Source organism: Pseudochaenichthys georgianus, chromosome 5 (assembly GCF_902827115.2).
Source record: "Pseudochaenichthys georgianus chromosome 5, fPseGeo1.2, whole genome shotgun sequence".
Lineage (NCBI taxonomy): Eukaryota > Metazoa > Chordata > Actinopteri > Perciformes > Channichthyidae > Pseudochaenichthys > Pseudochaenichthys georgianus.
In genome coordinates this window covers 18,397,475-18,460,592 of record NC_047507.1, presented here as the reverse complement: position 1 = coordinate 18,460,592, position 63,118 = coordinate 18,397,475, and the positions used below count along the sequence as shown (strand labels likewise).

The 63,118-nt window shown below is 39.3% G+C and overlaps 4 protein-coding genes and 1 pseudogene across 4 annotated transcripts; 2 read left to right on the top strand and 3 right to left on the bottom strand.

The window, feature by feature from the left end:
* Positions 1 to 2,397: 2,397 nt before the first annotated feature.
* On the bottom strand, positions 2,398 to 4,197 carry LOC117446585 (green-sensitive opsin-like). The gene is made up of 5 exons (XM_034082862.1): positions 3,813 to 4,197; positions 3,352 to 3,520; positions 2,964 to 3,129; positions 2,604 to 2,843; positions 2,398 to 2,496 (listed from the first exon to the last, which is right to left on the bottom strand). The coding sequence occupies exons 1-5, from the start codon at positions 4,195 to 4,197 to the stop codon at positions 2,398 to 2,400; spliced, it is 1,059 nt and encodes a 352-aa protein (XP_033938753.1).
* Positions 4,198 to 31,878: 27,681 nt separating this feature from the next.
* LOC117446776 (green-sensitive opsin-like) lies at positions 31,879 to 33,694 on the top strand. Its single transcript, XM_034083188.1, has 5 exons — positions 31,879 to 32,263; positions 32,556 to 32,724; positions 32,947 to 33,112; positions 33,249 to 33,488; positions 33,596 to 33,694. Exons 1-5 carry the CDS (start codon positions 31,879 to 31,881, stop codon positions 33,692 to 33,694), a joined length of 1,059 nt encoding a protein of 352 aa, XP_033939079.1.
* Positions 33,695 to 37,968: 4,274 nt separating this feature from the next.
* LOC117447174 (synaptoporin-like) lies at positions 37,969 to 41,348 on the bottom strand. The gene is made up of 5 exons (XM_034083836.1): positions 41,259 to 41,348; positions 40,610 to 40,734; positions 38,920 to 39,118; positions 38,579 to 38,770; positions 37,969 to 38,495 (listed from the first exon to the last, which is right to left on the bottom strand). The coding sequence occupies exons 1-5, from the start codon at positions 41,280 to 41,282 to the stop codon at positions 38,139 to 38,141; spliced, it is 897 nt and encodes a 298-aa protein (XP_033939727.1). The 5' UTR covers positions 41,283 to 41,348; the 3' UTR covers positions 37,969 to 38,138.
* Positions 41,349 to 50,861: 9,513 nt separating this feature from the next.
* On the top strand, positions 50,862 to 52,669 carry LOC117446661 (green-sensitive opsin-like). Its single transcript, XM_034082982.1, has 5 exons — positions 50,862 to 51,246; positions 51,539 to 51,707; positions 51,930 to 52,095; positions 52,224 to 52,463; positions 52,571 to 52,669. The coding sequence occupies exons 1-5, from the start codon at positions 50,862 to 50,864 to the stop codon at positions 52,667 to 52,669; spliced, it is 1,059 nt and encodes a 352-aa protein (XP_033938873.1).
* A 4,471-nt stretch (positions 52,670 to 57,140) lies between these two features.
* Positions 57,141 to 60,372, bottom strand: LOC117446663 (synaptoporin-like; annotated as a pseudogene).
* Positions 60,373 to 63,118: the final 2,746 nt, after the last annotated feature.

Here is a 63,118-nt window from a genome sequence, read left to right as displayed (position 1 = left end):
GTCCTCGTGAGGACAGACAATACGACCACAATATCGTATATTAACCGCCAAGGGGGGTTGCGTTCTCTCCAGTTACACACACTGGCGCGCAAACTGATCCTATGGAGCGGTAGGCGTCTCCTCTCTCTGAGAGCGACGCACGTACCGGGAGTGATGAACCTCGGGCAGATCTATTGTCCAGAGGTACAGCACTTTATGCAGACTGGACTCTATATCCAAGGATTGTGAGCCAGCTGTTGGTGCGTTACGGCAGAGCCGCGGTGGATCTGTTCGCTTCGAAAGACAACGCTCAGTGTCAGCTGTTCTTTTCGATGCGGGATCTGAATGCACCGTTAGGCGTGGATGCACTCGCGCACGACGGGCCTTCTGTACGCGTTTCCACCCCTGGCTCTGATAGCTCCAACTCTGGCCAAAGTGAGAGAGCAACGCCACACACTTATCCTGATAGCTCCGCACTGGCCAGCTATGTACTGGCTAGCGGAGATATATCAGCTGCTGTGCGGGCAGCCATGGCAGCTCCCACTACGCAGGGACATACTGTCCCAAGCGGGGGGGGGCGATCTTTCACCCACACCCAGAGCGATTGGCTCTTTGGGCCTGGCCCGTGAGTGGTACCATAATCGGGGGTGCTTTGTCATAAGGACCAAGCCCCCTGTGTCCTGGGCTATCCCTTACAAGGGCAAGCCTGTTACTAAGCAACGGCTCTCCCACTGTTTGTGGAAGCAATTGCTGTGGGGCCCGTACGAGTCAGAGCTCGCAGGCACCTTCGGGTTCGCGAGCTCTCTTGACTCAGGGTCTGGCTGCATCCTGGGCTCCGTCCAGGATGTCTCCCATCCAAGACATTGGTGCTGCTCACTTTTGTCCACCTTTTAACAGTCTGGACGTTCTACTCCCAGTGTGACTCAAGCAGTGCTGGGCACCTGGTTGAGGTAAAGTTCTGGTCGGTTTGGTGATTTTCGAGATAAGCTCGTCTGGCAATACGGGAGCTACAATTTCACATAGTGAGACATCGAACGGAGTGTTATGAATGAGAACTATAGGTTATTTACGTAACCCCAGGTCTCAGAGTAACATGAAGTGAGATGTCTCACTAGACGGCCCTCCTTGCTATGGTGAAGCGAGAAGAGGTGCTTATTTTGAATGACGCATGCGTCGTGGCGCAAGCTACTTATAGGGGGTGAATTCCCTGACGCTGACGTCAAGATCACCAGCCAATCAGGATTGGCGTAATGAGATTGATGCTTCTGTTTGCTCCGCGATGAGGCGCATCCCATAGTGAGACATCTCACTTCATGTTACTCTGAAAACTGTGGTTACGTAAGTAACCTATAGTTTCCTCTCCTTGTGACAGAGCCGAGAGCGGCTGAGACGCAGCGGCTGGGAGGCGGGGCTTAAGGACAACTAGTGCGGGGAGGACTAAACAATTTTCCTCCTTTTGTGAGGGGTGAGATGGGCCCCGGACAGCCTTCGCCATTTGTTTTTGGATACAGAATGTAGTCACTCAACCAAATTTACTGAGCTAGTTTAATTTGAGTTATGACACTATCTACTAATATCCCTGATATTTGTCTTGGAAATTGGATTAACCTAAACAAGCTTGATCCGGTAACACTGATGACATGAACTAGACTCCGATTTGACGCCTATCACAGGCCTGATAAAGAGGCATGTATTAGGCCTAGCTGAAACTAAATAAAAAACATTTGATCAGTCAGATTAGCTCTTAAAGAGAAACACAAGCTTGTGTGTGAGTTTTATAAAACCCATTTAAATCCTGTAAACTATAAGAGATCTATTAGATTATGCCAGTTTTCATGTCTTCCTTTTCGAAATTCATTCAGTAGGACAAGATTTTCTTTATGCATGCATTTATTTATCTATCTATGTTCATTTTTATATATACAATGTTTACAATTTATGATGACCAACTCAGCAAGTGACACAAGTTTTACATTGTATATAGTTGCTCATTTTGAAAATACAGTACAAAATGTGTTCCCACTGATGTTAGAGACAAACATATTGCATTTAAACCAAATGTTCCTTAAGGATGTTATATAAATTCAATGGTTCCAAATAGCTTAAACTACAGTGACAGCTGTTCCTCTGACAGCAGTGGGAGTCAAAGTGAGCATCCAAATACATTAGTTCACAGATCTTACCATTATTTGCAATGATTTTGAATTCAGAATGACAAAGGACATGACAAACACTTTCCAACATTCTTCAAAGAAAAGATGAGAAAATGCAGTTCATGAGTTTGTCGCTGGAGCTGTTCATCACTGGTCAAGTAGTCCAGACGTCCCTGAACTTTACTCAGTCCACATCCAGGAATTATTCCCGACCAAAGAAAAAAAGGAAATGAACATGTCCAGGTGTATGAAAATGTCTCTACATTTAAGACACAGAGGACACTTCTGTCTTGCTGGCAGAGACTGAGCTCTCATCCTCCACCATGCCGCCCATTCCAATGCTGCTCAGCATGCAGTTACGGAACTGAAAAAGAGATCAAAGAAAAACAAATGCATGGTTTAGGATTGAGCAAAGATGAAAAAGCAGATTTTAGAAACTGGACTGGGGAATATTTAATATATTCAGCCCACCTGTTTGTTCAACAGCACGTAGATAACAGGGTTGTACAGGGCTGAGCTCTTTGCAAAGAAGGCGGGAATAGCTGCTGTCAGGGCGGTGAAGGCAGCTCCCTTGTTCAAGAAGATCCAACCAGCAAAAGAGGCATATGGCACCCAAGCTACCAGGAATCCAAAGACCATCAGGAGGCACATGCGTGTCACTTCCCTCTCAGCCTTCTGGGTGGACTCTGACTCCTGCTGCTGGGCTGCAGCCTAACGTTTTTGTGATCAGAAAATCATCATTAGAATTCACAGCACACGTGGTTTTGCAGAATTCTAAAATGAAAATGACAGTTTTTACTTGAAGGAAAACATTTAAAACACTTCACTTACGGCTTTGACTGTCAGGACAAGGCTTCCGTAAGAGAAGAAAATGAGGAAAATGGGAGTGAAGAAGTGGACACAAAATAAGTACATGACGTATGATTCATTGTTGAAGCCTGGAGCCAGAGTGTAGTAGTCCGGTCCGCAGGAGCACTGCAAGCCCTCAGGAAGGTATCTGTAGGGTTAAAGAAGGAAAGTGGTAGTAAATCTTTTAGACTTTAGACTTTCTACAACTTATGCATTACCAGTATGTAATTACATCTATCTATGCACTTTCTTAAAACTGATTGGTTTGTTTGAGTGTTTCTCAATGTTTTTAAAATCTTAGTGTTCAGGTTTCAGAGGTTTGAACTCATTTTGTATTGTAAGTGAAATGACAAATACAAATGTGAATTACCTGGACCAGCCAAACAGTGGGGGTCCAGCACATGCGAAAGCCATGACCCAGGTGATCCCAACACCAATTCCAGCGTGAGTATTACTGAACTTGAAGCTTCCCATGGGTTTGCAGACAACAATGTATCGCTCAACAGCCAGGACTACCAGAGACCAGAGAGACACCTGACCTGTAGAGAGGAAGAGCATCTTAGACAAGATCCCTACAAATTAACTTTTACCTTTGTAATATCTTAGAAGCAAGGTGATGATCACTATTTCCGAATCTTTGTCAGGATTAACAAATATCTATTGATTAAATCATTGTCTCACTGAAACAACCTGAAAATCACAAACTACCATTAAAGAACCCCAATTCCTTACAAAGTACTTCATATTCTACCAGCTGCATGGGTTAAACTTGTAGGTGCATTTGAATTAGCTGTTCAACAAAAATTATGAAAAATAAAGTTAAATTCATACCTCCAAGTGTGGCCATGAATCCCTCCATAGCACAGAAAGTGGGGCCAAGAATGAAGTAGCCATTGATAGAAGATATGAAGGTGATGGTGAATCCAAAGGCGCACATGATCAGCCCAGCCACAGACAGGTTTACCAGGATTAAGTTGAGAGGCGTCTGGAGCTTCTTGTTCTGGATTGTTACTAGCAATGTCAGAGCGTTGATGGGAGTTCCAGTGAAGATCAGGAAGAGCATGTAGAAAGCTTGAATCTTGAACATGATGGGATCTGCCATATAATACTGGTTGTATTCATAAGGACTTCTAACAATCCCAGTCCTGTTGGACATCGGGACGTAGAAGTTATTGCCTTCTGTGCCATTGGGCTCCATTCCTCCTTCCCAAGCCATCTTCAGTAGTCTGTTGTTCTGTTCTGTTCTTCTTCACCTGAACAACCCAAGAGTATTGGTGGACTCGATGATCAGAGCTGCACAGTGTGACTTTTATACCTCCCCACTGACCCTAATGTCAAATGCCGAAACAGGATTAAAGGTGGAAGACGTATTCCTGAAATTGCAGTAGACAGTCATTAATCTTGAGACCGGATAGAAGTGAAGAGGTCAAGAAAATTGGCTCCAGACATGGTAGAATTATCCTAATCTTTAATGAAACGGAAGTTCAGTCAGCAGCTCTTATTACACCATCAACCGTAAACTTACTCCAAATAAGTTAATCACACTTGGAATCATGTTTATATGGGGCATTCTACCAAATTAGTGCAAAGTGCGGTCCCATGACAAGAAAAAATATTCAACAAAACAATTAAGTATTCAGACATAGATATTTACTAAGAATATGTTATGGTCTATTTAAACACAAAGCATTACATGAGATAGTGATAAGCTTAATATATACAAAAACATCATTTAGAGGGTACTTTCTATTGGGAAGTAGCTGTCCCCAAACCTGACACCCTGACATTTCAATTTCTGTAAATAACACTTAAAACATTTTTTTAATCCCCTCCACTCAATCTATCAAGACCCGAGCAGTTCTATTAGATATAGGATAAGAAACAGAGATAGGGAGCACAACAACCTACCCCGTTACCCTCTACAAGGCCATAGACCAGTAGAGGGAAAATGGGGGGTGGGTAAGAGTTTTTAAGAATAAACCACAAGGGTCTAAAGGGAAAAAATATGAAATATAAGGTACTATATTTTAATTAATCCTATCTTTCGGTATAGTGACCATTTTTGGTAGAGGAAGAGCATTCCAATAGAGTCTGAAAATACGATATAAAAAAATGTATGGTTCTTTTACTAGATGTGTAATTTAGATATGGTACAAAAATATATATGGACAAAGTTTTGGGAAAAAAACATACAACATTTAAAAACATTTCCAACCTGACTTTGGTCCAATTTCGGTAAAATGGCCCATATATTTATAATTCGTATAACAGTAGCCTCTCTTTTGAGAACACTGATGAAAATATAACTAATTGGAAATGACTTGTGACCTACTATATGTGTGCTGAGACCAGGTGAAGATCTCTATCCCTAATTTAGTAGCTTTTCTGTCTACTCTTTAAGAATAAAATGGGAAGAAAAGCTACTGCATGCTTACTGTCTTTCCTTGTTGCATATTATCTTTTAATTTATATTATTTATTGGCCATTAACATTACAATTGTAACCATCAGTGTCTGTCTGCATATGGAGGAACTGGGTGTCATTATCCTTATTGGATTACTCACATTATCTCACCTGGGTCTCTGATCTTGTTTCCTGTATGTTAAGATCCTTACATAGCACACAAAGTGCAGCCTTAGTTAAAAAAAGACACTTTAATTTAATTATTCAGCTGGTAAGTGCGTACATTCACAAATTAAATTATTCTGTGTATCCAATTACTGAATATGTTGTGAGTATTAGGGAGCAGAACTTCTACATCCTCATTTCGGACAGTCAGTGTGAGAGGTATGTTTGAGTAACCACAGTTCGTATCTAGTAGATCATGGTTGTAGCTGAGAATGCACTCAATTTGTTCCTGAAACAAGAAGCTCGTGAAACGTCTCATCTACCTCTCGTCGGCTAAGCTCTGGACAAACTGGTGATGATCTGCTTTGGACGCATTAGCTCTATAGCACATATTAAAGCCAGTACTGTCAAAGGATTCACAACCGCAAATGGAGGTAAATCGCATAAGACATTTCATTTTAAGGGATATTATGCCTTTGGGTTATTAAATAAGTATTTGAAAGATGTCATAATAAATCTGCTAATTTGCTGTTCAATCAAATGTCAGTGTTGCCTTTTTGTAGATTGGAGACTTGGAGATAATGTGAAACCTGCTATGTTAAGTTTCTGGATTCAACCTACAAAATAAACGTTTGGATGTTTGAAGCCATAGCCGAGAAATAACCTTTTAAATCAAATGTTTTTATGTATCACCTACATGGTTACATGTCAGGGAGCCTCTTCATGGATCAGTTTCAATAATCATTTAATTGATTTTATTTTATGCAAATGCTTAAAACATGCATCAAGAAACATAGTGCAGTTAGAGGCAGGAGACGTGTTTAAGGAATAAAACGATGATTATTAAACCATGGCCTCATTAAGGAAAACTGTAACGTCTCTGGCAGTCATGAAATATGAGTTTAGGGGTGTGTGTGTGTGTGTGTGAGTGATGGATCATTGGAGCTATGTGCAACTCAAGGCATAAGCTCGAACGGGAGCTGCCTGGACGCTGCAATCATGTTGCCCACTATCCGTGCTGACTTTTCGTACACTGTCTGGCTTCCTGTATAAAATCAAGTGCTCGGCGCAGTTGTGGTGAAATGTCGCTCCTCTGTTTTCATTTAAACAGCTCCTTATATCCGTTAGCGCAGCTAGCTAGCACCAGATGCTGTTGCGTGAGACATTATATTCAGCAGAAGTCTCCACGTTTGCAGTCAACCAAAGTAGCTTGTAAGTATGCTAACGGACAGAAGAAACACACGACCACATCGCTCAGAGTTTGGCCTGGAGTACTGAGCCGTTTATTGTAACTGCGCATGCTCATTAGCATCACCACGTTTCAGGCACATTCTGATGATGTCATACACATGAACTGAAACATGACTTTGTTATTATACAAATATGCTCAACTTGTAGCACATGTTGAAGCAAATTGTGTTTGTCTATACTTGTGACTTTGATACTAATCAGATAATAATTGTTGATATTGTGATGTTGATCAAATTGTTCTTGTGTTCTTTTCAAAGGGGGTGTACTCATTTATGATAAGCACTGTATATGTTTCTGCTAAGTAGGCAGAACACAGTCCAGTCGAAAGCAGCACAGGGAGCGACCCATCAGGCAACACAAGTGGCAGCAGAACATCAGGCATCAGAGGCAGAGCGTCAGGCATCAGAGGCAGAGCGTCAGGCATCAGAGGCAGAGCGTCAGGCATCAGAGGCAGGGTGACAGGGTGTGCAGCAGCAGAGCAGCACTGAGATAAGTTCAGGGACCTGTGGAAAGACAAACAGGTGGTTTTGATTAGAAAGATCCATTATGTCTCAACTGAAACTTGTTAAATGGCACCATTGGAACAATAATGACTTCTTTGTTGTGTAAAAAAGTTGCATAAAATATTGTTCTCTGATGCTCATTATTAAATGACTGCACATTGATTTTGTTCTTACACTCAGATTCTGTAACGGTTGTACATGGCACTGCCAGACAAGTTCATTAGTGCTGCACAGACATGCACAATCCTATCCATCATGGCCTCTTCTCTCTTCTGTCTTTCATCCTGCAGTCTCTTCACCAGGCGCAGAGGAAGTGGGCCATCCAGAATGTGGTACCGGCTCTTCAGGGCACCAATTACTCTCTCTGCAGACCACATATCACATGTTGTTAAAATGCTGTTTATCTACATTGTTATGTTCGAGTTTCACAGGAGTAGCACAGTTGACCGTTATATCATATCGTCAGTGCATTGTGTCCTATAATTAGTGTTTCTTTTTCATGTTAAAGTGAAGAAAGATCCCCGTTAACTTCCTGTTATCCTGTTCTCTTGATATTGCACTAAATGTGAACAACAGTTCAATGTATTTAAATATAGAATAACATGTTTTTAAGATAAAATGTTATTTTAAGACACCCTACAAAGTAGGGATTACACATGTACTCGTTGATGTGATTAATTGAATAACGTCTCAGCACTTGTTAACCCGGATCTGTACTGTTACAGTAATTAATTTAGTTAGGGAAATGTGAACCACGTCAGCGGCAAGTAGCAACAGTGATTTGATGATGCAGCACACTCTGAATACCAAAAACATTCAAATGTACATACTGTATGAATCTCACTGCTGACTCTATACTTACCAATGTGAATTCTGATGGTCGAAGTCACACGAGAATTTGCAACATCTTCGGCTGACAGTTGTTTTCGGCCCCTCGTGAAAGACGGTGTGATGAGCTGTGCACCCAGAACAGCAAAGTCATCCAAAGTGAAGCCCCTGTTGGCTAAAATCTGAAATAAACATAACAAATACTTAAAAACACTACTTTACTTCAACAGCAACTCAAAAATGGTAACTATGGGTAAATAATAAATTCACAAATAAGACTTAAATTAGAAAAAAAAAACAGTTCAATTGTTACTGATCTCCTGCATGGTGGAACTTCTGAGATAAGAAGTCTGAGTTCCTTACAATATGCACATCTGAAGCCCTCCCCAGCCTTTGGAGAGATATGTGATTGAGCCAGATGGGTGACATACAATGTAATACTTCACTGTTGTCCAGTTTTTGTATTTTGAGTAGCTGAAATGTTGGCGTACATCAAATCCAACCATCGGGAGAATACATCCAGGAAAGTGCTATGTGCCAGGTCAAATATTCCACACATCATATCGGTTGAGGGGTTCTGCCGCAGTTTCACCAGAGTAATAAAGAGCTGGTCTTGTGTTGACATCTTGGATGTTTTCTGTGACTTAACAAACTGTACCAGGTACTGATGAAGAGTGTCAAATACTGTCCATGACAGGCCTGTCATGACTTTACATTTAGTGTCATTTTCTCTCACAGTGTTTACCGACATTTTCAACGTCTCCAATTCTCTGATGGCTTCAGCTCGCTCCTTCATGGCCTCATCTCTTTCTCTTCTTAAATTATACAATTCTTCATAAAGTTGTTTTCTCTCTAACTCCTGAAGAGGTATGGGAGCTTCTGATGTTGAGGATTCTGGTGCCGGGGCTTCTGGTGCTGGGCCCTCTGATGTTGGGGATTCTGGTTGGGCAGACTGAACACCCTCACGCTTCCTCCTTCTCTCCAGCCTCTGAAGTACTGACCTGGGAGACTTTGTCTTTTTATGTGGGAACAGCGAGGGTGTGTATTCTGGGTGGGCTATGTCCTCGTATTTTAAGCATAGTTTAAGACAGATCACAAACGAAATGAGAAGGGGGTGAAATACATTTTAACTGCAGAAAGCTCGGAAGCTACCACCAGTGTTGTTAGCATAGCTGTGTTTTTGTATACTCAAGTAAGGTAGCCTGCATAACGTAGTAGTTAGTTAACTTCTCTTAAAACTAGTAATTGAACATTCATGTTAACTACGAAACAATTTAACACTATTATTGTGTGAATAACGTTGTCATACCTGTAATGAAGTGTTGACTACAGACGTACACATGTTTGGATTTTGGATCCCACAGGTGGCCAAACTCATCCTCCCGACGGATCGCTTGAAGCCACCGGGTTCTTCTCCTGGGCTCTGTGCTCCCGTTGGGCAAAATATAACATTTTAGATATGGATTTTTAAGCTTGTTAGTTGTACAAAAGGGCACACAGCAGCTCCTGGGCATTGTGGAAGCCGGGCTGAAGTCGAATAGTCCATTTAGCTTAGGAACCTTCCTAAAGGAGTGAAATGACCCGGAAGTCCCTCAGTGGCAGCCACGATAAGTGCCGTTCGAATTCTCTAGAATGATGAGAATGATAGGAAAGGAGGTTTCAAACTTCCTTTATAACCTCCTTTAGCTTAGGAACCACTGGACCTGCCTAACCGACAGGAGAAGCGAAAATGCTGCCCCACAATGCCTTGCAGCCGCAGCATTTGCAGTCACTCGAGTCTCGGCCGTTCACGGAAACAACCGATTATGACCGAGAAATGATATCATGAAAGTTACGGTGCTTATTAAGCATTTTAAAACGTAGGTGGTAAGTTGCCAAAGTGCTTTGTTTTGAACGTTCATCAGTATTATAATCAAAAAGAGAAATATGAACGTTAGTTTTCACTGAAATTATCAAATAAAGTCAACATTTCAGTCTTTACTGAGCTGTGTGGGGTTTGTTCAACTTTTAAAAGATGTTTGAATGGTGATATACACACTGATAGATGTTAAGGACTAACGTTTATAATAAATACATCTGTATTGATTTTAAGATCTTTAGTTCATACAATCATACTACGTATTGGGATCATTATATTAATGTGGACCGGAGGGAGAGGGTGACGAGCATAAGTTTCACTTTCCTTTTTTATTTCAATTCCAACTTTGGTCATGAAGAATATGTTTCTCTGTTGTCCACGTTCATAAAGCAAAGCAGCAGCATCAGAGCACGGTGCAGAGTCTCTAGATGAGTTCACAGGAGTCCCTCGTTCTTATTAAACATCCATGTTGTCGTCCGCTGTATAGAAAACTGTGGTTTCCATAGTTTCCCCACAGCAGCAGACGCACACAATGACGTCCGCTGGCGCATCATAAACACGTCGGATAGTGAAAGTGCATTCGGATTCTCTAAAGTACCGCAGTCTCTTCTCCTAAGTCCTTTTGAATTCTCCTATCCACTATCCCTTAACCCCGTGACGTTTCACTCAGAGGTCAAGGAATAGACGATAGGGTTAGAATTTAGGAGCTGATTTGTAAACTACCTGACTGCAGCCGAGGGCTGCAGTCGGATAGTTTAAAAAGACTGCGGTACTTTAGAGAATCCGAATGCACTTTCACTATCCGACGTGTTTATGATGCGCCAGCGGACGTCATTGTGTGCGTCTGCTGCTGTGGGGAAACTATGGAAACCACAGTGTTCTATACAGCGGACTACAACATGGATGTTTAATAAGAAGGAGGGACTACTGTAAACTCATCTAGAGACTCTGCACCGTGCTCTGAAGCTGCTGCTTTGCTTTATGAACGTGGACAACAGAGAAACATATTCTTCATGACCAAAGTTGGAATTGAAATAAAAAAGGAAAGTGAAACTTCTGCTCGTCTCCTTCTCCCTCCAGTCCACATTAATACTAATGATCCCAAAGATTGTATGAACTATGAAAAGATCTTAAAATCAATACAAATGTATTTATTATAAACGTTAGTCCTTAACATCTATCACTGTGTATATCACCATTCAAACATCTTTTAAAAGTTGAACAAACCCCATCTCAGTGAAGACTGTGAAATGTTGACTTTATTTGATCATTTCAGTAAAAACTAACGTTCATATTTCTCTTTTTGATTATAATACTGATGAATGTTCAAAACAAAGCACTTTGGCAACTTACCACATACGTTTTAAAATGCTTAATAAGCACCGTAACTTTCATGATATCATTTCTCATAATCGGTTGTTTCCATGAACGGCCGACTGTTGAGTGACGGCAAATGCTGCGGCTGCAATGCATTGTGGGGCAGCATTTTCTCCTCTCCTCTCGTCAAGGGAGATCCAGTGGTTCCTAAGCTAAAGGAGGTGATAAAGGAAGTTTGAAACCTCCTTTCCTTTAATTCTCATCATTCTAGAGAATTCGAACGGCACTTATCATGGCTGCCACTGAGGGACTTCCGGGTCATTTCACTCCTTTAGGAAGGTTCCTAAGCTAAATGGACTATTCGACTTCAGCCTAGATGGCTCATGGGAGATTTTCCAGCGTTGCTGACCGGCCGCCATCTTGCCACAGTTACTCTGATTCGCGTTATGGATGGTAGCTGTTGTAAGGTGAGTGATCTGCACAAAAATACTCTTAACTCCCTGAAATCTTGACTGATTTACAAACGGTTTGGTTTATTAGAAACATTATTAGCATGGCTATGGTACAGGATGCTTGGACATGTTGAAATTGCAGCTTTTCTTTGTGTATGCGGTTGTATTTATTAGCTGGCTAATAACAAGAGGGTTAGTATTACAAAGTTGACCCAGCAACTTTACACTAGTGGGAGAGGCAGAACTGCTCTTTCTTTTCAACATAACTTAAAGAGCCTGTGACACCATCCCAACAACTGTTGTGCAATGAAATATTGGTCTACTAGTAATCTCGAACCGTCAGTTTAAAAAAGAAAAAGCGATACCATTCCGTTAAATATCAATAATTTCGAACATCGCGGGGAAATTCCTTCACTTATTTTGAAGTTTTGGGGGAAGCCGGAAGTGACGTCAATGCGGGAACGCTTCGAGAGCCAAACACGGACAAAGTGTGTTGTTATGCGTAGAAATGGTGAATTACTGAGATTAGGCACGTTAATGAAGTTGACTACAGTATATTCATATTTGTCAGTGCTTTCATGTCAATTCGGCGACATAAACATAAATGATCGTAGTGAAGATGATGATTACATTAGGATTAAAAATCGGGAGTGAGAGCTGCTGAATTTCCTCCCGTCGGATGTGATATAAAAACAAATCGATTATTTTTGTGGTTGTAAACTCAAGTGGATGAAACTACATTTATTAGTGCTTTCATGTCAATTCGGCGAACATATGATGCATTAAATGATCGTTTGTTTGAGCCGGTCTGCATTTCCTGATGAGAAAACAAACCGATGCTTTTTGTAGTTGTAGTACACCAACAACATGGATTAAACGTGTGTTTTTTTACCACAATGTTGGGGAAATTAATGGATAAAATGCACGGATTATTATTATTATTCCCACTCCAATCGGGACACTAGGTCCACCGTTTCCCCGCAGCGAGGCTCCTCCCGTTGACAGTTTACGTGGGCTGGGTGCAGTGGCGGACTGGCCATCGGGACGAATCCCGATGGGCCGGTACCGACGTGGGCCGGTCGGATAAGTCACCAGCACATCCCCCATAGGCGGCGCGTGAGGCTCAGGTTTGAGAAGGCTAAATAACTTCTTTTACCTGACGCTGCCCTCCTCCGGCGTCTATAGAAAAGAGATTAACTCAGTGTGCGGAGTTTAAATCTCTCAAGTCATATTACAGGATAAAGGAAATACAGTTTAAACTGCCGTATGCAGAGAAGACGCCGACGTGTCGCACTTATCATTCATATTACATCATCAATCAGTCGATCATCGATCATATAATATCATAATATATCATATATTTCCTTATCTGAGTCAGCTTCTCCAGCTTCATCTGGCCGTGCAACACTCACAGTGTCACAGACTGTATGCATAAGTATTATTTAACACATTATGTTGACGAAACACTCGAGACAAATGTAATTAAAGTCAGATCCACTCGTGTCTTAGACGTGAACGCGCTCTCAGCTGGAGAGAGAAACCCTGGCTTGATTTACCGAGTTGATAACCAGCGTCGTAGGACCGCTTAGCGAGATCTCGTTTGTTAGTTTGTTGTTGTTAGTTTGTTTGTTACTCAAACATATCCAGGGTCTGTTGAACTGGCTTCGTAGTACAGGGCACAGGTGGCTAGCAGCGCTAATGTCAAGGACACAGACATTATACATTATATTTGTATTTTACCAGGATGCAGTGACACAAATATTTACATATTTACATTTACTATATACAGCACCTGCCGCCCCTGACATCCCCACTCCCCCCGTTGACAATTTACTAGCGGTACCGAAGTGGGCCGGTCGAGAGTCCCGGGATGATTTGTAGTCCCATTCCACCACTGGCTACATGACATGATATGATATGATCGCCCATATTGACGCACCTCATTCCTAAACTTAGAAGATACAACATAAACCGATCCTTCAGCCTCATATGAGCTCTCAGACACGTTCAACATTAACCTGTCATCGCTGTCTGAGCTTGCTGCTGTGTGCACCATCGTGCGTTTACATCTGACTGTATATATATAAAGGTTTACATGCAGATGCTGGGATCCTGGACGGTGCAGCTGGAGCGCTGTGCCCGCAATGACGTCACCCATCATTTGGCGGGACTTGAAGAATCCGCGAGAAGATCCAGAAAATTGTCAACATTGAAGGCAGATTAATGGTTATCAAAGTACAAATATCCAAAATCAGTTCAGTAACGGTTTTCAAGGGGACAATATGTACTCAAATTGATGGGTTTGGATGATGGGGGAAAACTGTGTCACAGGCTCTTTAAGTTACACATGATTTCTTCCAAGTGGTTTGGCTTGTTAAAAACATCTTGCATTATGATACAGGAATTTGCTGGCTTTGTGTTTACAGAAGTTCCTGACTATGCCGGACTTTTGTGCAGCCTACGGATGTTTAATGGCGAATCGCTATCACTGGGAGCATATATCGCCACCTACTATGTATTTATTAAATCTTCATGTTCCTTGAGACGCAGCACTATGTTCCCCACATCAGGGTTTCCGTTAGCCGGTAATTACCGGTTTTTAGCTGGTAAAATTTATAAAAAACCGGTAAATTCAAAACCTGACGGTCAAAATGTCTGGTAATAATTAGGGAGGCTCCGATCGATCGGCCGCCGGTCATTATCGGCCGATATTCACTCTTAATAGTTTGATCGGTGCTCTCTATAAAGGCCGATCAGGAGAGCTGGATCTGATCGATATGGACATAAACGCGAGTGAAGTGTAACCGGACGCGAGAGAGATCAGATCAGCTGCTGAGTCTGACCGAGACACGCAGCTCTGCAGGATCACCTGAAGCCCCGCCCTCTGTTTAGCGGGCTGCAGGAGCTGCTTGAGAAACTGACGGGCTGTCAGGAGAGAGAGAGGGGAAAAGAGAGGATCCGTTTCTCCCGTGTTATTATTCAAAGTTGATGTAAACTTCTGAATAATGTACGTTATCTACTACAAGTAGTTTGTTTGAATGTAATAATTATGTTGTTTGTTGTTTGTGGAATCATTTATTGAAAAATGAATCTGAATTTTTCGATCTGTTACGATTATAAACTGAAGCAATATAAAAATGAGCCCCGTGAACTGAGTTTTAAATTGAATCCGCATGAGCATATGAGCATATCCGCTCATAGTCCGGTAATTACCTGCTAACGGAAACTCTGCTACACAACTATTATTATTATTATTGAAATATGACCGGTAAGTTTCAAATTAGTCCGGTAAAATAAATGCTGCCCGGACATTTGACCGGCGAGAGAAAATCCTAGCGGAAACCCTGCCCCACATATGTTTATGTTTGCTCAGTCTAATAAACCCATAACATGGTTGTGAAAGAATACCAAAGCTGAGGCTGGACGATGATTGATTGTTGGTGTGTGCCATGTGTCACCGTGTGTCTTATTGGTTTTGTGTTATACTGTATTTTATTGTGTGCAGCTGGTCCTTATCTCCAAGACACATTTAAAACAAATAACCTTGAACCTTGAAGCCCCATCTCTCCCCATCTGCTCCTGCTTCCTACACCACACCAAGTTGTTCTTCTTAATAATAATAATACATTTATTTTGGGGGGCCGCCTTTCATAACACCCAAGGACACCTTACAGGGGCATAGGGGCAATATAGGGAACAATTTAAACAGTGGATTTTGTGATATATCAGCCGGGGTGAGACAAGACAAACCACAAATGGACTACAGAAGGACACAAAATGACACATGGTACAGTTTATTAGGGCCAGAGCACGATGTGCTAGGACCCAACGGCGTCCTAGCACGAAGTGCAAGGATACCTATTGTTATTCGTGGTATTATTATTAGGGCCCGAGCACGAGAGTGCTAGGACCCAACGGCGTCCTAGCACGAAGTGCAAGGATACCTATTGTTATTCGTGGTATTATTAGGGCCCGAGCGCGAGAGTGCTAGGACCCAACGGCGTCCTAGCACGAAGTGCAAGGATACCTATTGTTATTCGTGGTATTATTAGGGCCCGAGCACGAGAGTGCTAGGACCCAACGGCGTCCTAACACGAAGTGCAAGGATACCTATTGTTATTCGTGGTATTATTAGGGCCCGAGCACGATGTGCCAGGACCCAACGGCGTCCTAGCACGAAGTGCAAGGATACCTATTGTTATTCGTGAAATTATTAGGGCCCGAGCACGATGTGCTAGGACCCAACGGCGTCCTAGCACGAAGTGCAAGGATACCTATTGTTATTCGTGAAATTATTCCTATTATTTTTCTGCCAGCGTTTCCTGTTTTTGAGGCCTTTAGGACGCTGAAAAAGTTGTATAATTTTGCACGGACGCCAGGACTGGTGAAAAATACAATATTCTGGAGTCAATGGGTTCAAATTGTCCAACCTGCTCGCTAGCGCCACCTATTTCAATTCCATTTTGGAAAAATTCACAAAGTCCCACCGTAACTCCGAATGACCTAATATTTTGCAAACATATCCGGGTGGACCTGCTCTACAAATAATCCAATTGGAATCCTTAGCTCCGCCTACTTTATTTTTTTTTAAATTAGCATAATTTTAAAAACACTTAAATATTCACTTAAATTTCAATTTCTTATTTATCAACACCAAACTTCGTATACAGCATCGCCGGAGGGTTATACACATTACCCTAGGAGATGAGCATGTTCAAATGATAAATATTTCCGCCATGAATTAAAACGTACTCGCAAAAAGGCGGGGCTTAGAAAGAAATGCTCCTAATTCATTAACAATGTATCCAAACATCACAGATTTTGGTGGAAACGTTAAATCTGTCTTGGGGAATAGGCACACCAAAGTATTTTCATTTTGGACTATAGGGGGCGCCAAAAACACCACCAATTTATAACTCAAGAGCGGATGGACTAATCTTTTTGTTTTTTATTTACACATACTCTCGGGGCGACTACGAACTTATATTCAAAGTGTCGCAACAAGTGCAGAATGTGGGCGTGGCCTATACATTATTTTTAAATTGCGATAGCATAAAATGAGCTTCGGACGCAAAACTTGGGACACAAGTCAGATCCCAGAACTTTTTCGAAAATGTAAAAAAAAAACGTACATTTTCAAAAAAACTGCTCACTAGCGCCCCCTATTGTGTGGTAGTCACATATAGTTTCTCAAAACTAAACGAATTTTGGCACAGACATTTCTCATGGAATTGCGGATATATTTGTAAATACATTCCATTAGCCCCGCCCCCCAAAAAGTCGGCCATTTTGAAATATGTGCGTTTTTCAGCCATTTTACGCACGTTCTTGCGAACTCCTCCTAGGGGAATGATCGGAAAAATTCCAATGCATGACAGGTTCAGCCCCTATCCCATATGATACTTAATTGCGGAGCACATTTTTGAACAATTACTCGTGGAGGTCGTACGCTAACAGCGAATACACCATTTTTGACGATTTACATGTCGCAAATTACTCTAAACTACTCGGATATAGTTATTCCGATATTCACCAAACGCTGTATACATATTCCTATTATGATCTCACACATATTTCAAATTGCCTTCCATTAGCTCCGCCCCCCAAAAAGTCGGCCATTTTGAAATATGTGCGTTTTTCAGCCATTTTACGCACGTTCTTGCGAACTCCTCCTAGGGGAATGAACGGAAAAATTCCAATGCATGACAGGTTTAGCCCGTATCCCATATGATACTTAATTGCGTAGCACATATTTGAAAAATTACTCGTGGAGGTCGTAAGCTAACAGCGAATACACCATTTTTGACGATTTACATGTCGCAAATTACTCCAAACCACTCGGATATAGTTATTCCGATATTCACGCAACGCTGTATACATATTACTATTATGATTGCACCCATATTTCAAATTGCCTTCCATTAGCCCCGCCCCCCAGAAAGTCGGCCATTTTGAAAAATGTGCATTTTTCAGCCATTTTACGCACGTTCTTGCAAACTCCTCCTAGGGGAATGATCGGAAAAATTCCAATGCAGGACAGGTTCAGCCCCTATCCAATATCATACTTAATTGAGGAGCACATTTTTGAAAAATTACTCGTGGAGGTCGTAAGCTAACAGCGAATACACCATTTTTGACGATTTACATGTCACAAATTCATCCAAACTTCTACATTTCCATTTTTGGAAACCTTTACAAAGTCGCACCGTAACTCCGAATGACCTGACATTTTGCCCACTTATTCGGGTGGACCTACTCTACATATTATGTCCTGGAACCCGAAAGCTCCACCTCCTTCATTTTTTTTTAATTACCATAATGTTAAAAACAGTGAAATATTCACTTACATTTTGGTTTTTCAACACCAAACTCTGTATACAGTATCGCCGGAGGGTCAGACACATTATCGTAGGGAATGAGCATGTTCAGTCGATAAATGTGGCCGTCAGTACTCTAAACGTGTTCGCAAAAAGGCGGGGCTTAGATAGAAATTCTCATAATTCATCAACAATGTAACAAAAAACCACACATTTTGGTGGTAAGGTTCAGTGTATATTGGGGAATAAGCACAAAAAGTAATATGCATTTTGGACTATAGGGGGCGCCAAAAACATGACAAATGTATAACTCGTGAAATGATGGACGAAATATTTTCTTTTTTTTTTAGACATACTCTGGGGATGAGTATGGACTTATATTTAAAGTGTCACAACGAATGACACATATGGGCGTGGCCTGTACTTTTTTTTTTTATGACGATGTGCTTAAATGTGTTTCGGTACGCAAAACTTGGGACACGCATCACAGCCCACGACCTTTTCAAGAATGTAAAAAAAAAAACGTAATCTTTCAAAAATACTGCTCACTAGCGCCCCCTATTGTGTGGTAGTCACATATAAGTCTCAGAACTTCACGAATTTTGGCACAGACTTTCCTCATGGAATTTCGGACATATTTGTACATACATTCTATTAGCCCCGCCCCCCAAAAAGTCAGCCATTTTGAAATATGTGCGTTTTTCAGCCATATTACGCACGTTCTTGCGAACTCCTCCTAGGGGAATGATCGGAAAAATTCCAATGCAGGACAGGTTTAGCCCCTATCCCATATGATACTTAATTGAGGAGCACATTTTTGAAAAATTACTCGTGGAGGTCGTAAGCTAACAGCGAATACACAATTTTTGACGATTTACATGTCGCAAATTACTCTAAACTACTCGGATATAATTATTCCGATATTCACGAAACGCTGTATACATATTGCTATTATGATTGCACACATATTTCAGATTGCCTTCCATTAGCTCCGCCCCCCAGAAAGTCGGCAATTTTGAAAAATGTGCGTTTTTCAGCCATTTTACGCACGTTCTTGCGAACTCCTCATAGGGGAATGATCGTAAAAATTCCAATGCAGGACAGGTTCAGCCCCTATCCAATATGATACTTAATTGAGGAGCACATTTTTGAAAAATTACTCGTGGAGGTCGTAAGCTTACAGCGAATACACCATTTTTGACGATTTACATGTCGCAAATTACTCTAAACTACTCGGATATAGTTATTCCGATATTCACGAAACGCTGTATACATATTCCTATTATGATTTCACACATATTTCAAATTGCCTTCCATTAGCTCCGCACCCCAGAAAGTCGGCCATTTTGAAATATGTGCGTTTTTCAGCCATTTTACGCACGTTCTTGCGAACTTCTCCTAGGGGAATGATCGGAAAAATTCCAATGCAGGACAAGTTCAGCCCCTATCCAATATAATACTTAATTGAGGAGCACATTTTTGAAAAATTACTCGTGGAGGTCGTAAGCTAACAGCGAATACACCATTGTTGACGATTTACATGTCACAAATTCAACCAAACTACTACATTTCCATTTTTGGAAACCTTTACAAAGTAGCACCGTAACTCCGAATGACCTGAAATTTTGCCCACTTATTCGGGTGGACCTACTCTACATATTATGTCCAGGAACCCCAAAGCTCCAACTTCTTCATTTTTTTTAAATTACCATAATATTAAAAACAGTGAAATATTACCTTACATTTCCATGTTTTCTTTTTCAACGCCAAACTTAGTATACAGCATCAGTGGAGGGTCAGACACATTACTGTAGAAAATGAGCATGTTCAGTCCATAAATATACCCGTCATTAATCTAAATGCTCATTACTGCTGTCACTTCAGCCTTACATACTTTTACTTATAATTAAAAAATTACATCTGTGTGCCATGTAGTACTTGTCATTTTGCATAATACTGTATATACTTATTACATTGCTGTTAACATTGTCTTTTTTTAAATACTGTCTACACTTAATCTACAACTTCTCTCATATCATTGAATCTACATTATGGTTGTTTATATTTATCTGTTATCTTGGACTTCTTTGCGTCTTAGGTTTACATTTAAATGTTTGCTGTGACGGACTGCGGAGCTGAGCAAAACACACTAACAGTTAGACCAAACACACTTAGCTATTCCATCTACCTCTGGAGCTAGCTAAACTAGTTATAAATATGTTTATTCTTCACTGTCGGCATATAGGGTTAGGGTTAGGGTGTGTGTGCACGCACGCACGCACGCATGCACACACACACACACACACACACACACACACACACACACACACACACACACACACACACACACACACACACACACACACACACACACACACACACACACACACACACACAACACACACACACACACACACACACACACACACACACACACACACACACACACACACACCACCCTCCGGATCCTGGGACGGGGAGATCTGCTTTTTGGGCATACTCTGCCGCCGTTCCGTGGTCCGGCTCCGCTCTGCACTTTTTAACCATTCATCTGAAACGGTCTTGTCCTCACGGAGCTTTTATGATGCTTTTAAAAGGGTTTTTATAAGGTTTATGTTTACGGAGGTCTTTAATGTTTTTTAAACACCTATCTACCGAGAGCCAGTGCACCACGCAGGGCTCCTCTGGAGCCCTGCGCTCTTCCCCAACCTAACCCTAACAGAGTTGGCGCACATGTCTAAGATTTCCTGGTCAGAAACAAAGGAACGCAAAGTCAGGTAAACAATTTAGAGGGATGACAAACGGCTCATTTCGGAGGACTGAGGGGGGGGACCAGCAACCCTCCCCGACAGGCGCACGGACGCGAGAGCCCGCTCATCACTGCGCGCACAAGTGTGACCGCAGTTTTAATATTATTCTTGGTCTTTTTCAAAGGTTCTGGATTTGTTTACAAATCTAGAAACTAAATACAAAACTAGGATGATATGAAGATCTCATGTCAAAAATAATTGTGATAAATGAGACAGAACTGGCCTGTCTGTGAGCATATTTTATGTTGGTTTGGTTCTTCTGATAAAAGGTGTGAATATCTAAATAATACACCAACATATGCTATTGTCATTAGTTGTGTCCCTGTTCTTCAAGCTAAGGCATTGCTAAATTAACAACTCTTGGCTTACAGAGTGGTAACATGAGACCGATTTTTATATATAAAATATAAATGTATTTTAATTTTATAATTTATTTATAATTTATTTTAAATATTAACAATATAATAAAATAAATGGAAATATATACACCGGCAAATATTTAATATAAATACCTTGTGTGTGTGTATAGCTATTGCTTTATCTGATTAATGTTATTTTCATATGAAAGTCCATGATTATAAGTATGCAGTATCATAACTACATCTTCGATGTTTATAAAAACCAAACTGTTTGAAAATTGGTTGAAAATTGAGCAAGCTATGGTTATTTAAATAGTAAACCATAATATTATGAATGAGAGAACTGCCTGTGGCAAGATGGCGGCCAAGTGGCAACGTCGGTCTCCATTGGCCAGCAGCGCGGGTGAGTCATCTAGTGTTTATATTAGGGCTGTCAGTCGATTACAATATTTAATCGCATGATTGTCCATAGTTAATCGCGATTAATCGCAAATTAATCGCACATTTTTGATCTGTTCTAAATGTACCTTAGAGGAATATTTTTCAAGTTTTTAATACTCTTATCAACATATGAGTGGACAAATATGCTTTATGCTAATGTTTATTATCATTTGAACAATGACAAATATTCTCATGAATATTAAACACAACAACCTCTGAACATTACAAATATTCGCCTCAATTCAACCTGAAACCTCTCTCAGACAATACAAATGGTGTGTGTGTGTGTGTGTGTGTGTGTGTGTGTGTGTGTTGGATCGTTGGAGCTATGTGCAACTCAAGGCATATGCTCGAACGGGAGCTGCCTGGACGCTGCAATCATGTTGCTGCAATCATGAATGTGCTGACCTTTTCGTACAATGTCCCACTGTCTGGCTTCCTGCATAAAGTCAAGTGCTCGGCGCAGTTGTGTGGATAGAGCGCTCCTCTGTTTTCATTTAAATAGCTCCTTATATCCATTAGCGCAGCTAGCTAGCACCAGATGCTAACAACAACAATGCACGTAAGGTCTCTCTCTCGCTCGCTCGGGCCACACATACACACACCCTCCCGGTCCTCCCGATGGCCAGTCGGTGCCTGCCGGTGAGCGTGGAAGTGTGGTCTGCCACAAGCGAGCGGCAGGAGCGGGGCTGTCAGCATCAGCGGGGCTGTCAGCATCAGCTTGTTGATGGTATTTTAAACTCGATGCGCTCTGAAGCTACGGGGCGGCCGAGGAAAAAAAATACACATGCATTAATCGCGTTAAAATAATCAGTGGCGTTAATTTTGTTTTGCGTTAACGCATTATTAACGCGTTAACTTGACAGCCCTAATTTATATATATCTATGATTGGGACGTCCTTCAAAATGGCGTGTCTTGGTCGATTTCCGGGTCAAGTCCCGGAGGAGGGGAAGAGAGGGGTATTGGGATGAGGCTCAAGTCACCTGGGCCCAGGAGTTCAAAACTTTTAATCTCTATCCGATCAGATTTTGAAATCCCATTTTTTGTGATCCAGGATCAGACAAGTCGGCCACATTTTGTCCCTGGAGTTCAAAGCAATTCAGGATAGGATCACTCTGATCCAGATTTTGCAAGATGACTAGATCCTGAATATCAGTGCTTTAATCCTACCGAGCGCCATCTAGTGGACATGAAAAATAATACATGGAAGACAAGAGACCACATTGCAGACATCTATTGTCCGCAATTACTTTTGAAAGGTGATGACAGATGATGGACTTTTTTTTGTTGAAGATATTTTTTCTTTAATCTAAATTACATTTGCGATTGACAATCTTTGTTGTGATACTTTCATGAGCATAAACATGTATGTCATCAACATTTGCTTGAAAACAAAACAGGCCACCACAAACATGAGCGAAAAATAAAATTGATTTGCCATGAAGGCTAAAAATGGTGTATTATTTCAGTTAACAAACTTTTCCATCTTATTTATATTGAAACACATTTTTAAATAAATGGTACAGTACATTTTGCTCTGGTAATCCACTGGAAATCCACCCCTCTGGTGGGATCAGGATAATCCAGTTTTTTGGGATCAAACTGATCCCAATCCTGTGTTGTCGGTTTGAACTACCCGTTTTGAAGATTTGATCCAGATTGAAGCATGGATTGGATTTCCTGATCTGATCGGATATCAAAGTGATCCTAATCCTGTTGTTTGGTGTTGAACTCCCCAAAATCCAAATCTGATCTGATCAGATAGGGATTAAAAGTTTTGAACTCCTGGGCCCTGCCGATATCCTGCCAATCCTTTCATGGAAAGTGCTCCCTGCAGGTATAAAACATTTGGTGACATCAAGTAACAACTAAGGAATCATATAATTCATAAATTGTCAAAGTATTGATTTTATGTTTGGAAATCATGATTCGCCTGTCACTAAAGTGGACGTCATGCATCACTGGCTATATTTCAACTAAACTTCATGCTGTTACTGCTACTGTTCTTCTTGAAAATACCTAATTTGCAATATATTTTTGGGCCTTAAATATATATACTTAAGTTATTATAATGTAATTTTAAGTTTGAACATCTTTATTTATCATTTTTTCCAAATGTACAAGTTTTCAGTTTAGACTTTAACCATAGACTTTAACACATACTGTCCACCTGAGTGGACATATAAAACATTTTTTTCCTAAATTTGAAAAAACTAGATGAAAAAAAACTAAAGTTAAAATCTTGTTCTCATTCATAACACTCCGTTCAATATCTCACTTTGGGATACGCCTCCCCGCGAATGCCTCAGAAGCATCAATCTCATTACGCCAATCCTGATTGGCTGGTGATCTTGATGACCACGTCAGGGAATCCGACCACCCTTTAAGTAGCTTGCGCTACGACGCAGCGTCATTCAAACACCTCTTCTCGCTTCGGAGCACATCTCTAAATGTGTAGTAGCCTGGCTAGCTTAACTGTTCATAGACTGAACCACTCTAAGCTAACTTTCGGTCGCCAGACGCTTGCCGGCTACACTTGCTTCGCATAAGATTAGAATATTAACACACCAGTTAATACTCAATTCTGCCCCGCCGTTTTTTAACGGTAAGGGTTTTTGATATATTGAACAGTAATATACCAGTTGTTGTTCCGTCCCTCCAAGTCGGCACTCCGGCTATCCAGGATGGACCCTTCTCTTCCTCACACCAGAGGAGACGGAGGCTCTGAGGCTCAACTTTGCGGCAGCGGGTATAAAATATCGAGCACCAGGTCTGCTCGTCCTGTCTTGGGCTGGAACATGCCCGGAAGGCTATCGACGCCCCCGGTTTGTGCGGACACTGTGCCCGCTTCACCATCAAGAGCCTCCGCCGACGGCTAGCGCGCTAAGCTAGCCTGTCGGGAGGAGATCCTTTCATGTCTGGCGATGTGCCGGCCGGCAACCGAGACATGGAGGTAGCCGCCACGGAGGCTGAGCCTTGCGCTGAGGCTAGCTGGGGCTCCCAGCTGGTCCTCACCGTGGTTCCGCTCGCGGAGGATGTCCTGAGTTGGATTATATAGCGGAAGACGAAGAGGGTGCCTCTGAGTTTCTCTTATCCGACTCAGACGAAGACGAAGATGATATTTTCGTCTCATCCGCTCAGGCTGCCAATCCTGATGCTGTGTCTGCTCCTCCGCAAAAGCATGCCAGCTTCGCCCCGTCTCAGCATGGACTTGCAAGCCGTGTGTCAACGCGCTGTCCAGGCTGGACATCCCCTAGCCTGAAGTAGCAAAGGAGACCACCAGGTCTCGCTACGAGGGGAAGAATTTCCCCAGGCTGCGAGGATGGCAAGACAGCTTCTCCCAGTTTTTCCAGAGCTGCTAGACGATGTGTCTGTCTCGTGGAGAGACCACCCGTTCAGCAGTAAGTCCCTGATCCAGGGAGCTTCCTCTTTGGATTTTGAGGGCATGGAGAAACTCGGCTTGCTTCGCATGCCTCCTATGGAGCTGCTTGTTGGAGCCCACCTCCAACCGCGGCTGTCTTCGGCGTCTAACAGGAACCCCACACTGCAGATCGTTTTCAGTCAGCAATGACCGAACGGGCTTACAAAGCGGCGGCTTTGTCTGTCAGGGCGCTCAATGTCTCATCGATGCTGACTGCTTACCAAGCAGAGCTGTGCGAAGACATGACAAATAAACCTGAGCCTGCTGTGTGGGATGAAATGAACGCCATCATGGACATTTGCCACCACGTGCAGCGCTGTGCGGTCCAAGCCACGGGTAAGTCGCTTGGGATGATGGTGGTGCAGGAGAGAGCCAGGTGGCTTAACCTGACGAACCTACCAGACCGGGAGAAAGAGGACGTGTTGGACATGCCAATTGTCCCCGAAGGCATATTTGGCACTGCTCTGGCTTCGATGCAGCAGCGGTGTGAGGCTAAAAAAAGAGAAGACGAGGCTCTCCAGCAAAAGTCACTCCAGCCCTGCGCGTTATGAGTGCGCCACTAATCAACACGACGTATCGAACCACCACACTATAATATTTTAGATTAACCTTGTTAAAAAGTTCTAGAAAAATGCAACCCGACCATCATTTATAATGTGAGCGAATGTATGTACACTTTAAGCCATATAATATACATATTATAATATAGTATACTGACTGAGGTCTGTATCAAGCCTCATTAAGACCCACCGAGATCAGATATCCTAGTTTATCAGCCCACATTATGTTGTCATAAGTGTTAGTTTTACCGTGGTATCGGGACTCGGGTTTGAGTCCAGCATGAACTTTTTTGTTATTTTCATGTCGATGGACACTGAATATTATGTAGTTTGAACAGAGGATTGTTTTCCGAGACCAACATTAATGACCCATCAGCATTTTAAAGTCTAATATCCCTGCACATGCAGCAATGACATTTCTGCTGCTATCTTTGCAAAACGAGTTAACAGTCACATGTTATCTGGATGAGTGCTGCAGAATGCCGTTTTTATAAGGGATGTATATGTGTGTGTCTTTCATATTAAACATGATCGCTGGTAGATAGCCACAGAAGTCGTAACACATTTTAACCTGGGCGGATCCCATTTTCCCATGGGTGGATCCCAGTTGACCTGAGAGGGTCACAGTTTAACACAGCTGAAAACTTCTCCATGCTGCTTTCAAACTCTGAGTAAACAATGTACGCTTCACTGGGAGGCTGTCTGAAGGTGTACACAGGTCTCAGATGGACTTGGTATCACATTAAGAACGATATTCAGTAATAAGTCTGGCAACAATAGCTGGTTTAAGTGATTTATTGGAGCTCGCAATGTTTTGAACAGACATCCCCAGTCAACTCGTTTTTCTTTTTGTAGTCCTCGCTGTTGGCGTCCGGATATCGCCATCGTAACCACAACCTCACACACTGGTACTGAATGTGCATCAAAGTGTTCCTATCCAGCCAAATATACCAAAAGATTTATGTAAACGACAGAAGAAGCGATCGAAATGTGTATTTCAGTCTAAGGCCACGCCTCCACATATGTCAACCAGTTGATCGGGGAAGCAGTTAATCCGGAACACCGGCAGCAGAGTTGGGTGTAACGCGTTACTAATAATATTACTTTAGTCGGTAACGGAGTAGTGTAATGCGCTACTTTTATAATTCAGTAATCACACTACAGTTACTAACATTGCCCCGACACGCGTTACCTCGTTACTTACTAAAATCAGTCATAATCAAACCTCAACAAACACCTGCAAAGAACACATGCTAAGGTGAAGCTAACGCACAGCTATTTGTTGTTTGTTTATGTCACGCAGTCTGTTCTTCTTCTCTGTTTTCCGGTTGTTGCCTGTTTTGAATGATGAATACACACTACCGCCGCCTGCTGGTAAGGAGAGTTATTGCCACTCACGTATGCGCAGTTCGTACGTGCTCGGCTGAAGTCTTTGCGGTGTGCTCCAGTCTGGTTGCAGTGCAACACATGGCCAACACGCAGGAGAACATGCCGACGCAACAGCGTGAGCAGAGATAGACTGCGCAAAATATACAGATAGCAGGAGACAGAGGACAGCCATGGATAGGAAAACATTCAGGAGCTATCTGGATCAGTCTTATGCGACAATGGAAACTGAACTAAAGAGAACATTTGAAACTTTAGCAGTCTGCGTGATCTGCCTGCAGGGAGGGGCGGGCCGGCCCTGCGAGTAAAGTAACGAGTAAAGTAACGAGTAAAGTAACGAGTTACTTTATGTAGAGAGCTAAGGAAGTAGTGTAATATATTACTTTTTAAAAAAGTAATATGTAATATATTACTTTTTTTTAGTAACGACCCCATCTCTGGCCGGTAGCCATCATGGTCTGAAATGACCAATGGACATCGAGAAATCACTAAGGGCCTACCCACCAAGCAAAAAAAGCATAAACCACATGTCTCCCATCAGTTTACATCTGTGAGGAGAGAGAGAGAGAGAGAGACAGAGAAAATGGCTAAAAAAAACTTTACAGTTGCCGACTTCGCTAGAGATTTTGTTCTCTTGCAGCAGTAAAGATAGAGCCTCAGAACCTGAAGTCTTCGACTCTTCTGAAGAAGTAGAATACAAAGACAACAACAAGGATCCATTTGGACATGGGTAAGTGTAAATATTACAGTAATAGTGTACTGGCAATGTGTGGGGAATACCGCGAAAATGAACAATAGGTTTATTGATATATATTTTTTATCGATAGTCATGAATTTTTTATTGGGACAAAATAGACTCTCCATTAGCAAACATTTACTCTGTGTTAACGTTATTTTGGTGTGTAAAAGTGAGATTACATGTGTAGATGATTAAATTAACCATTTATTCGCCCCACAACAGAGACATTTACAGTGACATGTTTTTGCCATCGATTAGTTTATCATACTGTTCTGTACAGATGAGACTTTGTCATAGATTTATTGATGTGTGCCTGTTATTATTTTACCGTCCTGTACAGATGAGACTTTGTAATCAGATATAGCCTATGTATATGTGTGTCTGTGATTTTATACTGAATGTAAAGTAACTGGAAATGTGTGTGTGTGTGTGTGTGTGTGTGTGTGTGTGTGTGTGTGTGTGTGTGTGTGTGTGTGTGTGTGTGTGTGTGTGTGTGTGTGTGTGTGTGTGAGAGAAAGAGAGAGATCGAGAGAGACTCCTTCTCCAACCTCCCAAACTTTCTTTTTATGTGTGCATTGTTATTTGTGCTTGAGCAACATTTTACTTTATTTCAATGAAATTAGTTGTAATTATTGTCCTACATTTTAATTTGTTTTACAGAGATATTTCCCAGCTGTCTCGGCCTAGTGGCCCACAGGCGGCGTTTATCCAGCAGCCACAACATCCATCTGTGCCGGCCCCCAGGTCAAGATCTATTGTGGCTCAAGGGCCTTCACCAGAGCCATCACCAACAAGGACCAGCAGACCAGCATCACTACAGCTGCCTCCACCTCCATCTGCGGCTGCCACCAGGTCAAGATACACCTCAGCACAAAGGCTCCACCACAGCCATCACCTTCAACCCAGCCAGCAAGGAGGACTCGTGGAGGTCTCATATAGCACTTGTACACCCCACCTATACAGCAGCCCATGCACCATCACCCCCACCTACACAGCAGCCAGACCCACTGTCTTGGAAGACAGACAAAGACCTTAACATTTAGAATGAATAGTTGGTTGAAAGTTATGATGTTCAATATTGTAAATAGTTAGATTTTCCAGTTTCTTATATTTATATAAATAGTTGGTTAAAAAAAACATATTTATAATAAATTGTTGGTTGAAAAAAAAAGGTTGAATGCTCAATTTGTATTTGTACACATCACATGAACCTTGGTATGTAATATGAAGTCATTATTCAGTCCTGATGTATCTCAGTCCCTGCTGTGGTGAAAGTAGAGTGATACAACCTATTTTACTTAAAATTCAAATTACATTTTTTTCATTTTATACATGAATAACACATTTATATACAGTGTAATTCAAATATTTCACTGCTTTTATGATCCTAGGACTTTGGTAACCAAATCTAAAACACCAAAACAATTTGATCACTTGAGTAAATTTGTGTTTTCACAAGAGTTTTGAAGATTTTCCGAAAATCGGATGTCAAATTTTAAGCTTTTGAGCTACTTATCTCGTCAAATAGTGCTCTAAGGTGAGTAATATGCATATATAGCAAGACCAGAGATTGTCCTGAACATTTTGATATGTAACAGATGGGGTGCCATGTTAGAAGAAATACATTTAAAAGGTGATTTAAGAAAACATCTAAAAATCGAGAAAATACCCATAGACTCCAGAGGGTGCATAGGGGATTTACATTTTGACGAGGCGATTCTATTTTAACCGCCGCCGAGAAAGAGACGAGTGAGCGATCCAGGGAGAGACACACAGAAGAAGAGAGAGACGAGAGAGCGGAGAGGAGAGAGCGGTGGATAGTTGTAGGACCAGTACCAATAAATGGAGCAGGTTTCATGTGTGACACGTTTATTGTCAGAGATAGCAAGGGGTGCATATCGTGGCAACCTGGCAATTCATAAAAAGCACCATCCAACATTTAAAAAATTATATTAATCCCACCCTCAAGCACTTGATGTAAAAATAAACAATACATTGTAAAGCACAAGAGCAAAAGTATACAGACAGGACGTCACAATTAAATAAAAACATATATTAAATAAAAAATGAACTGAAAAATACGTGACGAATGAATGCAAAATCCAGGATTCGACAATCCAACCATCACAAAGACAACATAGAATAGCGGCATTAGTGCATAATTTGACACAACACCGGTATTCCCAATGGCCAGTCCGCCCCTGCCTGAAATATATGTTATATTATTATTACAATTATAATTTTAAACTAAATAATCAATTATTTAGCTTCAGGGAAGAAAAATAAAAAAGATGTGGAAAAAAAGTTTTTTGTTAGTTTTTAGTCTACTAGTTTTTAGACACACGTGACAAGTAACTGATATGGCACAAACACGTATCTCGGAATTCTTTCTCACTAAAAACGCTAAATCTGCTAAAAAAAGATTGAAATAAAGGATGCAGGGGCAGGGCATTATTACGCAGAATCTGTGTAATATGTAGCTAGGAATTAGCAAGGCCTTGATAGCCTACTTCAATGAATGTAAATTCCACATTGTTGGTAAAATAATATTTTACATCTTAATAGTGTGTGTGTGTGTGTGTGTGTGTGTGTGTGTGTGTGTGTGTGTGTGTGTGTGTGTGTGTGTGTGTGTGTGTGTGTGTGTGTGTGTGTGTGATCGCGCTTTTGTGCGTGCTCTATTATATAGTGCCCGTAATAGCGTGCACTGGAGTTCGTTGTTATGCACTGTGTATGTGGTTTTGCTCGGTTTATGTCAACGTCATTCTCGCACTGAACAAAAAAAAGCGAGTGAGGACTGCAATATAAGAGGGAAAGAAAGAGAAACTGTTCAATTGTTATGATGTATAACCACTGATATTGTTCTATAATCGTCTGAAACTGTTAAGTCATGATGTGAAACGGTTAATAAAGAAAAAGGGAAACTCAAGCTGCTGCTTCGCAATTAATTTTATTTATCTAAAATTAAGCACTTTTGACATCCACACATTTTCAAAAGCTATTTTATGTATTTTCTTGCAGCCCGAGAGGAACATTATACATAGTATTTTACTATCTGTATAGTTCAAAATAAATTGACAATAAATATTGTTGTTTTGAATTGTACTTTCTTTATTTGATTGGCAGTCAGTTGTTGATTACATGCACGTTGATAAAGCGACAGGCTACTTCAATATATCACACTAATTCATAAAGCAACTTAGACATTTTGATGTTCCGGACCATATATGCATGGGGAGATTGTCTCTAACTGGACCTCGTTGAATTGTAGTTGAATAACCCTGTTTTACATGGATAGAAAATTCCAAAATAGAATCAATAAAGTATATATTATCTTACCTTATGCCTGAATTCCGTCCAGCGATATTTTAAAGAAATTAAAATGTGTTTTTTAATGAACGCAAAAAAGGAAAGTCAGATGCCTGTCCCGGAGTTAACTGTGTAGGACTGATTGCATTACAGCCTATAGATTGCTGATAGCAGACACATCTCTGGTGGGAGCGCCCTCCGGTGGGCTCATTGAGGGAAAATAAGTTATAGTTTAACACAGCAGAGAGGGGAAACATTGAACTGCATTTGCTCATACAGTATAAAGTGCATTTCGCTCACACTGCATGGTATCTAATGCATAGGCTACTGTACTGCATGCAGGTTATAAACTGTGCGCAGATCGAGATATTGTTAAATTAATATTTGTTAATTAAATCTCTCACTTATCTTTCCTGCAATACTTAAACAAGTAATAGATTGACTAGTTATTAATTCTCTTTTAAATAGTATAGCTGCTAATATTTGAGAGAATACGTTTCAGTTACCAATATACCAATTAATGCAAACAAAATGGTTTCCAAAAACTATTTTAATTATATGACCGTGAGAAGGATAATTGAAATACATGCTCAGAGAGTGTTAAGACTTGAGCAGCCTAATTCCTCACAATCCTCTTATGATCTATTATTGACAAGTTAGGGATAACCCCAGGGTATAAAACACCCACAATCCTGGGTGTTGTCTTAATCCACTCGCTTGACATCTCGTACTTTTACTGCAGTCCATTCATTGTAGATATAGCAAAGAAGACAACTGAAGATGGCTTGGGAAGGAGGAATGGAGCCCAATGGCACAGAAGGCAATAACTTCTACATCCCGATGTCCAACAGGACTGGGATTGTTAGAAGTCCTTATGAATACAACCAGTATTATATGGCAGATCCCATCATGTTCAAGCTTCTAGCTTTCTACATGGTCTTCCTGATCTTCACTGGAACTCCCATCAACGCTCTGACATTGCTAGTAACAATCCAGAACAAGAAGCTCCAGACGCCTCTCAACTTAATCCTGGTAAACCTGTCTGTGGCTGGGCTGATCATGTGCACCTTTGGATTCACCATCACCTTCACATCTGCTATCAACGGCTACTTCATTCTTGGCCCCACTTTCTGTGCTATGGAGGGATTCATGGCCACACTTGGAGGTATGAATTTAACTTTATTTTTCATAATTTTTGTTGAACAGCTAATTCAAATGCACCTACAAGTTTAACCCATGCAGCTGGTAGAATATGAAGTACTTTGTAAGGAATTGGGGTTCTTTAATGGTAGTTTGTGATTTTCAGGTTGTTTCAGTGAGACAATGATTTGATCAATAGATATTTGTTAATCCTGACAAAGATTCGGAAATAGTGATCATCACCTTCCTTCTAAGATATTACAAAGGTAAAAGTTAATTTGTAGGGATCTTGTCTAAGATGCTCTTCCTCTCTACAGGTCAGGTGTCTCTCTGGTCTCTGGTAGTCCTGGCTGTTGAGCGATACATTGTTGTCTGCAAACCCATGGGAAGCTTCAAGTTCAGTAATACTCACGCTGGAATTGGTGTTGGGATCACCTGGGTCATGGCTTTCGCATGTGCTGGACCCCCACTGTTTGGCTGGTCCAGGTAATTCACATTTGTATTTGTCATTTCACTTACAATACAAAATGAGTTCAAACCTCTGAAACCTGAACACTAAGATTTTAAAAACATTGAGAAACACTCAAACAAACCAATCAGTTTTAAGAAAGTGCATAGATAGATGTAATTACATACTGGTAATGCATAAGTTGTAGAAAGTCTAAAGTCTAAAAGATTTACTACCACTTTCCTTCTTTAACCCTACAGATACCTTCCTGAGGGCTTGCAGTGCTCCTGCGGACCGGACTACTACACTCTGGCTCCAGGCTTCAACAATGAATCATACGTCATGTACTTATTTTGTGTCCACTTCTTCACTCCCGTTTTCCTCATTTTCTTCTCTTACGGAAGCCTTGTCCTGACAGTCAAAGCCGTAAGTGAAGTGTTTTAATGTTTTTCCTTCAAGTAAAAACGTTTGAAAAATACAACTGTCATTTTCATTTTAGAATTCTGCAAAACCACGTGTGCTGTGAATTCTAATGATGATTTTCTGATCACAAAAACGTTAGGCTGCAGCCCAGCAGCAGGAGTCAGAGTCCACCCAGAAGGCTGAGAGGGAAGTGACACGCATGTGCCTCCTGATGGTCTTTGGATTCCTGGTAGCTTGGGTGCCATATGCCTCTTTTGCTGGTTGGATCTTCTTGAACAAGGGAGCTGCCTTCACCGCCCTGACAGCAGCTATTCCCGCCTTCTTTGCAAAGAGCTCAGCCCTGTACAACCCTGTTATCTACGTGCTGTTGAACAAACAGGTGGGCTGAATATATTAAATATTCCCCAGTCCAGTTTCTAAAATCTGCTTTTTCATCTTTGCTCAATCCTAAACCATGCATTTGTTTTTCTTTGATCTCTTTTTCAGTTCCGTAACTGCATGCTGAGCAGCATTGGAATGGGCGGCATGGTGGAGGATGAGACCTCAGTCTCTGCCAGCAAGACAGAAGTGTCCTCTGTGTCTTAAACACAATGATATCATCATTTTCGACATGTTCTTAATGATCACTTTTTGACGAATGGATTTATAGTTTTGATGAACGGACTCTGGATAAGGATGCTGCAAAATTACATTTGATCTGTTAATATTTATAAACCAACAATTTTAATGAAATGCAATTGCTGTAGAGGTTGCACAACATTTGTGTGTGTACAAGGGTAAATAAATAAAACAAATTAGTGTGTAAGTGAGTGAGTGTGAATGAACTGTCACACTGTAGCGAACAAACCTCAACTGTCAAACCAAGCTACACTTGCTGAAACATCATCACCTTTCTTCATCTATGGTGAATATGTATCCAACATGGGATATTTTCTTGTTTTTATGTTTTACTAGTACAATGGCATTAACTGTATGTATATATGAAAAATAAAGATAAGATAATTATAACAATTCATGGTAGTCATTTTTGTGCTTTTCCAAGTGCTCAAAGCGCTTTACATTATATATTAGACATGTAATACATTCAATACTGTGGACAATACCCACAGGAGCAATTTAAGGTGAAGGGTGAGCCGCCCCCTCAGATAATACATGAGTGACAGAAAATAAATCTACTCCTGTGTTACTTTGTCTTTGAATTATACATACCAGTCTGATTAATTGACATGAATTGAAATGTTTATACATTTACGGATTTTAAATATAAATATATTTATAAAGTGTGGTTGATTACCAAGGTTTGTAATGGTCAATTCAAGTCTCATTTCTATATCCCCCAAACAAAAAGGTTGCCTCAAAGGGCAGCAGGAAAAGAAGGAGAGGATATGCTTTTCCTACAGAGGTTGATATGTGGTTTGAATTAAATCAACAAATCTAACATATTTAATATCAATGTCTGCTCTTTATATTCATCATAAATGAAAGGTCAATAGTGTACATACTCAAAAGAAATCAATATTTTTTTTTATTTAACCAGATAAAAAAGCTAACATCTCATTTGCAATGCTGACCTGGCCAAGAAGGCAGCAACGTTACACATAACACATAACACAAACATATACAATACAGAGAACATAACTAAAAAAACAAAAGACGAAAAAGCAGTCACGACATTGTGCACATTAGGACAGTAAGAAAGGTACACTACTTATTACTGCAAGAGCAGCTGGTGGTAAGGACCTCAGACAACTTCAACTTAAAACATGCTATTGAGACAAGTGCGCTCAGTTTGAGGCGTGATTGAAGGTCATTCCAAGATCAAGGACCAGCCTCAGTCCGCACAGCAGGTACCTGGAACCGTATCCAGGCACTGGATGTGAGGTTGTTGTAAGATAAGTTGCAGCGCGTGACCCCGCTCTAAGCCCTTATGGTTGGTTTATAATCTTTTCTAAATCCTCTTGAGCGGCTACAACACCTGAGGTAATTCAAGGGACACCTACTCAACCAATAAGTAGTGTGACATTAGTCTTACAGTAATTGGCAAAAGTTTAAAGCAACAAAGCATTGTACTGAAATATGATGACAATGGCAGCTAATTTGCTGTTGAAATGGCAGTTTTAAGAATATTATTCTCTTCTAAAGAGAAGAAGTAAACAAGGGAGGCTTATCTGCCGACAATAAAAAAAAAAACTCCTTTAAAAACACATGATTAACACTATTTATCATCTGCTGTGGGAACCCTGCAGACCAAAAAACAAACTCATGCATGCTACATTCAAGTGTGATGCTCTACCATCCCCTGGAGGCCAATGTCATTACACAAACCCTCACATCATATCTGCAGTGTGCTTTTATGTGTCATGTAAGAATACATTTCCGAAGGGGAAAATTGCACTAAAGGCTGCTCTAGTGGAATAAACTATACTGTATGGCAGTAAACGTGTCAAGAAAAGTGAGCAAATGCATATTGTAATTTTAAGTCGTTCTTAATACCTTACAATTAATCAATCAACCAACCAACCAACCAACCAACCAACCAACCAACCAACCAACCACCCAGCCAACCAACCAATCAACCTATACATTAATTAATTAATTAATCAATCAATACAATTTTATTTTTATAGCACAACATCACATCATTTCTCTCAGGAAGCTTTACAGTGTGTACAGCATAAAACACCTCCTGAGACCCTCGCAGCCGACAGACAGACTCTCCCAACGACAGACAGATATGCAACAGATGTCTTTTGTATAGATACAACAAATACAAATAAAGCATACTACTGTCGGTTGTAAATAAAGGCATGCGCTGCTAGTGGGAAATACAGACATTACCAAGGATAAATGTTACACATCAGTCTATAACATGGTGCAGCTCAGAGGGGATAAATACAGCCTTCTTGAATACCAAAGCCCTCCATTTCCTGCTGATAACCTGACCCTAATTGTCATGCTGTGGGCTCAAACACTGTAATTTTCTTCCAGAGCTTTCTCTGGACACCTGCATGTGGTTAGTGTGTCTGTCAGAGGGCTGGCTGGACACAAGCATTGTCTCTCTTTGTTCTAATTGTTCGCATTATAGCTGCATACAGAGGTTGGAAAAACAAATGTAATATTATAAGATGCATTCAATACTTTTCCTGGCTGGTGTTCAAGACACCAGTTCTGCTGCATAAGGTAAGAACATTATAAACGTCCATAACAGGCTTTATTGATGAGATTCATTATATGTTCATATATAATCATCATTATATTATCTCCAATTACAACTCAATAAACTATGCCTAATATATTCATTACAATAAAACACACATATATAATTACTCTACACATTTTGAACAGTAGGTTATGAATAGTATAGAGATGATCACTTTTGTCAATTAAAGTGATGATCAGTATAATGCAGAAACTGTGGGAATAAAGGTATCAGTGCAACGTGAGCACAATATTCAAAATCCAAATCATGTAACTTAGTTTCTTTAGTTTGCAACATATTATTTGATAAGATTATTATTATTTGACACTAGAATAATAACATGTGAATTTAAATATATTTACACCGATATGCACACATTCTAATGTTAATCTTGACTGAAACATTATGTATTTGATAATGCCACATTCAAACATGAAATATTCATAGCTATGACACTGGTACATTGGTTAAGTGTATTTCTGAGACAGGCATCTGCACGGGCTCTCCTTTAAACACAGTCCAGAGCCAAATATTTTCAGAAAAGATATGAAGACACGGTTGGAAAAAACAAAAAAGGTTTTTCGATCACAGGTAAAAATCAGAAGATGTATAATAAATGAAGTGAGAATAGTTCAATATTAACACAATCTAAGTCTAAATCTAAACCAAACCAAATCGCTGAGCATTCATTTCGTTGCCATTTTATTTTAATGAATTTCTGAAGATTTTAAAGTTAAAACAATTTAAATAAACTATTGTTACAAAAATTAAAATCAATCCAAAAGTGTTTGTATATTCTAAAGAACGGTTCATATGTAATTTTTGCGCGAATATCTAGTATAGCATGCAATCTGACAGCTGTGATAACAGACCAACTCATAGTGAGTAGGTCAAATAAGATTTTCTTCCCCCTGCTCCTTTCTATCATGGACAATACACTTCTCCTAAGTTAATATGTTATGTGAAATATGTACCGTGGGTGAAATTGAAAAAAAAATGAATGAAAACATAAGCTCACATGTAAGGCCCTGCATTGAAAAACGTTTTAGTTTTTTTTTTATAAAAGCAAAGACTGTGGTTAGGGGTCAGAATAACTACAGTAGTATCTTTACAGAAAACATACTTTTCTGAGTCCGAAAACTATTAGCTTTTAAAATCATAAATATCTTCCATGTAGTTAACAGAGGTAGACATACCATTTTGCATATTTACCTACAGACATATTGCTACCACTGTACTCGGCATCACTCAAATAAACCCTTTATTTAACATAAGTAATAATCAGTATCACACCATACTTAAAGTAAATGCACAATCTAAATCCATCTAAATGTTGCACTAGGCAGGGCTAAAATAATTATAATAATTGTATTTTATATACATATATATATATATATATGGTATTTCTTCACTGCAAGATGATCAGCAGTCTATTTATTCGGATGTGTGTTTATTCCCCAACCTGGGTTTATGGCAAAACTGTGGGATTAAAATCAACCATTCTCCAAGGGACCAACATATCCCATCATTCTATATTATTATTATTATTATTATTTATTATTATTATTATTATATTATTATTATATATATTATTATTATTAGTATTATTTTATTATTATTATTATTATTATTATTATCAATTTTTTTTAACTTGCATTGACTACTCAGTTTGACTGTCAAGTGATGCATTACAATTTCTAATTTCAAGGTACAATTTGTATCATCCAGGAAATGCTCAACAATATACCATCTGTGTTTTCCTTTTAACCTAGACGTTAAGATGCATTTCCCTCTCTGGTTCTCCATATGGAGCATTGTTCCAGCCCAAAATCACATCTCATTGACAATTATCATCGGCCCTTGAGAAGCTACTTTATTGTCCCTGTCATAAATGACTGGTTTTCCAAGATATGCGTGCGGTAAACTCAGGCTTACTTGTGACTCGTTGAAGCTAACTTGTCTGTTGACCTGCTGATTGAAACTGCCTTGTCTGGAGAGTTGGGGACCGTAACCCTCGTCCGGCTGCTCGAAGCTGCTCCCAATGTACAGACGCTGCCTCATTTCACTGTGGCGTTTCCCAGAAGCACTTCTGGTTGGATATCTCTGACCTGTCTTGTACCAGCCTGTCTCTTTGAAGACAAACCAAATATTGCCAACCCAGAGGACAACATTTACGAAACCAAAAACCTGGAGGAAGAAGGGACAGAAGTGAGTTTCTTATTTGACCGTTTTGTATGTTTCAGTGCACAATTAGATGACTGAACACCCACCACAGATGTGTTAGGTCGTGACCAGAGAGGCTCCTGGGTGGCCGTGCATTTGTTCTCATGCGCTCTGCAGGCTGAGATGAGCAGAAGCACCTGTGTTGGGTTTGTGGCTGTCTTAATATCAGAAAGAGATTTGGCCCAACAGCAACTGCTCACGAGCCACGTGAAGGAGAAGATGGATGTAACAACGAAATCCTGCTCAGGAGTGGAAAGAAAACATGAATTAATAGGATGGTAAATGTAATGTCTGTCATGTTATACAAACACAACAATATCACACTATAACTTATATCTAATTCAGGTATTATTACATGAATGTTTGTTAAAGATATCAGCTCACTGACCACAAGCGGGCCTCTGTTGTTCTTCAGGTAGTTGTTCTGGTAGAAGACGTAGACAATGGTTGCCAGTAGAGAGTACAGGAAAGCAAAAACACCCACAGTCACGAAGAACTGAGAGGCGGAGGAAAAGTCGCCATCCAGGAAAATAATCTCTTCCCTCTTTGCCTCACACAAGGGAGCCTTAAAATGCACATCTATTAATCTGCAAGACAGAAAGGAGGTTTACAGTTAATGATACAAACATGTGAGGAGATTCAGTCGGTGGGAAAGGCATCACTTTGGCCTTCACTGGCACTCTGAGAACTCTTTCTTTAGCAAATGTGTGGCTAGGAAAGGAAGGTTCAGGCTAAATATACACAAGTGAGAAACTATTTGATGTGGCATACAAAGGGACACAATATTCATGAAAAGGCTGCCTCGGAAAAAAGCAGTTATTTTCTATGTGACAAAAGGAAGTACACTATAGCAACATCCTAATGTAGTACAGTTTCCAAATTCACTTTCAAAATGGAGATATATTCACATGTTATGAAAAGCTTTGCGGACCATTCGAATAAATGTGTTTAAATATTTATTTTTGGAAACTGCTGCACAACAATTTCTCTTTGGATACATACAGTTCTGTCTTATCTTAACACAAAGATGTAAGTAACTAAGCAAAGATAGTACTGTACTCATATTTAGCATCTTTCTAGTGGACAGGCAGAGTCCAAATGAAGTCTTATTCAGATGTGTGCCTACTGAAAACATGAAAACGTCCTTCATAAATAGCATAACATTTCAAAGACATTTCAAAAATTCTGTAGCAGTTTGAGTTACTGTTACATTTATACATGACAGTGAACTAACACACAGACACCAGTGTCAAGTCAGCTGAGCTGTTAATGAGACGACTAATTAACAGTTCTGTTGGCCATCACTGAAGAAGCATGGAGTTAGGGGTCGGTCCACCACAAGGCATGAGAGTTCACATCCACAGACCCACCATCCAATCATCAAATGAAATGTTAATGGTGGCCAGTCGCTCTCAAGACATGCTGAAGTCGTTCAATTAACAAAATGGCTTCATGGTTTACTCAAAATAACAATGAGGATGACACATTCAACTATTTGTGGTGTTTATATTGCACCTAAGTGGCCATGAAACATGCAGATGTGCAGGAGTCAAAATGACAGAGGGACAAAGAAAGACACCATTGCAAAGCGGATCACAAAATCCCACCTGAGGTTAAGTCTTAGCTGAGAGTTATCTTTTAATGCTGCAGTGAAAAATGTTGGACCTAAATTGGGCCAGTTTCCTGTTTTTAAATTGGCCGAGCTTTAAGATGGGCGAGGTCCCCTCTGCCGAGCCTGACTACATAATGGATTGAAGCTGTGCAGCTTTTAAATCTTTTTTTTTCTGTCTGGATGACCGGTCCTCTGAAATACGCAGAGACGATTGTCTGGCCGTGTCCGGTAAGTCTGAATGCATCTATTTGAGCATCCAGTAAAATGAGCTTGTTAATTAGTCGGTTAATTCACAATTTGATTTGCAGCACAACATGTTAATAGATTAATTGTCAAATATCAAATGATTGAACGAAATAGAAAAACCGGAAAGTACGACAAGAAATATGGGTCTTTGTGTATTTGTAGATTAATCACCTAATTAGATGATAATACTTTTGGACAGGAACATAACCAACCACTTTACCTGAAAGGATATCCAAAATCAATGTTGATGCTGAGGTTACTCGGCCTCCTGCCTGCACAGTCCACTTTAACCTGGAGATGCCCATAGTATCCTCCACATGTTGCAAAAGCACAGATGGCAAAAATCTGGGAAAACAAAAGTGAAGCCATAAAATGTTTACCATGTGTTGATAATTATTCAGACATTTCATTAATCCAATATCAGATCTGAGTGTAGCACACTGCATAATGTATACACATCAATAAATTACTGATTATTAAGATTTATAATTGCTTTGAAAACAATACCTGCATAATTTAAAGGTCGGAAGACAACTCACAGAGCTGCTTACTGTGCGCTGGAGGGTGGCCCCAGCAGTACAGTACAGATTTTATTTTGATCTTTAGAGTTCATACACAGCATATTAAGATTGAGAAATGAACGTTGGATAAACTACTTTGAATAGATTTGTCTCTGTTTCTACGCGACACGTCACATCAACAAAAAGCACTGACCTGACAATATGACAGATTGTTCACCAATCAGCTAATCAATAAATCAAGATCACACTTGTCAATATCAGTCATATAATGTTTCAAGCAGTGAATTAAAGCAGATTTAACTTTAACCAAAAACTACAATATAGCAAGACAAGAGAGCTTAAACTTACCGGAGCAAATATAACCATACACATTGATAAATCACAGATCTCCAGTACGACGCCACACAGTGTCGATAGTTTTTGTCATCAGGGTTGAAACGCCACTGATGTAGGAGGGGAAGAGAGAGTGACTCTTCCAGCGGAGAGAGGGCTGACAGGAGGTATCTCCCCCAGGGAGGGGTCTGAGATGTTACTGTTCCTCTACAATTTGTTCACAAACACTGCAATAAACTATAAATACCTTTATTGAGTGCATTTGTGCGAATAGAGGGCTTGTGTTTTTTGTAAGACCATAAGGGCAATGCTCTCAAAAGATATCTTTCTAAATAAAGCATCATCAGACATTTCTCCTGCATCACTTTGTTCTTTCAATGAAAACCTAATAGGTGTATCTCCACATGTATTCATTTAGAAGTATTCAGGTACAAAGAAAACAGTTACTCATGCTTGATAAATGATATTTAATGAAAACCATTAGATGATCAGAAAAATACACTATAGCTGAATCAGGCATGTTTGGTTTTGAAGTAACATGAGACAGCAAAGGTTTAAGCATGTTTAGTTTTTTCCTGTACTTGGACATTTGTTACATTCTCACAATGTATATCAGATGGGAGCTTAAATTATTTTGATCATTGGCATTCTTATTTAAAAATAAGAGAACGCATAACTATCTGGTTAAAGACATGCTCTCATACATTCATACATACTACCTATTGTACCTCATACAATAGGTAGATATTAGCTGCGTCACTATAAACAGAAAATATACTTGTGACTTATTTAAAGGTCCGATGAATAATCAGACTGCAGTGTGTTTCAAACTTTGCTTGTGTTGGAATATAATAATAGGAAACAATATCTCTAATGTGTATGGCATTGAGTGAAATAGAAACTGATCTGTTGACTTGACTAATGTAATCTTTATTTTCTATTTTCAACCAACCATGAATGGGCTATTTTCATTGTAATAAAAAGGATTCTGCTGACCTCTTTTGGCGACACACGTGTATTACAGGATACATTGAGAACTGCACATACAGTAAGTGAGTGAAATGAATAATGTACTTCAATGCAACCTGGATTTATATAATAGGATATATCAAGTGTTATCTCAAACTGGGCACTGCTGTTTAGTGATATACATTTTTCAGGGTGGCTTTCTCAATTCAGTGGTAACATATATTTGAAGTCTCAGAAACTCCACATTTTAGATCCAATGCATTTCTTATTTACAAAACACACTACCAAACACGTAGGCATTTCAGAAACGAATTAATGCCCAGAACATGATTGCCAGAGAAGAAAATGAATAATCGAGGACTGAGGATAATCTAACTTTAATTCTTCAAGCTAAACTTTTCGTTTCTTGATTTTGGACTGGAATATTGTCCCCATTGTTTGGAGAAGTCCCCCGATTTCCTCAGACTATTTTTAACTTCTGCAAACACTAAACCCACAGTTTCTTACCACACTATAGGAACACACATTACAATGATAGACATTGTTATAGAGAATTTATTTAAAAAAAAACGATTGCTTTAAAAGACAAAGTAAAGCACGTACTCAAAGACGTAACAGGGCTAATGATACCGGAAACTATACTTGTTAAAACATTCATAATAAAATAACAGGATAGAGGAGTAAGGAGTTAGGTGAACGAGAAAAGAAGGTCTAACTTCCCAACACTTTTTTAACAAGCATTATGCGTAAGACCGTTCGATTTCAAACTACGATGGATTTGACATCGAAATAAGCTATTTTTTAAGTAAATGGGCCACTGGAGTCTTGAAAGTAATACAACCACAGCGGTAGCAGCCAATGTAGGATTACAAACAAGATTGACAACAATGGAAAGTCATTAGCAGTATGCTTTGAGGTAATGTTTGTTTGATAATGTGACTTTGATTAACTAATTCCCTCAGGCAGGCTTTGTGATGTTTTTGGCAAAATGGACACAAGAATTTGGTAATAATGAATGACTTTCTGCTTTTTGGTTAATTTGAGGTGAAGGGATTGAAAGGCAGCAAGATGCCAGACTTAACACAGGATGAAGTAATCCATTCTGAAAGGGATAAATACCCGGTGTTGGAGGGTAAAGGCAGAAAAGTATTTTAAAACTCATTTCACAAGCTGGAGGCTGACAGGAACATCAAACTGGGGTAAAAATAGGTTGATGCAGAGAACAGATGAAAACCTAGCTGTCCAACTTGATCAGAGATAAACATTGTTTGATTTATCTAGTTCTCATCTGAAGGAAACAGGAGGACTACATTATAATTACAAAGTTATGTTATGTTATGTGTCATCATCAATCCAGTAGGGTTTGGATTTCAATCCCAAAAATAAACAAAATAAATGTAACATGTCTGAACTTTGCAAAGATTTTTTACACTTTACTATACTCTTGTGTCCTGTAGTATGAAAGATGTTTTTGGTAAATGTTACATTTTGTGCACATGACTTGTAGAGAGGCGCTGTTTCAAAATCTAATTTAAAGAGCTATATATACAGAGTAAAACTACAAAGACAATCCTCCATTCAGTATCTTACCTTTGTGAAAGCAACAGTTTAAGCATCAAAATATACTTACTAAAAGAAAACATATGATGGAGAATGGCCCATTTCAGAATAATGTATGTTATATATTTGGGGCTGAAATGATTGATGTATTAATAAAGTTACAACTTTATAGCCTAAAGGTCAGTAACCATAACATCATAATTTTTAAAAAAAAGCCTTATTTTACTCAGAAAACGTTGTACCTGACCTTTTATCTGAGTACATTTCACAGTACATTCAACAGTAAAGTACTTTTACCTTAACTTCCGTAACACTTCTTTAAAGTAATAGCAATTTTTTTCCCCCATCCCTGCCAAACAGATCATATTTGTATTTGTTCAAATGGTAAATCCAGTCAACACACACACCAGCTGAAACTAAGCGCTCTTTGACTATCTAGCCAGCAGAGGGCAATACATAGCTATACTGAGAGAATCTGTGAAGCTGCAGTGATGATCTCTTCTTACTTTCTCACTGCATTTGATCGTTGTCCTCCGTCAAAAACACAGCTGACGATTGTGTCGATATGTACAAAAGGTTACGAACATCTGCCTCTTTCACGGTTGTGTGCACAGATAGATATCCCCCTTGATGAGCGGATTGAGCCGGAGCTATAGGGTTTTTGTGTCATGTTAAAGTAGTGAGGCTCTAGCTTCTCGCTGCATTATTAATGAGTCTTTTTCTGGCATCATCTCCCCTCTCTGCGCTGAGAACTGTGTGAGGAGAAGGCGCGCATTCATCTGGTGATCTTTATGAGGCCTCCACACCTGGAACTCTGCTGTCCAACACCATGATATAGTGCTTCTTTTTTCTCTCAGGGAGGACTACATTTGGAGCCAATCTGCAACGATGTATCCCATTTCAAACCCACATTTAATTGAATATATATAAAAAACATGATTCTAATTTAGCCGGAAAATATCAAAAAAGGAACCTTAAACATAAAATGAACTCATGTGCATTTCTTGCTGTAAGGACATTGTGCAAGGAAAACAAATAGTGTTCAATACAGTTATAAAGACCAGGAGGATAAAACGATAAATGTAAGAAACTAAAACATATATATATTTTTTATTTGTTCTAGACCTGCTTGGATGGCATTACAAATTCACTGCAAATGAATTACTCAGAGCGAACATGGAAATATCAGAATTCCCGTTCCTATTTTGCATTTGGGGAAACAAACTGAAAACATACGTAAAAGGCTTTATACCGATTGGTTGGGAATTGCTTCTCCTTACTCCTAAAGTCCAATCACTACCCATCGATTGTTAAGTATTTAGCATTTCATTCCTGTGCAATCCATTTATAATCCAATATCACTTCAAAATTAAAAAATCTAATAAACATAAAACCCATCTGTTAACTCACACATATCTTAAAATGCCAGTTCCCAGGATGTCCACACATTCTTGGTGAAAATGACAAGCTCCATCATACAGCATTTGCTGGCTGTGAAGCTCTCTGTGAGACGGTAAAGTAGCTGCATGCTGACACTGACCCTATTCCATCAATCTCACATTAAAACCGCTTCCAGCATTTCAATATTTCAAAAAGCTCCTCAGCTAACTCCAAAGAAGCTCTGAGACTCTGTGTATGTGTGAGCGCGAGTGTGTGCGTGTGTGTGTGTGTGGGTGTGTGTGGTGTGTGGTGTGTGTGTGTGTATATGTCAATGTATCGCTTACAAACCTTTTTTTAAACAGATATTCGGAGCTTAAGAGTGGTGACTATAGTTGTTTAATAGGAGAACAGATCTCAATGATACAAGTGTGGACTATATGAATTATTTGTACACATCCTCTCATACACTCTGACACTCTTTTAGAATACATGCCGTGTACATATAAAGTATAGGATGTTACGATGTATAAATGAAGAGAAGTGATGGAGGGAAGTTATTAATGTCATTGTGCTGTTATTCTGCCATGTGTCACTGTGTGCCTTACATATCCTGTTTGTGTCCAAAGACACACATGACAGCGTGCAAAAGACACATGCAGTAACACACTCACAATAAACACAAACCTTGTTGTTGTTTTCATTATGGTTTTTCATGTTAAGAGACAGAATGAATGTTAAAGAACAACTGTTCAGATCATAGAGAAGATGTGAGGATACAGTGAAGCTGGTTTCTTTAAAGCATGACTGTAATCAATAATTCATTTCTGAAGAAGGGTCAACAGAGGTTCAGATATGATTCATCTCATGGAGTTAGATTTGCATATACATGTATTCTTTCTCCAGGTTGAACCTATTCTCTTTTTGGTTCATTTTTAGTAGACAGTCGTTGATATGTCTGAATGCACATGGAGTTGCTTTCGAGAGGTCATGTGACCAGATATCAAATTACCCTTTATTAAAGGGACATCACCATATTTAATAACAGTTCATTTTAATGTTGTATTGAGAAATAATGTCACCACAAAGTATCCTTTAAAGGCTGATCTGGAGACAACACTCATACTGTTTCACATAGATTGTTCCTATTTGTCATTTCATTGTATATATTCATATCTTTCACTCAAATCTGGTGAGCATTTTAGTGTCTTTCAGCTGAAATGGCCCCTAGCTGGCAAACAGTAATGGGGACTTTAGCAGCTGAAGAGCCACATATCTCCCTCAGGAGTTGGTGAAGACCAAACAGACAGTGTGAAAAGAGTGAATATTGGGTTTATGTTGGTTTGGTGGACACAAACATGCCTCCAAATAAACGCTCATGGTGCTCCGTAGGTGCTGGCCTGGCTGTAAACAGAGAACTGCTTAGTCCACAACTTCTTCCTACTGCTCTTAAGGGGCAAATAATCTGTAATTGCAGGTTTTAGAACCCCTTTACTACGTTTAAATAAAAGCTATGTATTGACCTTAGAAACAGCAGTGGATCTTCTTACACAGTCTAAAAGCTGCCCTGGAGCATTTGAACATGTCACATGACCTCCATCTTAATCAGCATGTGGAGATGAGCGATACACAGCTGTTAACTGGACATGGTGGTGAGATTGTCTTCTTAACTTCCTGAACACTAGTCTGATGATGGACATTTAATACAGTGTAAATCCTCTCCTTAAAACACTAACAAACACAATTCCAACTGCAAAGTTAAATGTATATATTTTTCCACACTGGCCTTTTTTGTTGTACTACCTTGAAGGACATCAACATTTAATGTGTACACACTCTGGTTGGAGTAGAGGAGCGGAGCCGAGAACTTCAGTCAATTATTAATGTTTAAAAGGTTTGGAGAGTAACATTGCAGAGGTTAGTGCTAGACCCCTCCATGTGAGGTCGGCCCAGACCCTAGGGGTTTTTAAATCTACACTTAAAACTCACTTCTTCTCTCTGGCCTTCTAGTCTGAGCGGAGCACGACTCCTGACATTTCCCTGTGTGTTATCTTTTATTTGTGCTGTTGTATTTGTTGTAATGTGTTTTTATTGTAAAGTATTTTTATGGTATGTACAACACTTTGGCTCGACCAAAAATCGTTTTAAAAATGTGCTATATAAATAAAACTTGATTTGATCTCAAGAGTGTGCAGTGCCACAAAACTGAGGGGTCTCACCCGTCAGGAGCTGGCAGTGGCCTGCTGGGAACCTAATGAGCTAAGTGCTATGGGGAACAAAGGCAAACCTCATGCTGAGAATCACACAGGAAACTGTGTGAGTAAAAACCACAACAGGACTTTTAAATGCAGCCACAACATCCATCTGTGCCGGCCCCCAGGTCAAGATCTATTGTGGCTCAAGGGCCTTCACCAGAGCCATCACCAACAAGGACCAGCAGACCAGCATCACTACAGCTGCCTCCACCTCCATCTGCGGCTGCCACCAGGTCAAGATACACCTCAGCACAAAGGCTCCACCACAGCCATCACCTTCAACCCAGCCAGCAAGGAGGACTCGTGGAGGTCTCATATAGCACTTGTACACCCCACCTATACAGCAGCCCATGCACCATCACCCCCACCTACACAGCAGCCAGACCCACTGTCTTGGAAGACAGACAAAGACCTTAACATTTAGAATGAATAGTTGGTTGAAAGTTATGATGTTCAATATTGTAAATAGTTAGATTTTCCAGTTTCTTATATTTATATAAATAGTTGGTTAAAAAAAACATATTTATAATAAATTGTTGGTTGAAAAAAAAAGGTTGAATGCTCAATTTGTATTTGTACACATCACATGAACCTTGGTATGTAATATGAAGTCATTATTCAGTCCTGATGTATCTCAGTCCCTGCTGTGGTGAAAGTAGAGTGATACAACCTATTTTACTAAAATTCAAATTACATTTTTTTCAATACATGAATAACACATTTATATACAGTGTAATTCAAATATTTCACTGCTTTTATGATCCTAGGACTTTGGTAACCAAATCTAAAACACCAAAACAATTTGATCACTTGAGTAAATTTGTGTTTTCACAAGAGTTTTGAAGATTTTCCGAAAATCGGATGTCAAATTTTAAGCTTTTGAGCTACTTATCTCGTCAAATAGTGCTCTAAGGTGAGTAATATGCATATATAGCAAGACCAGAGATTGTCCTGAACATTTTGATATGTAACAGAGATGGGGTGCCATGTTAGAAGAAATACATTTAAAAGGTGATTTAAGAAAACATCTAAAAATCGAGAAAATACCCATAGACTCCAGAGGGTGCATAGGGGATTTACATTTTGACGAGGCGATTCTATTTTAACCGCCGCCGAGAAAGAGACGAGTGAGCGATCCAGGGAGAGACACACAGAAGAAGAGAGACGAGAGAGCGGAGAGGAGAGAGCGGTGGATAGTTGTAGGACCAGTACCAATAAATGGAGCAGGTTTCATGTGTGACACGTTTATTGTCAGAGATAGCAAGGGGTGCATATCGTGGCAACCTGGCAATTCATAGAAAGCACCATCCAACATTTAAAAAATTATATTAATCCCACCCTCAAGCACTTGATGTAAAAATAAACAATACATTGTAAAGCACAAGAGCAAAAGTATACAGACAGGACGTCACAATTAAATAAAAACATATATTAAATAAAAAATGAACTGAAAAATACGTGACGAATGAATGCAAAATCCAGGATTCGACAATCCAACCATCACAAAGACAACATAGAATAGCGGCATTAGTGCATAATTTGACACAACACCGGTATTCCCAATGGCCAGTCCGCCCCTGCCTGAAATATATGTTATATTATTATTACAATTATAATTTTAAACTAAATAATCAATTATTTAGCTTCAGGGAAGAAAAATAAAAAAGATGTGGAAAAAAAGTTTTTTGTTAGTTTTTAGTCTACTAGTTTTAGACACACGTGACAAGTAACTGATATGGCACAAACACGTATCTCGGAATTCTTTCTCACTAAAAACGCTAAATCTGCTAAAAAAAGATTGAAATAAAGGATGCAGGGGCAGGGCATTATTACGCAGAATCTGTGTAATATGTAGCTAGGAATTAGCAAGGCCTTGATAGCCTACTTCAATGAATGTAAATTCCACATTGTTGGTAAAATAATATTTACATCTTAATAGTGGGTGTGTGTGTGGTGTGTGTGTGTGGTGTGTTGGTGTGTGTGTGTGTGTGGTGTGTGTGTGTGTGTGTGTGTGTGTGTGTGTGTGATCGCGCTTTTGTGCGTGCTCTATTATATAGTGCCCGTAATAGCGTGCACTGGAGTTCGTTGTTATGCACTGTGTATGTGGTTTTGCTCGGTTTATGTCAACGTCATTCTCGCACTGAACAAAAAAAAGCGAGTGAGGACTGCAATATAAGAGGGAAAGAAAGAGAAACTGTTCAATTGTTATGATGTATAACCACTGATATTGTTCTATAATCGTCTGAAACTGTTAAGTCATGATGTGAAACGGTTAATAAAGAAAAAGGGAAACTCAAGCTGCTGCTTCGCAATTAATTTTATTTATCTAAAATTAAGCACTTTTGACATCCACACATTTTCAAAAGCTATTTTATGTATTTTCTTGCAGCCCGAGAGGAACATTATACATAGTATTTTACTATCTGTATAGTTCAAAATAAATTGACAATAAATATTGTTGTTTTGAATTGTACTTTCTTTATTTGATTGGCAGTCAGTTGTTGATTACATGCACGTTGATAAAGCGACAGGCTACTTCAATATATCACACTAATTCATAAAGCAACTTAGACATTTTGATGTTCCGGACCATATATGCATGGGGAGATTGTCTCTAACTGGACCTCGTTGAATTGTAGTTGAATAACCCTGTTTTACATGGATAGAAAATTCCAAAATAGAATCAATAAAGTATATATTATCTTACCTTATGCCTGAATTCCGTCCAGCGATATTTTAAAGAAATTAAAATGTGTTTTTTAATGAACGCAAAAAAGGAAAGTCAGATGCCTGTCCCGGAGTTAACTGTGTAGGACTGATTGCATTACAGCCTATAGATTGCTGATAGCAGACACATCTCTGGTGGGAGCGCCCTCCGGTGGGCTCATTGAGGGAAAATAAGTTATAGTTTAACACAGCAGAGAGGGGAAACATTGAACTGCATTTGCTCATACAGTATAAAGTGCATTTCGCTCACACTGCATGGTATCTAATGCATAGGCTACTGTACTGCATGCAGGTTATAAACTGTGCGCAGATCGAGATATTGTTAAATTAATATTTGTTAATTAAATCTCTCACTTATCTTTCCTGCAATACTTAAACAAGTAATAGATTGACTAGTTATTAATTCTCTTTTAAATAGTATAGCTGCTAATATTTGAGAGAATACGTTTCAGTTACCAATATACCAATTAATGCAAACAAAATGGTTTCCAAAAACTATTTTAATTATATGACCGTGAGAAGGATAATTGAAATACATGCTCAGAGAGTGTTAAGACTTGAGCAGCCTAATTCCTCACAATCCTCTTATGATCTATTATTGACAAGTTAGGGATAACCCCAGGGTATAAAACACCCACAATCCTGGGTGTTGTCTTAATCCACTCGCTTGACATCTCGTACTTTTACTGCAGTCCATTCATTGTAGATATAGCAAAGAAGACAACTGAAGATGGCTTGGGAAGGAGGAATGGAGCCCAATGGCACAGAAGGCAATAACTTCTACATCCCGATGTCCAACAGGACTGGGATTGTTAGAAGTCCTTATGAATACAACCAGTATTATATGGCAGATCCCATCATGTTCAAGCTTCTAGCTTTCTACATGGTCTTCCTGATCTTCACTGGAACTCCCATCAACGCTCTGACATTGCTAGTAACAATCCAGAACAAGAAGCTCCAGACGCCTCTCAACTTAATCCTGGTAAACCTGTCTGTGGCTGGGCTGATCATGTGCACCTTTGGATTCACCATCACCTTCACATCTGCTATCAACGGCTACTTCATTCTTGGCCCCACTTTCTGTGCTATGGAGGGATTCATGGCCACACTTGGAGGTATGAATTTAACTTTATTTTTCATAATTTTTGTTGAACAGCTAATTCAAATGCACCTACAAGTTTAACCCATGCAGCTGGTAGAATATGAAGTACTTTGTAAGGAATTGGGGTTCTTTAATGGTAGTTTGTGATTTTCAGGTTGTTTCAGTGAGACAATGATTTGATCAATAGATATTTGTTAATCCTGACAAAGATTCGGAAATAGTGATCATCACCTTCCTTCTAAGATATTACAAAGGTAAAAGTTAATTTGTAGGGATCTTGTCTAAGATGCTCTTCCTCTCTACAGGTCAGGTGTCTCTCTGGTCTCTGGTAGTCCTGGCTGTTGAGCGATACATTGTTGTCTGCAAACCCATGGGAAGCTTCAAGTTCAGTAATACTCACGCTGGAATTGGTGTTGGGATCACCTGGGTCATGGCTTTCGCATGTGCTGGACCCCCACTGTTTGGCTGGTCCAGGTAATTCACATTTGTATTTGTCATTTCACTTACAATACAAAATGAGTTCAAACCTCTGAAACCTGAACACTAAGATTTTAAAAACATTGAGAAACACTCAAACAAACCAATCAGTTTTAAGAAAGTGCATAGATAGATGTAATTACATACTGGTAATGCATAAGTTGTAGAAAGTCTAAAGTCTAAAAGATTTACTACCACTTTCCTTCTTTAACCCTACAGATACCTTCCTGAGGGCTTGCAGTGCTCCTGCGGACCGGACTACTACACTCTGGCTCCAGGCTTCAACAATGAATCATACGTCATGTACTTATTTTGTGTCCACTTCTTCACTCCCGTTTTCCTCATTTTCTTCTCTTACGGAAGCCTTGTCCTGACAGTCAAAGCCGTAAGTGAAGTGTTTTAAATTTTTCCTTCAAGTAAAAACGTTGAAAATCAACTGTTTCATTTTAGAATTCTGCAAAACCACGTGTGCTGTGAATTCTAATGATGATTTTCTGATCACAAAAACGTTAGGCTGCAGCCCAGCAGCAGGAGTCAGAGTCCACCCAGAAGGCTGAGAGGGAAGTGACACGCATGTGCCTCCTGATGGTCTTTGGATTCCTGGTAGCTTGGGTGCCATATGCCTCTTTTGCTGGTTGGATCTTCTTGAACAAGGGAGCTGCCTTCACCGCCCTGACAGCAGCTATTCCCGCCTTCTTTGCAAAGAGCTCAGCCCTGTACAACCCTGTTATCTACGTGCTGTTGAACAAACAGGTGGGCTGAATATATTAAATATTCCCCAGTCCAGTTTCTAAAATCTGCTTTTTCATCTTTGCTCAATCCTAAACCATGCATTTGTTTTTCTTTGATCTCTTTTTCAGTTCCGTAACTGCATGCTGAGCAGCATTGGAATGGGCGGCATGGTGGAGGATGAGACCTCAGTCTCTGCCAGCAAGACAGAAGTGTCCTCTGTGTCTTAAACACAATGATATCATCATTTTCGACATGTTCTTAATGATCACTTTTTGACGAATGGATTTATAGTTTTGATGAACGGACTCTGGATAAGGATGCTGCAAAATTACATTTGATCTGTTAATATTTATAAACCAACAATTTTAATGAAATGCAATTGCTGTAGAGGTTGCACAACATTTGTGTGTGTACAAGGGTAAATAAATAAAACAAATTAGTGTGTAAGTGAGTGAGTGTGAATGAACTGTCACACTGTAGCGAACAAACCTCAACTGTCAAACCAAGCTACACTTGCTGAAACATCATCACCTTTCTTCATCTATGGTGAATATGTATCCAACATGGGATATTTTCTTGTTTTTATGTTTTACTAGTACAATGGCATTAACTGTATGTATATATGAAAAATAAAGATAAGATAATTATAACAATTCATGGTAGTCATTTTTGTGCTTTTCCAAGTGCTCAAAGCGCTTTACATTATATATTAGGACATGTAATACATTCAATACTGTGGACAATACCCACAGGAGCAATTTAAGGTGAAGGGTGAGCCGCCCCCTCAGATAATACATGAGTGACAGAAAATAAATCTACTCCTGTGTTACTTTGTCTTTGAATTATACATACCAGTCTGATTAATTGACATGAATTGAAATGTTTATACATTTACGGATTTTAAATATAAATATATTTATAAAGTGTGGTTGATTACCAAGGTTTGTAATGGTCAATTCAAGTCTCATTTCTATATCCCCCAAACAAAAAGGTTGCCTCAAAGGGCAGCAGGAAAAGAAGGAGAGGATATGCTTTTCCTACAGAGGTTGATATGTGGTTTGAATTAAATCAACAAATCTAACATATTTAATATCAATGTCTGCTCTTTATATTCATCATAAATGAAAGGTCAATAGTGTACATACTCAAAAGAAATCAATATTTTTTTTTATTTAACCAGATAAAAAAGCTAACATCTCATTTGCAATGCTGACCTGGCCAAGAAGGCAGCAACGTTACACATAACACATAACACAAACATATACAATACAGAGAACATAACTAAAAAACAAAAGACGAAAAAGCAGTCACGACATTGTGCACATTAGGACAGTAAGAAAGGTACACTACTTATTACTGCAAGAGCAGCTGGTGGTAAGGACCTCAGACAACTTCAACTTAAAACATGCTATTGAGACAAGTGCGCTCAGTTTGAGGCGTGATTGAAGGTCATTCCAAGATCAAGGACCAGCCTCAGTCCGCACAGCAGGTACCTGGAACCGTATCCAGGCACTGGATGTGAGGTTGTAAGATAAGTTGCAGCGCGTGACCCCGCTCTAAGCCCTTATGGTTGGTTATAATCTTTTCTAAATCCTCTTGAGCGGCTACAACACCTGAGGTAATTCAAGGGACACCTACTCAACCAATAAGTAGTGTGACATTAGTCTTACAGTAATTGGCAAAAGTTTAAAGCAACAAAGCATTGTACTGAAATATGATGACAAATGGCAGCTAATTGCTGTTGAAATGGCAGTTTAAGAATATTATTCTCTTCTAAAGAGAAGAAGTAAACAAGGGAGGCTTATCTGCCGACAATAAAAAAAAAACTCCTTTAAAAACACATGATTAACACTATTTATCATCTGCTGTGGGAACCCTGCAGACCAAAAAACAACTCATGCATGCTACATTCAAGGGTGATGCTCTACCCATCCCCTGGAGGCCAATGCATTACACAAACCCTCACATCATATCTGCAGTGTGCTTTATGTGTCATGTAAGAATACATTTCCGAGGGGAAAATTGCACTAAAGGCTGCTCTAGTGGAATAAACTATACTGTATGGCAGTAAACGTGTCAAGAAAAGTGAGCAAATGCATAGTGTAATTTTAAGTCGTTCTTAATACCTTACAATTAATCAATCAACCAAACCAACCAACCAACCAACCAACCAACCAACCAACCAACCAACCAACCAACCAACCAACCACCCCAGCCAACCAACCAATCAACCTATACATTAATTAATTAATTAATCAATCAATACAATTTATTTTTATAGCACAACATCACATCATTTCTCTCAGGAAGCTTTACAGTGTGTACAGCATAAAACACCTCCTGAGACCCTCGCAGCCGACAGACAGACTCTCCCAACGACAGACAGATATGCAACAGATGTCTTTTGTATAGATACAACAAATACAAATAAAGCATACTACTGTCGGTTGTAAATAAAGGCATGCGCTGCTAGTGGGAAATACAGACATTACCAAGGATAAATGTTACACATCAGTCTATAACATGGTGCAGCTCAGAGGGGATAAATACAGCCTTCTTGAATACCAAAGCCCTCCATTTCCTGCTGATAACCTGACCCTAATTGTCATGCTGTGGGCTCAAACACTGTAATTTTCTTCCAGAGCTTTCTCTGGACACCTGCATGTGGTTAGTGTGTCTGTCAGAGGGCTGGCTGACACAAGCATTGTCTCTCTTTGTTCTAATTGTTCGCATTATAGCTGCATACAGAGGTTGGAAAAACAAATGTAATATTATAAGATGCATTCAATACTTTTCCTGGCTGGTGTTCAAGACACCAGTTTCTGCTGCATAAGGTAAGAAACATTATAAACGTCCATAACAGGCTTTATTGATGAGATCATTATATGTTCATATTAATAATCATCATTATATTATCTCCAATTACAACTCAATAAACTATGCCTAATATATTCATTACAATAAAACACACATATATAATTACTCTACACATTTTTGAACAGTAGGTTATGATATAGTATAGAGATGATCACTTTTGTCAATTAAAGTGATGATCAGTATAATGCAGAAACTGTGGGAATAAAGTATCAGTGCAACGTGATCACAATATTCAAAATCCAATCATGTAACTTAGTTTCTTTAGTTTGCAACATATTATTTGATAAGATTATTATTATTTGACACTAGAATAATAACATGTGAATTTAAATATATTTACACCGATATGCACACATTCTAATGTTAATCTTGACTGAAACATTATGTATTGATAATGCCACATTCCAACATGAAATATTCATAGCTATGACACTGGTACATTGGTTAAGTGTATTTCTGAGACAGGCATCTGCACGGGCTCTCCGTTTAAACACAGTCCAGAGCCAAATATTTTCAGAAAAGATATGAAGGACACGGTTGGAAAAAACAAAAAAGGTTTTGTCGATCACAGGTAAAAATCAGAAGATGTATAATAAATGAAGTGAGAATAGTTCAATATTAACACAATCTAAGTCTAAATCTAAACCAAACCAAATCGCTGAGCATTCATTTCTTTGCCATTTTATTTTAATGAATTTCTGAAGATTTTAAGTTAAAACAATTTAAATAAACTATTGTTACAAAAATTAAAATCAATCCAAAAGTGTTGTATATTCTAAAAGAACGGTTCATATGTAATTTTTGCGCGAATATCTAGTATAGCATGCAATCTGACAGCTGTGATAACAGACCAACTCATAGTGAGTAGGTCAAATAAGATTTTCTTCCCCCTGCTCCTTTCTATCATGGACAATACACTTCTCTAAGTTAATATGTTATGTGAAATATGTACCGTGGGTGAAATGAAAAAAAATGAATGAAAACATAAGCTCACATGTAAGGCCCTGCATTGAAAAACGTTTTAGTTTTTTTTTTATAAAAGCAAAGACTGTGGTTAGGGGTCAGAAATACTACAGTAGTATCTTTACAGAAACATAACTTTTCTGAGTCCGAAAACTATTAGCTTTTAAAATCATAAATATCTTCCATGTAGTTAACAGAGGTAGACATACCATTTTGCATATTTACCTACAGACATATTGCTACCACTGTACTCGGCATCACTCAAATAAACCCTTTATTTAACATAAGTAATAATCAGTATCACACCATACTTAAAGTAAATGCACAATCTAAATCCATCTAAAATGTTGCACTAGCAGGGCTAAATATTATAATATTGTATTTTATATACATATATATATATATATATGGTATTTCTTCACTGCAAGATGATCAGCAGTCTATTTACGGATGTGTGTTTATTCCCCAACCTGGGTTATGGCAAAACTGTGGGATTAAAATCAACCATTCTCCAAAGGGGACCAAACATATCCCATCATTCTATTATTATTATTATTATTATTATTATTATTATTATTATTATTATTATTATTATATTATTATTATTATTATTATTATTATTATTATTATTATTATTATTATTATTATTATTATTATTATTATCAATTTTTTTTAACTTGCATTGACTACTCAGTTTGACTGTCAAGTGATGCATTACAATTTCTAATTTCAAGGTACAATTTTGTATCATCCAGGAAATGCTCAACAATATACCATCTGTGTTTCCTTTTAACCTAGACGTTAAGATGCATTTCCCTCTCTGGTTCTCCATATGGGAGCAATTGTTCCAGCCCAAAATCACATCTCATTGACAATTATCATCGGCCCTTGAGAAGCTACTTTATTGTCCCTGTCATAAATGACTGGTTTCCAAGATATGGCGTGGCGTAAACTCAGGCTTACTTGTGACTCGTTGAAGCTAACTTGTCTGTTGACCTGCTGATTGAACTGCTTGTCTGGAGAGTTGGGGACCGTAACCCTCGTCCGGCTGCTCGAAGCTGCTCCCAATGTACAGACGCTGCCTCATTTCACTGTGGCGTTTCCCAGAAGCACTTCTGGTTGGATATCTCTGACCTGTCTTGTAACCAGCCTGTCTCTTTGAAGACAAACCAAATATTGCCAACCCAGAGGACAACATTTACGAAACCAAAAACCTGGAGGAAGAAGGGACAGAAGTGAGTTTCTTATTTGACCGTTTGGTATGTTTCAGTGCACAATTAGATGACTGAACACCCACCACAGATGTGTTAGGTCGTGACCAGAGAGGCTCCTGGGTGGCCGTGCATTTGTTTCTCATGCGCTCTGCAGGCTTGAGATGAGCAGAAGCACCTGTGTTGGGTTTGTGGCTGTCTTAATATCAGAAAGAGATTTGGCCCAACAGCAACTGCTCACGAGCCACGTGAAGGAGAGATGGATGTAACAACGAAATCCTGCTCAGGAGTGGAAAGAAAACATGAATTAATAGGATGGTAAATGTAATGTCTGTCATGTTATACAAACACAAACAATATCACCACTATAACTTATATCTAATTCAGGTATTATTACATGAATGTTTGTTAAAGATATCAGCTCACTGACCACAAGCGGGCCTCTGTTGTTCTTCAGGTAGTTGTTCTGGTAGAAGACGTAGACAATGGTTGCCAGTAGAGAGTACAGGAAAGCAAAAACACCCACAGTCACGAAGAACTGAGAGGCGGAGGAAAAGTCGCCATCCAGGAAAATAATCTCTTCCCTCTTTGCCTCACACAAGGGAGCCTTAAAATGCACATCTATTAATCTGCAAGACAGAAAGGAGGTTTACAGTTAATGATACAAACATGTGAGGAGATTCAGTCGGTGGGAAAGGCATCACTTTGGCCTTCACTGGCACTCTGAGAACTCTTTCTTTAGCAAATGTGTGGCTAGGAAAGGAAGGTTCAGGCTAAATATACACAAGTGAGAAACTATTTGATGTGGCATACAAAGGGACACAATATTCATGAAAAGGCTGCCTCGGAAAAAAGCAGTTATTTTCTATGTGACAAAAGGAAGTACACTATAGCAACATCCTAATGTAGTACAGTTTCCAAATTCACTTTCAAAATGGAGATATATTCACATGTTATGAAAAGCTTTGCGGACCATTCGAATAAATGTGTTTAAATATTTATTTTTGGAAACTGCTGCACAACAATTTCTCTTTGGATACATACAGTTTCTGTCTTATCTTAACACAAGATGTAAGTAACTAAGCAAAGATAGTACTGTACTCATATTAGCATCTTTCTAGTGGACAGGCAGAGTCCAAATGAAGTCTTATTCAGATGTGTGCCTACTGAAAACATGAAAACGTCCTTCATAAATAGCATAACATTTCAAAGACATTTCAAAAATTCTGTAGCAGTTTGAGTTACTGTTACATTATACATGACAGTGAACTAACACACAGACACCAGTGTCAAGTCAGCTGAGCTGTTAATGAGACGACTAATTAACAGTTCTGTTGGCCATCACTGAAGAAGCATGGAGTTAGGGGTCGGTCCACCACAAGGCATGAGAGTTCACATCCACAGACCCACCATCCAATCATCAAATGAAATGTTAATGGTGGCCAGTCGCTCTCAAGACATGCTGAAGTCGTTCAATTAACAAAATGGCTTCATGGTTTACTCAAAATAACAATGAGGATGACACATTCAACTATTTGTGGTGTTTATATTGCACCTAAGTGGCCATGAAACATGCAGATGTGCAGGAGTCAAAATGACAGAGGGACAAAGAAAGACACCATTGCAAAGCGGATCACAAAATCCCACCTGAGGTTAAGTCTTAGCTGAGAGTTATCTTTTAATGCTGCAGTGAAAAATGTTGGACCTAAATTGGGCCAGTTTCCTGTTTTTAAATTGGCCGAGCTTTAAGATGGGCGAGGTCCCCTCTGCCGAGCCTGACTACATAATGGATTGAAGCTGTGCAGCTTTTAAATCTTTTTTTTTCTGTCTGGATGACCGGTCCTCTGAAATACGCAGAGACGATTGTCTGGCCGTGTCCGGTAAGTCTGAATGCATCTATTTGAGCATCCAGTAAAATGAGCTTGTTAATTAGTCGGTTAATTCACAATTTGATTTGCAGCACAACATGTTAATAGATTAATTGTCAATATCAAATGATTGAACGAAATAGAAAAACCGGAAAGTACGACAAGAAATATGGGTCTTTGTGTATTGTAGATTAATCACCTAATTAGATGATAATACTTTTGGACAGGAACATAACCAACCACTTTACCTGAAAGGATATCCAAAATCAATGTTGATGCTGAGGTTACTCGGCCTCCTGCCTGCACAGTCCACTTTAACCTGGAGATGCCCATAGTATCCTCCACATGTTGCAAAAGCACAGATGGCAAAAATCTGGGAAAACAAAAGTGAAGCCATAAAATGTTTACCATGTGTTGATAATTATTCAGACATTTCATTAATCCAATATCAGATCTGAGTGTAGCACACTGCATAATGTATACACATCAATAAATTACTGATTATTAAGATTTATAATTGCTTTGAAAACAATACCTGCATAATTTAAAGGTCGGAAGACAACTCACAGAGCTGCTTACTGTGCGCTGGAGGGTGGCCCCAGCAGTACAGTACAGATTTTATTTTGATCTTTAGAGTTCATACACAGCATATTAAGATTGAGAAATGAACGTTGGATAAACTACTTTGAATAGATTTGTCTCTGTTTCTACGCGACACGTCACATCAACAAAAAGCACTGACCTGACAATATGACAGATTGTTCACCAATCAGCTAATCAATAAATCAAGATCACACTTGTCAATATCAGTCATATAATGTTTCAAGCAGTGAATTAAAGCAGATTTAACTTTAACCAAAAACTACAATATAGCAAGACAAGAGAGCTTAAACTTACCGGAGCAAATATAACCATACACATTGATAAATCACAGATCTCCAGTACGACGCCACACAGTGTCGATAGTTTTTGTCATCAGGGTTGAAACGCCACTGATGTAGAGAGGGGAAGAGAGAGTGACTCTTCCAGCGGAGAGGAGGGCTGACAGGAGGTATCTCCCCCAGGGAGGGGTCTGAGATGTTACTGTTCCTCTACAATTTGTTCACAAACACTGCAATAAACTATAAATACCTTTATTGAGTGCATTTGTGCGAATAGAGGGCTTGTGTTTTTTGTAAGACCATAAGGGCAATGCTCTCAAAAGATATCTTTCTAAATAAAGCATCATCAGACATTTCTCCTGCATCACTTTGTTCTTTCAATGAAAACCTAATAGGTGTATCTCCACATGTATTCATTTAGAAGTATTCAGGTACAAAGAAAAACAGTTACTCATGCTTGATAAATGATATTTAATGAAAACCATTAGATGATCAGAAAAATACACTATAGCTGAATCAGGCATGTTTGGTTTTGAAGTAACATGAGACAGCAAAGGTTTAAGCATGTTTAGTTTTTTCCTGTACTTGGACATTTGTTACATTCTCACAATGTATATCAGATGGGGAGCTTAAATTATTTTGATCATTGGCATTCTTATTTAAAAATAAGAGAACGCATAACTATCTGGTTAAAGAACCTGCTCTCATACATTCATACATACTACCTATTGTACCTCATACAATAGGTAGATATTAGCTGCGTCACTATAAAACAGAAAATAGACTGTGACTTATTTAAAGGTCCGATGAATAATCAGACTGCAGTGTGTTTCAAACTTGCTTGTGTTGGAATATAATAATAGGGAAACATATCTCTAATGTGTATGGGCATTGAGGTGAAACTAGAAACTGATCTGTTGACTTGACTATGTAATCTTTATTTGTCTATTTTTCAACCAACCATGAATGGGCTATTTTCATTGTAATAAAAAGGATTCTGCTGACCTCTTTTGGCGACACAACGTGTATTACAGGATACATTGAGAACTGCACATACGTAAGTGAGTGAAATGAATAATGTACTTCCAATGCAACCTGGATTTATATAATAGGATATATCAAGTGTTATCTCAAACTGGGCACTGCTGTTTAGTGATATACATTTTTCAGGGTGCTTTCTCAATTCAGTGGTAACATATAGTTTGAAGTCTCAGAAACTCCACATTTTAGATCCAATGCATTTCTTATTTACAAAACAACACTACCAAACACGTAGGCCATTTCAGAAACGAATTAATGCCCAGAACATGATTGCCAGAGAAGAAAATGAATAATCGAGGACTGAGGATAATCTACTTAATTCTTCAAGCTAAACTTTTCGTTTCTTGATTTTGGACTGGAATATTGTCCCCATTGTTTGGGAGAAGTCCCCCGATTTCCTCAGACTATTTTTAACTTCTGCAAACACTAAAACCCACAGTTTATCTTACCACACTATAGGAACACACATTACAATGATAGACATTGTTATAGAGAATTTATTTAAAAAAAAACGATTGCTTTAAAAGACCAAAAGTAAAGCACGTACTCAAAGACGTAACAGGGCTAATGATACCGGAAACTATACTTGTTAAAACATTCATAATAAAATAACAGGATAGAGGAGTAAGGAGTTAGGTGAACGAGAAAAGAAGGTCTAACTTCCCAACACTTTTTTAACAAGCATTATGCGTAAGACCGTTCGATTTCAACTACGATGGATTTGACATCGAAATAAGCTATTTTTTAAGTAAATGGGCCCACTGGAGTCTTGAAAGTAATACAACCACAGCGGTAGCACCAATGTAGGATTACAAACAAGATTGACAACAATGGAAAGTCATTAGCAGTATGCTTTGAGGTAATTTTGTTTGATAATGTGACTTTGATTAACTAATTCCCTCAGGCAGGGCTTTGTGATGTTTTTGGCAAAATGGACACAAGAAGTTTGGTAATAATGAATGACTTTCTGCTTTTTGGTTAATTGAGGTGAAGGGATTGAAAGGCAGCAAGATGCCAGACTTAACACAGGATGAAGTAATCCATTCTGAAAGGGATAAATACCCGGTGTTGGAGGGTAAAGGCAGAAAAGTATTTTAAAAACTCATTTCACAAGCTGGAGGCTGACAGGAACATCAACTGGGGTAAAAATAGGTTGATGCAGAGAAACAGATGAAAACCTAGCTGTCCAACTTGATCAGAGATAAACATTGTTTGATTTATCTAGTTCTCATCTGAAGGAAACAGGAGGACTACATTATAATTACAAAGTTATGTTATGTTATGTGTCATCCATCAAATCCAGTAGGGTTTGGATTTCAATCCCAAAAATAAACAAAATAAATGTAACATGTCTGAACTTTGCAAAGATTTTTTACACTTTACTATACTCTTGTGTCCTGTAGTATGAAGATGTTTTTGGTAAATGTTACATTTTGTGCACATGACTGTAGAGAGGCGCTGTTTCAAAATCTAATTTAAAGAGCTATATATACAGAGTAAAAACTACAAAGACAATCCTCCATTCAGTATCTTACCTTGTGAAAGCAACAGTTTAAGCATCAAAATATACTTACTAAAGAAAACATATGATGGAGAATGGCCCATTTCAGAATAATGTATGTTATATATTTGGGGCTGAAATGATTGATGTATTAATAAAGTTACAACTTTATAGCCTAAAGGTCAGTAACCATAACATCATAATTTTTAAAAAAAAAGCCTTATTTTACTCAGAAAACGTTGTACCTGACCTTTTATCTGAGTACATTTCACAGTACATTCAACAGTAAAGTACTTTTACCTTAACTTCCGTAACACTTCTTTAAAGTAATAGC

Excerpts from the sequence above, each read along its gene's own strand:
- LOC117446585 (XM_034082862.1), bottom strand. The coding sequence starts at position 4,197 with ATGGCTTGGGAAGGAGGAATGGAGCCCAATGGCACAGAAGGCAATAAC. Across the intron at positions 3,130-3,351 it reads CCACTGTTTGGCTGGTCCAG|ATACCTTCCTGAGGGCTTGC; the intron begins GTAATTCACATT and ends TTAACCCTACAG. Across the intron at positions 2,844-2,963 it reads TTGTCCTGACAGTCAAAGCC|GCTGCAGCCCAGCAGCAGGA; the intron begins GTAAGTGAAGTG and ends CAAAAACGTTAG.
- LOC117446776 (XM_034083188.1), top strand. The coding sequence starts at position 31,879 with ATGGCTTGGGAAGGAGGAATGGAGCCCAATGGCACAGAAGGCAATAAC. Across the intron at positions 32,725-32,946 it reads CCACTGTTTGGCTGGTCCAG|ATACCTTCCTGAGGGCTTGC; the intron begins GTAATTCACATT and ends TTAACCCTACAG. Across the intron at positions 33,113-33,248 it reads TTGTCCTGACAGTCAAAGCC|GCTGCAGCCCAGCAGCAGGA; the intron begins GTAAGTGAAGTG and ends CAAAAACGTTAG.
- LOC117447174 (XM_034083836.1), bottom strand. The coding sequence starts at position 41,282 with ATGTGTATGGTTATATTTGCTCCG. Across the intron at positions 38,771-38,919 it reads ACAACAGAGGCCCGCTTGTG|GATTTCGTTGTTACATCCAT; the intron begins GTCAGTGAGCTG and ends ACTCCTGAGCAG. Across the intron at positions 38,496-38,578 it reads CACGACCTAACACATCTGTG|GTTTTTGGTTTCGTAAATGT; the intron begins GTGGGTGTTCAG and ends TTCTTCCTCCAG.
- LOC117446661 (XM_034082982.1), top strand. The coding sequence starts at position 50,862 with ATGGCTTGGGAAGGAGGAATGGAGCCCAATGGCACAGAAGGCAATAAC. Across the intron at positions 52,096-52,223 it reads TTGTCCTGACAGTCAAAGCC|GCTGCAGCCCAGCAGCAGGA; the intron begins GTAAGTGAAGTG and ends CAAAAACGTTAG. Across the intron at positions 52,464-52,570 it reads ACGTGCTGTTGAACAAACAG|TTCCGTAACTGCATGCTGAG; the intron begins GTGGGCTGAATA and ends TCTCTTTTTCAG.